At 33.0% G+C, this 68,159-nt stretch overlaps 5 protein-coding genes, 2 long non-coding RNA genes and 3 pseudogenes across 15 annotated transcripts; 7 read left to right on the top strand and 3 right to left on the bottom strand.

Annotated features, from left to right (window-relative positions):
* Positions 1 to 5,141: 5,141 nt before the first annotated feature.
* Positions 5,142 to 8,453, bottom strand: LOC111278686 (BTB/POZ domain-containing protein POB1-like). 2 transcript variants are annotated; one of them, XM_022865315.2, is made up of 7 exons: positions 8,396 to 8,453; positions 8,025 to 8,309; positions 7,791 to 7,952; positions 7,151 to 7,272; positions 7,005 to 7,068; positions 6,502 to 6,781; positions 5,142 to 6,113 (listed from the first exon to the last, which is right to left on the bottom strand). In XM_022865315.2, the coding sequence occupies exons 2-7, from the start codon at positions 8,284 to 8,286 to the stop codon at positions 5,285 to 5,287; spliced, it is 1,719 nt and encodes a 572-aa protein (XP_022721050.2). In that variant the 5' UTR covers positions 8,287 to 8,309; positions 8,396 to 8,453; the 3' UTR covers positions 5,142 to 5,284. The 2 variants fall into 2 exon arrangements, with proteins under 2 accessions (XP_022721050.2, XP_022721056.2); XM_022865321.2 differs by having other exon boundaries at positions 7,791 to 7,937.
* A 23,180-nt stretch (positions 8,454 to 31,633) lies between these two features.
* On the top strand, positions 31,634 to 34,551 carry LOC111287164 (uncharacterized). 2 transcript variants are annotated; one of them, XM_089746171.1, is made up of 7 exons: positions 31,634 to 32,424; positions 32,498 to 32,664; positions 32,766 to 32,868; positions 33,158 to 33,274; positions 33,357 to 33,527; positions 33,876 to 33,973; positions 34,053 to 34,551. In XM_089746171.1, the coding sequence occupies exons 1-7, from the start codon at positions 32,122 to 32,124 to the stop codon at positions 34,087 to 34,089; spliced, it is 996 nt and encodes a 331-aa protein (XP_089602297.1). In that variant the 5' UTR covers positions 31,634 to 32,121; the 3' UTR covers positions 34,090 to 34,551. The 2 variants fall into 2 exon arrangements, with proteins under 2 accessions (XP_089602297.1, XP_022733202.2); XM_022877467.2 differs by having other exon boundaries at positions 31,639 to 32,424; positions 33,850 to 33,973.
* Positions 34,226 to 35,136, bottom strand: LOC111287172 (uncharacterized; annotated as a pseudogene). The gene is made up of 3 exons (XR_016329085.1): positions 34,735 to 35,136; positions 34,383 to 34,514; positions 34,226 to 34,282 (listed from the first exon to the last, which is right to left on the bottom strand). The product of XR_016329085.1 is annotated as an uncharacterized LOC111287172 (transcript).
* Positions 35,137 to 35,261: 125 nt separating this feature from the next.
* Positions 35,262 to 39,385, bottom strand: LOC111278652 (uncharacterized protein At5g41620-like). The gene is made up of 3 exons (XM_022865281.2): positions 38,681 to 39,385; positions 37,627 to 37,752; positions 35,262 to 37,015 (listed from the first exon to the last, which is right to left on the bottom strand). Exons 1-3 carry the CDS (start codon positions 39,065 to 39,067, stop codon positions 35,492 to 35,494), a joined length of 2,037 nt encoding a protein of 678 aa, XP_022721016.1. The 5' UTR covers positions 39,068 to 39,385; the 3' UTR covers positions 35,262 to 35,491.
* A 1,074-nt stretch (positions 39,386 to 40,459) lies between these two features.
* On the top strand, positions 40,460 to 41,764 carry LOC149513968 (uncharacterized). Its single transcript, XR_016329086.1, has 2 exons — positions 40,460 to 41,113; positions 41,211 to 41,764. It is a non-coding gene; the product is annotated as an uncharacterized LOC149513968 (long non-coding RNA).
* A 1,981-nt stretch (positions 41,765 to 43,745) lies between these two features.
* LOC111318746 (dirigent protein 5-like) lies at positions 43,746 to 44,408 on the top strand (annotated as a pseudogene).
* Positions 44,409 to 47,399: 2,991 nt separating this feature from the next.
* Positions 47,400 to 49,156, top strand: LOC111287159 (disease resistance response protein 206-like). The gene has a single exon (XM_022877454.2). It carries the CDS (start codon positions 47,869 to 47,871, stop codon positions 48,421 to 48,423), a length of 555 nt encoding a protein of 184 aa, XP_022733189.2. The 5' UTR covers positions 47,400 to 47,868; the 3' UTR covers positions 48,424 to 49,156.
* Positions 49,157 to 50,381: 1,225 nt separating this feature from the next.
* On the top strand, positions 50,382 to 54,460 carry LOC111318735 (uncharacterized; annotated as a pseudogene). The gene is made up of 8 exons (XR_016329083.1): positions 50,382 to 50,699; positions 51,098 to 51,182; positions 51,566 to 51,856; positions 52,713 to 52,797; positions 53,373 to 53,424; positions 53,578 to 53,681; positions 53,809 to 53,917; positions 54,070 to 54,460. The product of XR_016329083.1 is annotated as an uncharacterized LOC111318735 (transcript).
* Positions 54,461 to 55,717: 1,257 nt separating this feature from the next.
* Positions 55,718 to 56,820, top strand: LOC149513967 (uncharacterized). The gene is made up of 2 exons (XR_016329084.1): positions 55,718 to 55,851; positions 56,651 to 56,820. It is a non-coding gene; the product is annotated as an uncharacterized LOC149513967 (long non-coding RNA).
* Positions 56,821 to 60,115: 3,295 nt separating this feature from the next.
* LOC111278581 (uncharacterized) lies at positions 60,116 to 64,091 on the top strand. 5 transcript variants are annotated; one of them, XM_089746170.1, is made up of 5 exons: positions 60,116 to 60,257; positions 60,981 to 61,032; positions 61,182 to 61,229; positions 61,448 to 61,661; positions 61,798 to 64,091. In XM_089746170.1, exon 5 carries the CDS (start codon positions 61,802 to 61,804, stop codon positions 63,767 to 63,769), a length of 1,968 nt encoding a protein of 655 aa, XP_089602296.1. In that variant the 5' UTR covers positions 60,116 to 60,257; positions 60,981 to 61,032; positions 61,182 to 61,229; positions 61,448 to 61,661; positions 61,798 to 61,801; the 3' UTR covers positions 63,770 to 64,091. The 5 variants fall into 5 exon arrangements, with proteins under 5 accessions (XP_089602296.1, XP_089602295.1, XP_022720982.2 ...); XM_089746169.1 differs by having other exon boundaries at positions 61,177 to 61,229; XM_022865247.2 differs by lacking the exon at positions 61,182 to 61,229.
* The last annotated feature ends 4,068 nt before the right edge of the window (positions 64,092 to 68,159 follow it).

Genomic DNA, 68,159 nt, shown 5'->3' with positions numbered 1-68,159 from the left:
CTCTTCAGGATATTCTCGTAAATGTTGGGGAAAGTGTTGACTCAGAATTTCACCCTCTAAGTATTGATATTGCGGAGCTCATTGCAATGGTATTTTCCCTTCTTAACCATTGACATATTGGAGAAGTATCTTATTTGAAATTAACATACAAAATTCGTATGCATGCTCGTATGGACTGTTGAGTGGATTTATCAGTTTTAAACCCTCATCCTAGCATTATTTTTTGTCAAGGAGAGCTCTTACAAAGGGGGATTGGTTAGGTTAGATAGAAATTGTTCAAACAATCTGTTGATGGTTTCTCTTCTTGACCTGGAATATATTTTACTTTTACGCGTTGTTCTTGCTGCAACATTTTCTGGTAATTAGAGATTTATGTTGAATAACGTATGATATAACATCGTTGTGGTATTTGCTTTTAGTTACTCTCTCTCTCTCTAATCCTTCCCATTTGCCTTGGGTTCATTATGATATGTCATGTTAAAGGCTGCTTTGGGACATCTTATGGATGTCTTAATGACTTTCCAGGAAGTTGGAGCCAGTGTCAAGAGGATGCATGCCAGCGAAGGTGCAGAAATTCTCCCGCGTCCACCTGTTGTGACAGTTATGGGCCATGTCGACCATGGTAAAACTTCTCTTTTAGATGCTCTACGTCAAACATCAATAGCAGCCAAAGAAGCTGGAGGCATAACTCAACATCTTGGTGCTTTTGTTGTTAGCATGCCATCAGGGGCATCAATTACATTCCTTGACACCCCTGGTCATGCCGCATTTAGTGCAATGCGAGCAAGAGGTGCTGCAGTCACAGATATAGTTGTGTTAGTTGTAGCTGCTGATGATGGGGTGATGCCCCAGACTCTTGAAGCCATTGCCCATGCAAAGGCAGCTAATGTACCAATTGTGGTTGCAGTTAATAAATGCGATAAACCAGCTGCTAACCCAGAGAGAGTAAAAATACAGCTTGCTTCAGAGGGTTTGCTGCTGGAGGATATGGGTGGAGATATTCAGGTGGTTGAAGTTTCAGCAATAAAGAAAACTGGATTGGATAACTTGGAGGAGGCTTTGCTATTGCAGGCTGATGTGATGAACCTAAAAACACGTGTGGATGGACCTGCTCAAGCTTATGTTGTGGAGGCCAGACTTGACAAAGGGCGTGGCCCATTAGCCACTGCAATAGTGAAAGCAGGGACTTTGGTTTGTGGGCAGCATGTGGTTGTGGGCTCCGAGTGGGGCAGAATAAGAGCTATTAGAGATATGGTTGGAAAATTGACAGAGCGGGCAACACCGGCAATGCCAGTTGAGATTGAGGGTTTGAAGGGGCTTCCAATGGCTGGTGATGATATTATTGTCGTGCAATCCGAGGAGCGAGCTAGAATGCTTAGTGAAGGGAGGAAAAAGAAATTTGAGAAAGACAGGCTATTGAAGATCAGCGATGTAAGAGCTGAAGCTTTGGAGCAATTAGAAGAGGTGCCTCTGAGGGCTGAAATGCCAATAATTGTAAAAGCAGATGTACAAGGCACTGTCCAAGCTGTCACAGATGCATTGAAAACTCTAAATAGTCCCCAGGTATGTGTGAAAGTCAAGCTATGTTATCCGACTGTTATGGTTTTTTTGGGGTTTTAACCCAATGGCCTTGGTTGCTGATATTTGTTCAGCATTACTCACAATTGGTAAGAGTAGTCTTTTTGATGATCAATTGTTACAAGTAGTCATCCATCCAGAATTATTAATTTGTTAAAGCATTGGCCTTCGGACCTCACCATGCTACACGTTTTTTCTATGTTTGAAAATGAGAAGGAAAAACAAAAAGGGAGTGATGCTGGTCATTGATATTAACTATTGAAACTAATCCTATTGGTTCTCTCATGTTGTCGTGCTTTCTTATTGATACATTTTCCAATTTCACATCCAGGTTTTCGTGAATGTAGTCCATGTTGGGGTAGGGCCTGTTTCTCAATCTGATGTAGACCTAGCACAGGCATGTGGTGCATGTATTGTTGGATTCAATATTAAAAGTCCACCAAGTTCTGTTAGCATGGCAGCCACTCAAGCCAGCATAAAGGTATTAACCTCACATTTCATCCAATCTCAATGTTGATCACTATTCTCTTGCAAGTTTAACCTTGTTGGAAAGTACTAGAAAATTCTCTTTTAGTATTTTTTTTTTTGGGGGGGACAAACAATTGATGCCAATCTATTGTACAAGCACCAGAATGAGAACTTTGTTGAACCGAATCATTTGTTTTACTTGTAGATACTGATACACCGTGTAATATATCACCTTTTGGAGGACATTGGCAATATGATAGTGGACAAGGCCCCTGGCACTTTTGAAACTCAGGTAGCTGGGGAAGCTGAGGTGCTGAATATCTTTGAGCTTAAAGGAAAGAGCAAGGCAAAGGGCGGGGATGTGAAGATTGCAGGTTGCAGGGTAATTGATGGTTGTTTCTACAAATCATCAACCATGAGGCTGTTGAGAAGTGGGGAAGTCGTGTTTGAAGGAACTTGCACGTCATTGAAGCAGGAGAAACATGATGTTGAGAAAGTAGGAAAAGGGAATGAATGTGGACTTGTGCTTTGTAATTGTGGTACTTTCCAGATTGGAGACATCATCCAATGCTTGGAGCAAGTGGTTAGGAAACCCAAGTTCGTTTCATCCGAGAGTGGGGCTGTTCGTATTGAGTGCTGAAACAGCTTTTGATAGCGAGATTTTCTTTCACATAGGATATGATACAGATACTCCACCATTGGAGACTACATTGAAATTCGTGCAACGCCTGTTCTGGTCTTACTGCGAGGTAAACGTTGCATTTAGAGTTGAACAACTTAAGAATAAAATCTTGCCAATCTAGGGCTCTGCCCCTTTGTAATAGCAGTTGGAATTTAATCTGGAATTTGTCAATTTTGGAAGGCGATAGCGATTGCTTGTATCCAAATTTTGTATGCATAACAAACTTACTGATAAATGTAAGGCAAAAGGAAGAGTATGTCATGTCATTCACCTCTTAGCTACCCTATACGTTAAATTGCAAATGGGAATTAAATTTATGGGCGTAGTGCGTGTATGATTCAATCAAATTGACCTTTCATCACTGTAACATTCATGCTGATGAGGGCCCGATCCATGCCTAAACACTCCATTTTTTTACATCCATTTTTTTACATCAATCATAGGATCCAAGCTTGCTTTACATGCTTTGACCAGGGAAAGGGCTTGTTTGCATCAGCACACCAGAAGCATCACGAGGGCATAGTTTCAACTTCTTGCTAACCTCGAATCTTTGACTTCAAGGTGGATATTAGACTTTTTCAAGTTAAATAAACTTTCTTTAATCAATTTTGTCTTGGTTGGTTTTAATCGACTTCAATTTGACTAATTTAAGACAAGTAGCTTGTGTGACTAAACGACGCCGTAAAAGGCAGCCACATTCAAAGATGAAGGCCAACTCCCACTTTTCGGCCACTACTCCCCTCGCGAATTCTTCCTCTCTATCCAACGGCCCAGATCTGTTTTCATATTTGTCAAAGCCGGCTCACCCGTCGATTAAACCATCGCGGCTTTATCCGACCACATGGAACCCGGGTACTGCATCATCGATGATGGTAACGAGTGGTACGAAAGTAATTTGAATTTTCAAATTTTGACATCTTTTTTCTAGGTTAAACGAATTGTCATTCTCATGAATAAGGTTGTAAGACAGGGAAAACAGGGTATTATAAGCGATAGAAACTGGTATGGTCCTGGATGGGATGTGAAAGCTGCTAAGGTTAGCCCCTTTTTTCCACAATTTCCGGCTTCGGATGCGTACGATAGAAACTTCCATGCCTGACAGATTAGCAGGAAGACTAATTTTGTATAGAGCTCCAGTGTGAGGCCTGTGTCGAACCAGTGCTCTTAAAGCAAAATCCTGAAGAAATGTTTCCAGGGAATCAATGGAAGAGTTGTCTATGCTGTGGACAGACGAAGAGAAATACAAGCTAAAAACCAACCAGGGAAGTGTCAAGTTCATGTTAGATTTTCTGGTAATAATGAACAATGTCTAAAGGCCTTCTTTAATCTTTTCAACATGAACAAATAGTAATTGGAATTTACAAGAAATGCAGGAAGATCATGAAGAAGGGTTTATGATAATACTGTTCAAGAATATAGTTTTAAAAAGCATTTTTTAATGGTGATGTTTTTACTACTACCATGATTTTTTTAATCCCTAACCATTTATCAGTCCAGAGCGTCGTGCACGTTTAATTTCGACGTTTTGAGACTTAATTCAGGTGGGCCTGGTAGCTACGGGCAATTCAAGTCCCCATTAATCATTAAAGTCAATTTGGTGTTGAATGAAGAGAGAGAGAGAGAGAGAGGCTTGGCCCGTCGATTGCGGCGAACAAAATTAGTAGTAGTGATAAAAGCATGCGCTGATAGCTCCTCTCTCTTCACTTGGATGCAATTTAATCTGAAATATCACATGAAAGATTGAGCACTTTGATAGATATATAAGAAACATGCTTTGAGTATCATTAATTAGTCATAACCATGCGAATGAAACCAATGCCAAATTAAAAAAGATTCCAACAAAAACAAAATTTGTCTGAAATTTTAGTCAGTTGTGGAGCCTAGTAACAACTTCGTTGTTGAGCAGGCTGAGTGGAACATTGACACGTTTGAAGTTGAATGGAAAACGATGTAGGAAATATTTTACCTCGTGATGATTGTTGGTACAATATTGTTATCGTGTTTCCCTGTCCCCTGGCATCTGCAAAATTTTCGATGAGAATTAACACCTTTATCTTAAAGACGTTTGCCCTTTCTCTAGAAATGATTGAGAGTTTGAACTATGCCTGACAGTGAAAAAGATGCATTACTCATCTGTATCTGTAAATAAAAACGGTTGGCAAAGCATTTTCTTCTGAGAATCTGAGGGATGTTCTAAGGCTTCCATGAAAGCTTTTGCTTCCAATTCAAAATACCATTTTTTTCTGAGGAACCTTGCAGATTGAGTTTAGCTCAAGGGCAGGATCATTATATGTTCTTTACTCCGTTAACCTTCCCGCACTTGAATCCAAGTGCCGAGTGAAATTGTGGAAGACCATTAATTAGTGAAAGCTTAACAGTAGGTGCAAATTGATTGCCAAACAGTTTATGCATATAAACACAATAATAATATGCATGACATAAAATTATTCAAAATTTTCCAATGATTCAAAAGGAATTTACACAGGATAAAAAGCAGAAGGATCGGAACCAGAAAACTGATCTAGTGATCTGGGACCATACAAATACTAGAAAAGCCTAGCTCTCACAAACTCGTTGTCTAATGGTGAGTTCAGCCCTGAGATGGAGGATGCCATTTATAAAGTAGATGCTATCATCGGCCATGAATGCTGTCCAGGGTGTACCAAACAGGTTACGATAACCAACAGCCTTTCCTCCTGTGAAAGTGTAATTTCCTTTATACTTACTCACATAATCCTCAGTTGGCTTTGACCTAGCTGCAAACTCATAGTCAACAGCAAAAGTAACAGATCCCTTCTCTTGCATTCCCAAAAATAGCCCAAAGCAGTGGAATGAGCTTTGCTGGTCCATGTTGCAATGAGCTGACAAGAAAAACCCTTGCCCACCAAGATGAAACGCCTGTGAATAAACCCTACCAGCTGGAAACAGTTGTGCACACTCCTCACGCTTCAGGTCCAGGTACACAAGACACTGCTGTCTTGGCAGTTCAAACTCTACAACCTTGACTGGACGATACTTGTAAGCCCGTTCCACAAAGCGACGATAAGTGACATTGGCCTCCTCTGATGCAAGAGCACGCTGTCGGTATGGTGTCTCAGCCTTGAAAAAGAGAGCTTCAAGCACAACCTTGGATGCAAGTTCTGGATCAAAGTCATTGCAGATTAAAACTTTTTTCAGCTTTCTGCAAGTCATATATGGAAAACGAACTAGGCGACCAAGGCGTGTAGCAAGAACTTCACGTCGTTCCTCCAGTTTTGGGTAATGAGTTCGAGCCCACTTCAGCACAAAGTCATAAACGGCATCTTCCGAAGCTACCTGGAGATCATCACTGGAAAATACTGCCTCTATACCAGCAAGAGGCAAGTTCAGTACCTCCACCTGGAACCTGTCAAGAAAACAGTGCGCTAGTTAATCCATTATCTAGAAATTAACTCAAAAATGGACCCTAAAAAAAAAGAGTTAACGAATGTTGACAGTAATTTCACAAAATTTGCCACTTCAGACAGCCAATATACATATCAAAGTTATTAAATTTTACTCAGCAAAATATATACATGCAATACATGCCTTGCATTTCTAGCCCGATTGTTTTTAAAGAAGAATGTCCACTATTTTGGAGGGAAAAACTTAAAAACAGAACCAAATAAATATCAACAAAAGGATGCCGCACATTCATATATAAATAACAAAAGAAAGCAACCTTGTTGTTACAGATAAGACATTACTCAAAATATTAATATGTATTTAATATTGTAGATAATAGCAGCACTCACTTGGTTACATCCTTGTATCTTGCAGCAAGAAACTGCTTTGCTGCATCCGTCAGTGGCTGAACAGCATCTGCCATTAAAACACTAGAAGGAAGGTCCAAATATAGTAAGGCAGATTCACAGGTCATAGGCAGGTTCCGTAACAATCGACTACAATATCTCATGCATGATGCAACCTCGAATTTGTCAGCAGCCATCAGCACATCTAGCAAGGCAGTAGGTGTGGTTGTTGATAGGGTGTTGGTATACATAAAATTAAGGAGGTCCAGGAGAGCTGTTTCTTCTGCCCGGGAAAAAAAAGAACAAACAGTATTAGGTCATATTTATCTAGTCAATAATGAAGTAATGACCTAATAAAGAATATAATGACCTTTAGATCACAACCAAATGCATAAATGAACCCACCAAATATTAGCAGTTCCCAAATGAAAACAGACGAAGGTCAGTGGAATTCATGGGTAAAAAGAAGACAAGAATAGTAATAGGAAAAATATTCCAGCATTTACCAGAGGCATGTATCCGAAGTGTTACACGTCGCTGCTCTGACTCCCTCATTCCATTTGAAAACAACTGCAAAAAGAGGCAAAAACTGGTATCATGAATATGACTAACAATGATAAAGACAGAAAACAACCAACCAGCATTCCCTTACCTTATAAAAAAAGGGACTTTTTGCTGCTAAAATTGGAGAACTAATATGTATGGTCTTGACTCTTAGAACAGTTGAACAATCCATATTCCAAGATGAATCATTGCTACGTGTGTTATCATTCCCTGCAAAAGATCAAATAGGTATCAAGGATCATTCCCTGCAATCAGACAGTGAGGATCATTCCTTGCAATCAGACAGACAGTAACTAATACTGCTAGTTATTACAATAAAGAAAAGCTGTAGGTAAGAGAGAGAGAAAGAGAGAGACAATTTGTTCAAACTTCTAGTCCTCGTTTGATTGCTACTTTTCCTACAAGCTTTCTGTTTTCAAATACAAAATCTTATAGAAAAATTACAAATTCAATTTCGTGAATAACAAAATCCATAATTTTACTTCTACCCATTTGCTCATTTCCAATCAAATACGCCTTTGTGCCTTAATCTTTTATTTTGTTTTTTCAGCAAATTATGAAGAAGCAAAACGAAGCAACAAAACGCAAGTACTAAAAGAAACAAAAAACGACAACATGAAGGAACCCAAGTGAAGATTAACTAAAAAGAATGCATCAATTAGTAGTATGAGTACATATAGAACATAAAAAAGAGGCAAGCATTTAATTTCATGAAATTTAGTAGTTACCAATTTGATTGGAGTTCAATCCAACATCATAAGGTGACTCTTCAATCATTGCCACGTCCTCCTCATCTTGATTTTCATACGTTACACCATCCACCGTGTCTGGCATGTTACAATTCAAGATTTGCTCCTCACGTTGCCCGACAACATCTGCATGCGTCAAAACTACAATATTAAATTGTTAAAACCTAAAACAAGTAAAATATACCAATAATTTTAATAGTAGAGAAAACGAACCAGCTTCTTTCTTGAAATCCTCCCTCCGTCTCTTTCTATTACGGGCCCAATCAGCGATCGTGGAGCACCCGTCACGGTCGGATTTAGTCTCGGGCAAATCAGGCATGATCTCGATCCTCAAGACCCGATCGGAGAAATTACTGTCGTTAAAAGCAAACCCGAAGTCCGAGTCAGCGCAACCAGATCCGAAAGCTTCGCCGGGTGAGAAGTCCGAGTCCATAGTCGTTCGCGGATCGAAAAGATCAGCGTTCAGCACTCTCATGCCCAAAACCTTCAAACCCTTAACTACAACATAAGACAAATATATATAAAAATAATTAGTTCGAAGAAATTGAGGCTTCGGAGGAAAAAGAAACCGAAGAGTTTGGAACCTGAAACTAGTCGCTGCTTTGATTTCCGAGTTTGGAGTTGTTTGTTAGGTGCGTTCTTGCTTTATGTTTTTTTTTTTTTTCTCCTTTTAATATCTTATATCATGCTACGTGGCAATAAAAAAGTTCAGCTGATTATTAATATATACGTAAAATATTAAAATTTAAGTATTAACATGATATAATTGATTATTTATATATTTATATTAAATAAAATATTAAAAAATATATTTATATTATATTTTATATAAAGTATATATGTTATAATTTATATATAAAATATATATTTTTAATTTTATTAAATTAATATATAATAATTATTAAAATTTTAAATTATTTTATATTTATTTTTTATATTATATTCATATCTTCCATGTTTTAAATTATTAAATTTACGTGTAGCAACTATTATTACTATTATGGTGAAATATTGGTCTGCACGGAATAAACTTGATATTATTAAAAATTATTTTTATTTTAATATTTTAAATATATATTTAAAATAAAATTATAAAAAATTAATTATTTAATAAAATATTATCATAAATTAAATCCAAACTTGAAAATTTATGTTCAAGATCTAACTCCGAAATGAGTTAAATCCAGAAGCTGCATAAGTAATCCAATTTGTGGACAAGTTTATTATGAAATATAACACAATTTATTTTTTGCTCCATTTCAATTTTTTAACTTTTTTATTTTTTGAAAAAAATAATTTGAATAAATAAATTATTTTATATTTAATTGAAATGATATAACAATAGGTAAAAGGATTAAAAATATTTTTGAATAAAATTTAATAACAATTTAAATTTTTTATATTTTATTACAATTAATTAAATCTTAAATATTTTATTTCGATTCAATTAAATTCTTAAATATTTATTTTTATCTAATTAAACTCTTAAATATTTAAATTCATTCAATTAAACTCTCAATTTGATAAAAAAAAATTAAATAATTTTTTTCTAGCAAAGATTCAATAGGTTAAAATAGATGTTTAAAAATTTAATTGGTTGTAAAAAAAAAAGAATTTAAATAATTATTAAATTTTAATTCAAAATTTTTTTTTTTACATTTTTATCAAAAATAAAATACAAAGAAAAGGGAACAGCCTTGTTCTTATCACCAATCAAATAATTCTATTAGTATAATACAATACACTATTATCTCCTAAAAAAGAGAAGGGTGGCAATGTATCAATTTCTATTGTATTATTTTCTCTCTCTTTACCTTTTAATCTTTTATTACTTATATTTTTGCATTTGCTAATTTATTGTAAAGAAAAATTAAAAAGCCCTAATTTTTCATTAATAATGTAATAGTAAAAAGAAGAAACAAAGGACAACAATAGCATCCAATTTGGACATGAAATTACCTTTTCTAGCACAGATCAGATCAGGCCTTCAAAAATGAGGTCATTTGTGGACTTAGATGGATAGGCTGGGTTTTAGCCCAGTCACTGCAAGGGACTAGTAACCAGTTATGAGTCGGTTGGCCCAATCACTACTAAGGCTGCTTTGAACCAGATGGTTAACTCTGTTTCCAGTCTCTAAGCCTAGTCTTAGACCCAAGTTCAGTGGGACAGAATGGCCCCAAGGCCCAAGCCTTCTTAATTTCCCGACGAGTAACTTTCTTTAGTACTCATGCAGTGATAGTTTAAGATTCCTTATGAAGTAAAAAAAAAAAAAATTTCAGAAGAATAAAATCGAAACAAACTGTACAATGGAACTACATAATTTTTACTGAAACTTTTAGCACTAATTGTACCTCAAAATAAAATCCAAAATTAATACGTTTAAAGTGAAAAGAATAAGCAAATTTCATAATACCTCAGATGGGTCAGTGAGATCTAGAGCCTAAATCAAAAGGACGATCGATTGTTGTATGACCAAAAATATCAGAACCACAAATATTTCTACAATTCTTTCTCGTTTCATGGAATTTTGTCTTAACTTTTTGAAGCATGAATGAATCATAACAAGAAATCTATGGTTTTGAGGCAGAACCCAAAAAGCAATGGTGTTGCTTCCCTGTCCCGTCAACTCAATCACATCTTTCTATTCCATCTGGTGGCAGGTAAGCAGTCACAAAAGAAAATCTTGCCATTTCATTTTTTTTTTTTTTTGTTGCTATCTTCCCATTTCATTGATCATCAATGAACTTCATTTAATGAGTGAATTTTGACTTTAACGATGAACTTGAGACAATGAAAATTGCCGGGGAAAATGATGTTACTTAACCCACCATCCCCACCGAAATAAAAAAATAAATATAGTCCAAAATCATGAAAACTTTGTCAAAAAATTAAAAAAAATCCTATTGTCACTTATAATTTATTTTTTGTTTGATCATAAAACTACTATTTATAAAGATATAATTTGATGTTGATTGATATTTAGATCAATTAATATAATTTTTATTAATGTTTGAAAATTGTAAGTTTAAATAAATTTATATACATAATATTTTTTTAATCAAATAACTATCAAAGGATAAAAGAATGATGATAGATTAACAAATTAAAAAAAAATACAATAATTTGGATGCTAAAATTTTAACTTATTATCCTCCTCCTTTGAAAGAAAACCCTCAAACATTTTTAAAAGGCACATAAGTAAAATATTATAAAATTACTAATCGATATGAGATTTTAAAAAAAAATTTTATGCAAGTAATAATTTCGAAATGAATTCTTTGACCAACGAGTTTAAAATATAAGCTAACTATTAATAAATTTAATAAATTTACACTAAAAATATGTCATTGTACCTTTTTTTTATAACTTTTTAAAAATTTAAATATTTTTCAATTTGCATATGTCATTCTTGCTTAAGGCCTATGTTAATCTTTTCCGTATCCTTTTTTATTTTTTCGAATAACTAGTTATACTATTATCTTATATGAAACGCATATTGTTTATGAAACAGAAAAATAGAATATTTTATAAAAATAAATAGTAGTATATGATTATCAAAGGTTACTTTTAATTGGAATAATTCACTCAATTATTAAATTTTGGATTCTGATTAATCTAATTAAGAGCAAAAGCCCAGAATTAAAAGTAGATTATGTTGTCGATATTCTTCCCCTATCATTCAAAGTACAGGCTAGTCTACATTAAACATTCTTAATTAATTGCTAAATGATGGTGATCATAAAGCCATAAAGCCATAAACCCTTTTTTTTAATTTGGGAATTTTTCCATTTTTTCCCTTAATAATTGTTTTTTTTTTATTAACTTTAATTGCTGATAGTTATTCAGTGGTTGAACAGTCAAAAAAGCTAAAATTCTGTCCCCTTTGCTTCCAATGCCAAGGCAATAAAAAAAATACCAACTGTATTGATGAATCATTTAACTTGTTCATGTTTGGAAAATCATTGCTTTTAATATTGCCAACTCCGGCATGAAGAATTTGTTGAGATGCCTGATAATATTAAAAATAAACCTTTTAATTATTCAAAAGCTTAAGGATCAGAAGAATAAATGCCCCCATCAATAATATAAGGCTACACGATGAGTCATATCAGATCATCAATCAAGGATTCTCTTGAGAAGAATCTACAAAAAAAAAAAAAAAAAAAAAAACAATATTCCAACATGTAAAGTTTTTATGTTTGGTGTTGGATCATGAATTAGCATTTTCAACAGGAAAAGAAAAGCAAAAGGGCTGAATTATCACTTCCCAATGAAGTAAATCATCCTTTTAACTATTCAAAGTAAATATCCCTCACTGCTTTTCTGACATCATGTTCACAGCTACTTTGAAATAGTAATACCAAAATCCAATATTTTTTTTCCTACTTTAAGTTATGCTTAACGCAAATGCAAATCCTATAGATACTGGTACATTTCTGGGTTCATGGTTTCACTATGCAAAAAGGTAAAGCAGTATTTCCCAAACCATATTGCTGCTTGATGGAAAGGGAAATTTATATATATATATAATGTTTATGAGGTCAAAAAATTTCTTCTTTTGATTTGTTTATGAGAAAGGGCTAATTCCAAATCATATGAATTATGAGCTGATTGTATTTTAATGCCAACATCCTATGTAGGGATCCCTTCATTAATTTGTTGTTGAGATCAAAATAAGCAAAAACTTCTGGCAATGGCCAATAAGTCAATTGGCTTGCAATCCAATTTCAGTCCATAAAAGACACGAATTGAGAACTTAAGATCAAATTGGCAAGTACACTTTTGTTATTAAACCAGAATTATATCATTATCAGTAACTTGTGGGTAGAAAAACTTATTATACATCGTCAATGGTATTTAACAAAAGTAAATTAGATTTAAAGTTTGAATCAATGACTGCAGCCATATAAAAGTAATATTCTAGCCAATAAATCATTTACTATCATAAGTAATCATAAAAAAAAAAAAATTGAACTTATCACATTGATGGATTATAAATATAATATTACTTATTTCTAGGCAATACCAATCAAATTAATCTAAAAGATATGATTATGATGTTAGATCATATAATATTCAATTTGATAGGAAATTACTTGAAAGTAATTTTTTTCTTTTATTTTCATTTATATAGGCGACAGGTGAAAATGTTTATAATATAAAAAAGATTGAATGAAATGAGAACACATGAAGAACTGAGCTATGTCTGTTTCAAACGACAGTAAAGATTATACAGAGAGTTGGAGCAAAGTCTTAGTTAATATTTTTATTTCATTACCCAAATTTCTTATAACATAAAGGATGAAAGTTAGAACCGTCACTGAAGAGAGACAAGTGATTGAAAAACCCAACCATAGACTTGAAACTCGAAACCATGTATCAAGCTAGTGCAGAAGAAAGAATAATGAACAGATATAAAGGATCATTGGGTGCAGGATGTTGGGCAGCTAAGCAATAATTCTGGCAAAGCCCACTATGACAAATATATATAATTTCTTTTCTTAAAAGAAAATTCCCTGATAAACGGTAAAAAAATGGCATTCTGTTGTAATTATTTAGAGATAAGAAGAGAAGCAGGTGTTTGGAACAGGAGAAAGTCACTTTCATGGGACAACCCCATTTGTCCAATAAAGCATGAAATTAATGCCTGTGCTCCTGTATGCATTGGGAATTGTCCCGCTTCTGCTCCTATTTGCTGACGTTAATCTGTTAACTCTCCGAGATTTCTTCTGTCTCTCGCCCGTGTATGAAGGGAGGTGTCTCTTCCCTTTCCTTCCATTTACATCAAATTAATTGTTTATATTTGTGTTCTAACTTCTTAAACCTAACCTTCGCTCTTCAGTCTTCCCCTACTGTTTCCTCTTCGCATTTCTTAATCTCATCTTTTTTGTTAACCTTTTTCAAACTCTTAATTTATGTACATTCTCTAATGCATCAGCATCAGCATTCAGCAATGAATCCGAATTTGTATACAAATAATTTTCCTTATTTGCAAAAATATACCAAAAATCTCAAATTTATTATGAGACGATAATCAAACAGGAAAAACTGATTAATTAATTACACAGTATAAAACTCTACTTCATGGATAAAAAAAAAAAGCGAAAACAGTAAAGGAAAGAGGAGATTAGATGAGATGGATGGACAGATGAATGAAAAAGAAGTGATTTGACAAATGAAAATGAAATGGTAAGAAGAAAATGTGGAAGTTAGGATTGAGCCTAGAGGGAAGGGGGATAGGGTTTAGGGAAGAGGGTACCATTGGTAGGCACCCCACAACAGTGATTTTCAGGAAGTGACTGAGAATCGGATGTGATCTGTCCTACCAAATTTACATATACTAAAATTTACTGTAACATATATATTAACTAATATCTTCGCTGCCATCACACTCCATTGGGCTTTTTCTGGTTTCCAAAATTCTACACCTCCCGCATCTCCAATTCTTCATAGATTAAGGTGGGATATATATATATATATATATGCACTTTCATTGCTAAAAGTAACATTAAATTCTCATCTCCTTTATCATATGATTCTTTGTGTATTAATTATATACTAGTATTTAGCCTGCGCTTCGCCGTAGGATAAATTTTTTTTGTCTAAAGACATCATTTAGTGCTCTTTTAAAATGGTTGAATTCAAATATGGATTTTTGGACTATAAAAATTGTAGATCTGTTTTTTTTTTAATTTTTTTTAAAAATTTAAGTTATTTTATTGAAAGGTAAAATGATTATTTTATAATATTAAAAAAAATAAAATGATTATTTTCTAATATTGGATATGTCTTAAAATATAACTTCTTTGTAAATTCTTTTAATATATCTTCATTTTTTATTATTTACATTTTATGTTATTGAATTTTGATTAAAAGATAAAATGATTATTTAATAATATTGAAAAAGATAAAATGTTCATTTTAATTATAATATTTGATAATGTTAAAATATAACCCATTTGAAAATTCTTTTAATATATTATTTTTTTTATTATTTATGTTTTAAATTATTTTATTTTAATTAAAAGATAAAATGATTATTTTATATTGTTAAAAATAATAAAATGATCAATTCACAATATTGTACGGGCGTCACAAATTAACTCTTTTGGAGAGTTATAGACTTTGAATAATTTTTTTTATTTTTATTTTTAATAATAAATAAAAATAAAAAATTATAAAACATCCAATTAAAGGATGACAAATGTCATCATATTAGATGGCTTGGTGAACCGTTGATGAATACTAAAAATTTTAAGGTTACATTCAATTATTATATAGATTTAAAATAATTTTTATAATTATATTAAAAATATAATTGTGTATTATAATTAAAAGTTTAAAATAATTTTTATACATTTATATTAAATTAAATTAAATATAAAAGTTATTAAATGTATTAAACGTGACAAACATATTGTATCTAACATGATACTTGAATAGCACAGTTAATTAAACATATTTTTTATATTTTATTATATCAAAATTTGTGTTGATAGGTATAAACACGAAACATATTTTTCTAAAATTCATACGATTTTTTTTTTGTGCATTATTTTGGTGTCATATTATTGTGTTGTGTTTAAATTTATCAAATCTAATAAAATCATATTTTTTTTCATTTATATAAAAATTAACTGTAATTCAAAGCATACAAATTATAATATTTACATTTATTTCAAAATATTATTTTTTATTTTTATTTTTTAATAAAATTATAATAAAATCTAACTTGATCTTAATCAAATAATCTATTTAAATTCAATATAATTTTATTTAAAAATTAATAAATTCAATTCAAAATGACGGGTGCTAATTTAATCTAAAAATTAATGAATTCAATTCGAAATGACCTAAACTCCAATAACTCGGGTGTTAAACCCGAAACACCCAAACTAAAATAACTTAAACCTAAATTGGGCAAACTAGAAATGGCTCGAACCCAAAATGATCCAAACTAAAAATAATCCAAAATCAAAATAATCCAATCCAAAATTGACTCAAAATTTTAATACTTAAAACAACTTGAACTAAATTGATTCAATCTAAATCCAACTCAATTCGTCCAATTGAGAGGTCTATAACTCTCTTTTTCTCTTTCTTTTACTCTTTCTAATACCCTAAGCATATAATCTTTAAAAATACAATATACTGACTTAATACATGGCAATTATTGATTTCAAGAGTAATTATGGAAGCAATATAATCTTTAAAGATTATATACAACACACATGGCAATTATTGAAAGTAATTGAATACATAAACCATAAATTATTGAAAGAAGAATGAGTCCAAATACATGGCAATAATTCTCAGGTTTTAAAATTTTAGATGTTTATAAAGAATCTAAAATATTTTTTTTATTAATATAATAATATTCCCTGTTGTTAGGAGTATTTGATGGTAAAAAAGGTATGGTGGTCTTTTCCCCTCTATGAAGCCTTTAATAGATAATCAGAGATATTTTTGTTATTTATGTCAACCTGACATGTTAGGTCAGTCTGATATGCTCAGTGCCACATCAGCTTAACACTGTCTTTATTATCCTCTGATAGTCCCTTATAGCTTACTTATAAATATAAAGGTCCGGGCATTATTAAGGAAAGTTCATTCAACTCTTTTTCTCTCATTACTAATTTCTTTCCTTTTTGACCTCACTTTTTCTAACTTGCCAATCAAAGTGCAAACATAGAGAACACACCTTGCTTTTGCCATTAATTGTACCTTTTTTTTTTTTGTTTTTCAAGAACAACCCCGAGGTCAGAGCTTGGTACGAACATTTGGCATGCCGAGTAAGTTTTTTCTATCATTAACCGAGCATAAAGCGATGTTGCTAAGGAAGAAAACTTTAGAGGAAAGAAAGACAACAGTCCTGCCTGAAACAAAAAACTATCATAGTCAGCATTTCGTCCAACTGGCCCAACCACAGGCAAAATCGACTATGAAACAATTCCAAGCCCTGATCAAATAGATATAAACTCTTAAGATTATGTTACAAACCATAACCCTACCTCAAGTTTTTAAAGTGCCTGACTTAATCACCCCAAGTCGATGAGTCGCTGTCAAACAATCAAGCTACGAAGATGTGGAAGCTTTCTCAACCTTCAGAGAAAAAGAACATACAACATCAGCCCATCATTACCCTAGCCACAATTCAAAATAGGCTATGACCCAAAAATCCAAACGAACAAATTCTGAACCCCAATTGAATAGAGATTTAGAAGCTTGGATGTAGGTTATGAAAAAAGAGTTAAAAATGAAAGTATTAGCCTTTGAGAAAGTTCTTGGAAACCTTGTCCTTCACAGAAAAAATTGATAGAGCCATGCCTTTCAAAGGGTTTAAAATACCAACTTTGAAAATCTATGATGATACTTCTAACCCCTTCAATCATTTAAAATTTTATAAAATTAATATGATCATGCAGGGGGTAGACGATGTTCTAATGTGCAAAGGTTTAGCTATTAAACTGAAGGGCATAACTCGATCTGAGTATAGCAGATTGAATCAAGTCAATCATAATGTTTAAGAAGCTCGATCACTCTTTTTTATCTAGGTTTATGAGTAATCGAAGAGCAAAAAATGACTCTAAGTTTGATGTCAATCTGCTAAGGACAGAATAAAGCTTTGAAGAGCTATGTCATGCATTTTAACGTGGAAGCTCTACACGTTAAAGACCTGAAATAGATAGCTACTGTAGCCACATTGACAAATGATCTTCATGATAAAGAGTATCACTTAAAGTTAATTTTATCACTTGAACCATCTAAAACTCTAGCTGACACTTTATTATAGTCGAAAAATATATATATACTGAAGCTACAATAAAAACTAACCGAGGTGAGAGAGGCTTGTCTCCTTTCTTCAAAGGTTAAGGCGAGAGAAGATCATTTTTTCATTAATAGTAAGAAATGCAAGGATTTCTATGATCTTCCCCTAAGAGAGAGAAGATATAAGGCTAGAAACTTAAGTGAAAAAAGAAGTTACACCATACTGAATACCTCTCTCGAGAGGATTTTGATGTAAATTGAAAGAAATCTTAATCTTAGATGGCCAAAGCTATTGAAAAAAAAACACAGAGAGGGATTCAACCAAAATATATGCTTTTCACAATGATATAGGTCATAACACTGAAGATTACATTGACCTAAAAAATGAGATTGAAGCTTTGATAAAAAAAAGATCAACTAAAGATATTCGTGAGACAAAGAAGACAAGATCAACCTAGAATGAACTATGGGCAAGATCGAAAAAGGCTTATCTGGGGTAAAAAAAGAAGAGCAGAACATAGAAGAAGAGAAGCCTAAAGAAACGAGCTGATTTAAGAAGAAATCTAAATTGATAATAATAGGTCAATTACTAGGGTAATTAATATGATCACTAGGGGCAGGGAGCCTTTGCCAAAAAAAAGTTTAACCTAGGCATGGTTATGATGATAAGCACCACGTTAAAAAAAAGATCGAAGAGATGAGTCGATCTCATTTAGCTTGAAAGATTTTGAAAGAATCCAACACCCATACGATGATGCTGTAGTAATCGTGATCTTAGTGTACAACTACATAATCAAAAGAATTCTATTTGATAATGGAAGTTCAACCGATATCATGTACTATGACTACATAAAAAAATAAGAATTATTAAAGATCAGTTAAAACTGATCACCATGATACTTGTGGGGTTTGAAAATGAGTAGGTACCAGTAAAAAAAACTATCAAGCTTTCGATATCTTTAGAGACTGAACCGAAGACTATCACTTTGTTTATAAAATTCATGGTTATAAATGTCTCATTAGTGTATAACGTGCTATTAGGCCGATCTAGCTAGTCTGTAATGTCGTTTATAGACTCAGCTTCTCATTTGAAAATGAAATTTTTAACACCCATTGAGGTTAGAAAAGTATGAAAAAATCAATCTATGGCACGATAATATTATGTCATGACAATAAAAGGCAAGATTGGGACACAGATGGGCAGGTCAACAGAAATTAAAGTCAAAAGTAAAAAGAGACAACCATAAAAAATAGACAAGAAATAAAAAGTCACTAATGAAAACATAAAACGTAAGACTGACCTGATAGAAATGCGCGTTTAAGAGTCTTCAAGCTATTAAATTCTAACAAAAAAAAACTTTTGTTCTATTTTTTAAATTTTTTGAGGTAACTTTAAAAATGACTGAGCTTTTAAATCGACGTGAACAACCACAAATCAATTAGGCCTAGCTAATACTAGACCAAAATACAATATGAAATGAAAAATACATACCAATTTCATTACATACATATTCAACAAGTTATCCATAATATACTGATCACTTATCAGGATCTGTTATTGCAAGAAATGATCCCGACTTAATTGAACAAAAAGAGATAATTGATCAAAAATCAAACTCAGATGAAAACCAACCTAAGCCAATTAAAGACCTCATAACAGTTTTATTTTGGGATAGCATCCCTTGAAAACATATGCAGATGAAAGCTAAACTCCAACACAAAGATCAGTTAATACAATTTTTGAAATATAATACTGACCTGTTCTTTTGGACACCATTTGATATGCCTAAGATTAATACTGAAGTGATCATTCATAGACTGCACACTAGCCTCGAAGTAAAACCAATTAGATAAAAGAAAAAAATCTTTGCCCTAAAAAAATAACAGGCTATCGAATAGGAGGTCAATAAATTATTGCAAGTAGACTTCATTAGAGAAGTCTACTATCCCTGAAAGACCTTAAGGAGTAAGAGCTCGACTGAGCACTTGAAAAACCCTAGAAAGACTTTTAACACTTTAAAAAAGTATAATATAAGGCTTAATGCAAACAAATATGTTTTTAAGGTCACATTGGATAAGTTTTTTGGTTATATGATCAACAAAAAAAAGATAAAGGCAAACCTAAAAAAAGTTTAGGTGATCTTGAACATGAAGGTATTGACCTCGATAAAAAAAGTACAGAGGTTAACTGGTAAAATAGTAGCACTGAGTAAATTCATATCCAAATTAACAGAAGCCATTTTTCTAAATCTTCAGGAATGTTTCTAACTCATATGGATTCTTCAGTGCCAAAATGCTTTTAAAAGACTTAAAGAGTTTTTATCATCTCCCTCTATTTTATCCAAGCCAAGATTGGATGAGATCTTGTACCTATACGTAGCTAGCACAGACCAGGTCATCAGCTTGATCCTGATCTGAGAGGAAAAAAAAAAATAAACATTGATCTATTTTATAAGTAAGGTACTGATAAGGCCAAAAACTAACTATAGTGGCATAGAAAAGCTAGCTTGTACCGTTGTCACCTTGGTTAAAAAAACTCAAGCCATATTTCCAAGCCCATGCAATTCACGTATTGATCGACTAACCACTAAAACAAGTCTTATAGAAGCTTAAAATATCAGGAAAGCTAATTCAATATATAATAGAGCTTAGTAGGTTTGACTTACGCATATTACCCAGGTTAGCCTTAAAATCACAAGTGTTGGCAGATTTTATCGTAGAACTTACCTTTGTATACCCTGAGAGATAATTTGAGAAAGAGGAGAGAACTCTAAATAAAGATGATTAAAAACTCTATATTGATGGATTGGCCACGAGCCATAGTGGGGGAGCTTGCCTTATTATGATAAACTCGAAAAGACTACAATACCCATGTGCCTTGAGATTCAAGTTTAAGGTATCAAACAATGAAAAAGATTATAAGGCATTGATAGCTAGTTTAAAGTTGACAATTGAGTTGAACTTTCAATGTATAACCGCGTATAATAATTGTCAACTGGTGGTCGATAAAATAAATAGAGAGTTCAAAGCTTGAAAAAATGATATTCGAAAGTATCTTGACAAAGCACGACCTTAGTGGTTGACTTTAAGAAAGTTAAGGTAAAGAAGATATCAAGGCCAGAGAATTCATTAGCAAACTCCTTATCTAAGTTGGCTTCAAGAATTATAATGAAAAGTTCAGACCAAGTTCTGATAGAAAAGCTAACATACAAAAACATCGAAGACAAACTTGTAAGACAGATCACAGAAAAAAAACTTGGATAGTGCTAATCAAGGCATCCATATCTATAAAAGCACTACCTGAAGAAAGAACCCGACTTGAAACATTGATGAAAAAGGCCTTTCGATACATAATATTTTAAAAAAATTATACAAAAGATCTTTTAACCTGCTCTACTTAATTTGTATTGATAAAGAAGAGGCATACTACGTCTTTTGAGAAATCCATGAAAAAATATGTGAAAGCTATCTTAGTCTCAATCATTAACCTATAAAATACTTAGGCAAGCTTACTATTGGCCCACCATCAGAAAGAATGCAACGGAACTAATAAAGATGTGTGATAAGTGTTAGAGTTTTGTTTACATACAACATCTTTCCTTGATTGAGCTTTCTCTTATCATCAGTCTGTGGCTCTTATACAGTGAAGAATGGTTGTCCTCAAACCATTCACTTCGATCACAAGTTAGAAGAGATTCATTTTAGTGGTAATAGATTACTTCAAAAAATAGCTTGAAGCTGAGGTTTTAGTTATTACTACAGAAGCTCAAGTTGAGAAATTTATGTGAAAAAATATAGTTTATAGATTCAATTTACCTCAGTCTATAATAACGGGTAATGACAAATAATTAAAAAATTTAAGATTCAAGAAATGGTGTTCAAACTTTTATATTAACCTCAGGTTCATGTCGATTGCCTACCCTCAGTCTAACAAAAAAGTTGAAGCTGTGAATAAGATAATATTAGAAGCTTTAAAAAAGAGACTCGATGCAGTAAATGAAAAGTGGGCTGACAACCTATTAGAAGTGCTATTGGCATTGAGGATAACCATAAAAGTACCCACTAGTGAAACCCTATTTTGTTTGACATTTGAAATAGAGATTGTGATACTTGTTAAGATCTATCTTCTGAGCTTAAGAGTTAAATTAGAGTAAGAAGAGATAAATAAAAAAACCCTTAGAGATCACTTCAACCTCATCAAAGACAGAAGGACATAGCCTTAACACGGATAATGGCTTATCAATAAAAAAATTACCAATTATTATAATAAAAATATTTGATGTATGTATATAAGGAAAGATTACTTGCTACTTAGAAAAGTAAAAGCTTTAAGAGTAGATGATCGAGGTAGTGAATTAACCCTAATATAGAAAGGCCCATATGTTGTTAAAGAGATTGTCCATGACACGACTTACAAATTGTAGGACCTGAACAAAGATGTAATCCTAAGTACGTAAAATGTAGATAATTTAAAGGTCTATTATCAATAGATTGAGCTCATACTTATTTGTTGTAATTGAATTAAAGGTCTATTATCATTAGACTGAGCTCATACTTACTTGTTGTAATTGAATATAGAAATCAAATTATGTTCAATAAATGTACACCTATCGATCTAATAAAATTTGATTTGAAACTTTGATGGATTCTCAAGTTAATTTAATTTAAGAGATCGCGTAAATCCTTAGTTTAGTTAACCAAGTTGAAATATTTTTGATTAATCGTGCTTAAACTTGTGTAAGTAAAGAAAAAATTACAATAATAAAGTTGAGCTGAGCTAAAGTTTAGATTGATCTAAATAAAAAGTTGTATTAATTAGTTGTTACAAAAATTGCCAATAAATGATGTCAGTAAATCATCCTTACTTGATATCATTACAAAAAATTAACCTCGTACATTAACAAAAATTTACAAAAAATCAAAAATAAAAAGTTAAAAGAATCATTCATTCAAAATGTTGGGAGCAGTAGTAGTGGGAGCAGCATCTTCATCAATAAGAATAGCTGCGACAACTTCACATTCCCTGATCTCTTTCACTTTACGCTTAGGTCTTAGAGCTGCCTTCAGCTCGACCTCTAAAGCTTCATTTTCATTCTCTTTGGGTTGATTTGGACGAGGCCTTGATATAATATTATTGATGTCAATATCAGATAAGTTAAAGTTGAGGGTGAAAAATTTAAATTGAACATCGTTTTTGACCAACTGAAAGATACCGAACATGTTCTTCTTGAAAAATTTTACCCTCTTTTGGAGGCACTCATTAGAGATCTTGAACTTCTCTATCGTCTTTTTCTTTAAGTCTTATTTCCTTTTCTCTCTTGCCTCAAGCTCAAACTTCACTTTGGTTATTTCAGCCTGAGCATCATTGAGCTTGAGCTTGGCTTACTCTCTCATTGAGTTAGCAAATGTTTTATCAATTAGGATGACCTCTAACTTCACAGTCAGCAGATCAATTTTTTTTTGGTCAGCTTTTTCTTTGTGGGATGCATTATGACTAGATTGGACATTGCCTAGCATGTTCGAGCTTTTATTGTGCTCCTCAACCAAGGTAGCCATGTCTTTTTTAACCCGTCTCAGGTAGGTCATCGCGAGGCAAGCATGGTGGAGGCTTCACTAGTATTATCTAGAGGTTAAGGGAGAAATTTTTGTTCGACTACATAAAATGACCTTAAACTCAACAAAATGAAAAATACTAATAAAATCGAGTTGAAATCAGTTAGTGTTTACCAAAATGAGGGACTATGACTTTGTTAAATCTTTTTCCCATGGCCAGATTGGTAATGGGGTCATCAGCAATAGTGTAATCAAAATTGGTGGAAATCCTTTTCGAGCTAGGCTTTAATACCCTAGCTTTAGGGTTCTCGAAGGTAGAAGAGGAGGCCTTCACTTGTGGCTTCTTAGTAGGATGATGGGGTGTTGGTGCTGATGTTAAAGACAAATCTCGACCACTCTTAGCTTTTATTTTTTGGGCTGTGAAAAAGTAGTGTAGTGAGCTATTGATGTTCTTATCTCCCTCACAAGATAGAGCCCTAAGCTAAAGTTTTTTTTGGCCCCTTTTGGGCTTGGGGGTTCTCTAATACAACTTGAAGTCAAAGTCATCGTCGTTAGCCATTTCTACAAAATCAAGCAAACAGTTAAATAAAAATCATGTTAAAATAAAATTCTACGAGGTTACCTTAAACATATCCCAATACTTTATTTTATTTATTACTTCTAAAGAGGTCAGCTCATGGGCATCAATAACGACCTCCCCCTATATATATATTCTAAAATTTTATCTTGATCTAATAGATCTAAGATGGAGAGAACCATCAGTATATCTATGAAAGTGTCGAGTGTTTTTCTTATTTCTCTTGCCTCATCCTTAGGAGGAGCCTCGACCCTAAGCTCATCATTTTTATTTAATTTTTGCTTCCTAAAGCAAAGGAAGAGTAGTTTTTAATTTTTTATTGAGCTCGAACAATCAACAAGTAATTTCTTATTAGGTTAAGCTGTTATGTAATATCACCTACTATCGTTAGGATGCTTTTTGAGAGAAAAAAACTCCTTAAATAGAGGAAGAAAAGGAAAAATGTTTAAATTTTGGTAAAAAAATGATAAAGGTAATGATGTAATATATAGAGTTATGAGTGAATTGAGTAATAACCAAATTGTAAAAATTAAAAATTAAAATAAATAAATGATGAAGTGAAAACTTTAGACCAGCCACGAAAGAATCCTAACACCATAGAGCCAATGTGATTTCAGTCTATCAGTGACCCAGTCTTAAGAGTTTGGTATTACTATACTATATGCCTCTCTGAGAAAAAGAAAGTTGTAGCCAAATCATAGACGTGATGAACTGAAAACCTGTTAGGATAGTTTCAAGATTTGTCATGCCCTTTAGTTCACTCATCACATCCTTGGGGATCATGCCAAGGTCATATAGAGTATATATAAGGATCTCAGCCAGTTACTCCTGCACTATAGGTTTTTCTTCCTCGTCATCACTTTTTTTGGTTGAGGTACTCATTTTCTTTTGTTCCTCCTCGAAACCCTATTTGTTAGAATTTTTACCATTTGAAGACTTTAACTCTTAAGTAAGAGTAGGATTCCGAAGTGGAACAGTGGTTGGAGGAAGAAAGACGAGGTTGATACCCTTTTAGAGGAAGAAAGAAGAGGTTGATACCCTCATAAAATTTTTTGGAGATTATTCAAGATGTTTTTTTACCAAAAAAAATCTGAATAACCCTATTTAATTTTTTGTAAGGGATTATTGAATGCATTTTTCATGCCAAACACCATTTATAAACCAAATTTTTTATCGGCATAAAACTTACAACTAACTTGTATTCATTTTCAAACATGATTTTTAAAATGGTAATAACTATTTTACAATTTTTAATCAAATCAAATTTGAAAATAATGTTACTTTCTCTTCTAAAATCTTAAAATATCACAGAAAGAGGTAAATTTTTTATTTTAAGACTTTGAGTATTGTTAATAATTTTTCAATTTTCTTCAGAATCATATTACCTTGAACCAAAACGTTTGAATCAAATATCTAAGAGTAAAATTTTAAAAAAATATATGTAAATTTTTTCGAACCAAACGTCTCCTTAATAAATTAAAACTTATAAATTCTTACTATAGATGATGAAATTATAAAATATATAAAGTTTAATAAACTAAAATTTAAATATCAAATAAGCATAAATTAATAATTAAATTTTAGACATAATATATAATATAAAATAAATATAAAAAATATTTAATAAATATCTCAAATCGATTAAATTTTATATAAAATTGACCCTGATCCAAATTGCCGTTAAAAAAATAAAATCAATTTGTACTGATCCAAAATTCATTTTTTTTAAAATTAATTTTAAATAATAAAATCATATTAAAATCTGATAATTTCGGATTGATTTACCGTCTCTAGACTGATAGACTTCTTTCGTAACTCAGTCGTAATGTAATGGAAGTTTAAAAAGGACACTGATCTCAGGGCCTTGTTGAAAATTGGTTTGTACGTTTGGTAGGACAATGTATTGCCCGGTACAACTGGAAAACCCAAGCTAGCTAGATCGTAGGTTTTCCAGGAATCTTTACTCGGGTCATTATAGCGGTTTACTGCCATCTTTTCAGGGTTTTTTTTTAATTTTATTTTTTCAATTTGAACAAACCCTAAACAGTACAGTCTCTCTTATCTACACCTCTTCTTTTCTGTCAAATTGAAACCGGCGAATCTTAACATTTGGATTTAAAGAAGTCGATTGATATTATATTATATTTTTAAAAAATATACATATTTAATACATAAAAAATTTATTACTAAAAAATAATCAAGTTATAAAATTATATCATAAAAATGTTAGTATAATAACATTAAACTTTTAAGAATAATAAAAGTTTTAAATTAATGATTAAATTACTAATTAATTATTAGATTTTTTATTTTTTTATAATTTAAAATTGAAATAAAAGAATTTAAATAAATAAATCAATAAATAATATATTTATTGAAATAAAATATAAATTTAAATTTAAAAAATAAAGTTAAAATTTTAAAATAAAAAATTATGATTTTTTTTAACGTTCTATAAAGGGATTCCAATCTCTCTTTTTTTTTTTTTTTGAAAAAAAATTTTAGGATAGTATAAAATAAAAATTTAGAGTAAAATTATACTAAATATTATATGTGAAGAGAAATTATAGCAAATTAGAAAAAAAAAACACATATTTAATATTTAGTCGCAGTTTTGAAATCTTACTAAAAAAGTTAGAAAGTTAATTTACTTTTTGTTTTTACATTATTGTAATTTATAATTTATTATAATCTTTCGCTTGAATTTAAGAATTTGTAAATAATAATTTATGAGTATAATAAATAGACATACAATAATATAATTTTAACTCTTTTTAAATTTTAATAATACATAAATTTAAAATTTAAAATCACAGAAGAAATTATCAGTTTTAATTTGGGGGTTGTCAACTTAAATTTGTTTAATATATATACTAAAGGTTTTTAAACACTTTGGGGGCCAAGACCCCCAGTGTTATTGAAGGAGCCGCCATTGACCGCATGTTATGGACCAATGGATACGAATATGCAACCCCCTTTCAGTTTCAATCTGAGAAGTAGAAAAATGAATCTTTGGCTTTGCTTACTGCTTACGTGAATTGGAAGCAAAAACAGTGGCCTCAACTTTCCTCGGCTGGCCGGCTTCTTAATTTACGCCACCCACAAATTAAACAGACCATTGTATAATAATGGTAGTTTACGCTAACAATCTAAAATAAAAAATTGTTCTCAACCCCATGCATAAATATGAATATGAATTTTTTTTTGATAAAAAATAAAAAATTTAAAGTAAGTAAATTATTCGGTTCTTTAAGTTAAGATAAAATATATTATATTTAATAATTTAAAATGGGTGATTGTAAATCATATATTTAAGATGATTTTAATTAATGATTATTGATAAAATTTGATTTCAAAATTTTTTTATCAAAAAAAATAAATTTAATTAATTGAATTAATTATTTGTTAATAATATGAATACGAAGTTAATTATATATTTACATGTGAAAATCTGTACGAAAATGAAAAAAAAAAAAAAAAGAGAATGTGTTTATGAACATTGGTTGTATACATACATCAAATTCTACATAAAATTTTGCACTAAAATATTAAACATTGAACTAATAAAATATGTACGGCATACAGCAAAGCAGGGAAGTGATGGGCCTTCGTACATCATAATAGATTGGTGGGAGCCTGTGAGAGGGTTCTGCAAAGAAAAAAAAAAACACAAAGAAAAGGAAAAAGAATATGAATAAGTCTTTCCTCCTCTTATTACTATTACATGATTATTTATTTAAATGAAGTTATACTTGTTGTTTGAGGAATGCACTTTCTTTTTTTGCTTATATAAGGTCATATCCTTCCACTTGCAGATCCTTAGGCTGCTTTGGGCTGAGTTTGCTTGTCGTAGTAGAAAACTAAGAACACAAAAATGTGAAGCTCTCTTCATCCTCTCTGTCTGACTCTCCATTGCGGAGAGCTTCCCTCTTGAGCAGTGGCTTTCTTCCTCCCCTTCCTCCCTCTCACTCCCTCTCTCTCTCTCAATCTTTCTTTGTTGGAGCAGTTTCTACTTCCTTTATTTTTACCCATGATCCATTTCGACCTGGTGGAGAAACTTCTCTTGCAAATTGCATCAGAAAATTTGAATTTCTAGCTAGTTGAATTATTCTTTTGATTTGGAGTTTTTAGGGTTACATGGGACATGGGCCATTTTTATTCATTATATACATTAATCTGAAAGTGGCACCATAGATCTCTGTACAACAAAATCTTGCAATTCAAGTGTTATTACTCCTTCATGTTTTCTTGTTTCTGCTTTTTTAAAGTAATTATTCTTTGATGATCAAATAGGTAGGAGAGAGCTTTCTTCAGTCCACTTATGGGTGGTGATGGGATTTAATTAGCTGCCGACTCATTCATCCAAATACTGTGTTAAAAAGGGTCGGTGAAAGATACCCAGTAAATGAGTGAATGATGCGGGAGACAAACTGAATCTTAAACTACCTGTGCTTGGACTGAAGGGAGCTCCCTCTGCTGTTACTTTATCCATTTATAACTTTTATTTCTTCGATCTTTTGTGTTCATATCAGTATAACAATTTCATGAACCAAAGTACTTTGCCTTAAAGTTTTTCATGAACTGTTTTCATAACAGCCAATGCTTTTATATATATATATATGTATATATCAATTCATTTTATTGCTGAGGTAATGTTGGAATAAAGATCATTATCTTTAACTTATTCGTTTGTTCTTCATGGACATTTATCTAGATTATCCCAACTTCTTAGTGGCGGTGGTTTGTCATTGTTTGGCTACTATGAAAGGAGAACTTTAATTTGCTGTAGAGAATTATGCAGCAGTTTCCTGCCTAAGGCTGAGGTTGGTTCTCTAAAATAAACTGTGTTTTCTTGACCTAAAATAAGTCCTTACGGGGGTAACTATAATTAGCCAACCGTATATTTCATTTGGTTCTTCGAATCGTGGAGGCTGGAACTAATGTTGGTTTTACATCTTGATTCAATCAAGCAGCTCTCGAAAACCTTGAGAGACCAGAAGTTTTAGGGTTTATTGTGAAGCTGCAGCTGCAATTTCTTGTTAAAAGCTACCCAATAAGGCAGCGCTTGGGAGGAGAAACCCGCAAAGCTCACGCTTTACGACAAAAACCTTCTTGGGTCTAGCATGCTTACTGCAACAAGTTCCTAGACATGTTCCTCTGTTCACGTGCAATCACCGAAATAGCCCTTCGGTAGTTTTAAAGTGTTGGACCAAAGGTTTGCAGAAATGTGGCTCACTTGTCCTTGTCCTGAGCTGTATTTGGTGGTTATAATTATTTTCCTTTATATGTGTATTCCATTCCATATATATGATGTACAACGAAGGATTTTGCTGCTTGATTTCTCGTCTAAAATATACGTATATATCAATATATGTGGTAGATAGGAGAGATTGGCTGATGGTTTGGCAGATACCAAGGGAAACCTCTCGACTTTCTCTTGATATCTTATTCTGGTGGAGCTGTGCACATTCGATTCCATTTTTTTGTTTACGGATTACGTATATCCACTTTCTAGTTTCTATAATTTACAAGCGAGAAGTTATAACGAATTGCAATTACAAACAGAACTTCGAGAATGTAAAATGAATATATAAGCATGCATCTGCCAGGAACATTTGCTGTATTTATGTAGTATGGGAAGTTGCGAATAGGCAGTTTCAATTGCTCTCGGACTATTGAGCATTTCTTTCATCAATTCTTACCATTCACGGTATAATATATTCATGCGCTGGAGCTGTTTAGCAAATGTAATGTGCACAGTAGAAGATAAGTTGTACAAGAGTATATAGTAAAGTAAAATATGTAAAGCAATTGAAAATAAACTAAGCTTCTATAAGAACTTCTGATGAGAAGCTAATTGGCTTTGATTAGCTTTTTATGTGGGATGATGCATGGATTAAAAGGATGGTAATGGCCTGCTCACATTCATCTGTGTGAAAGAAAATGGGAACTTTTGGAAAAGGAAAGAAATGGTAACCAGCTAAGGTCATACCCGAAGCTAACAGAATGAAGCGGATATCTCCTTTTGAGCTGACTTTACATGAAAGCCCTATTTTAACACGAAAAAGAGACATTGGCAAATATATAGGCAAATTTGTTCTTTTCATTGTTATTGGGTTCTTTCCTCTTAGTGCATCCCTCCCAAGGACCAGTGAATGCCAAATGCCGCAGTTCGTCCTTTATCTATGCCTCTTCCTTTCCCCAAACGAATCACTGAAGAGGAGAAAAAACAATTCCCCCACCAAAGATGCTTGATGCTTAGCTCAATCATTTTCATTTAATATTACTCTGCTCTCTTTCTTTTACCTCTCTAAGCCTACGAACACTATGCTAAATATGGATACGAGCTTTTTCTCTGTGTCTCTGTCAACTTTTGAAGAATCCAACGGCTGTTTCTCTTGCCATGACCATCTTTTAACAAACACAAGTGCCATGCATGTAGTTTTTTGTCATTGTTGTCTCATAATTATAATCTGATGGAATGAGAATTTTCCACGTGCTGGTCCCCTAGTGGTCCCCCAACGTTGATTCTAAAAAGAAATTGGATGCCCTAAGTTGGGATTTTGATGATATGGAGTTGTTTTGTATTTTAGTTAGTAAGATCTAAGCATTGTAAAGTTTGATCTTTCCTTTACTCTCTGGGGCCTGGATGTTCCAACCCATTTGGAAAAAGGTTCAGTGTGGATGAACTGGATTATTCTTAATCAAATTCCCCTGTCCAACTCCAACATCATCTTTTTTTAGGGATTCGTTCAAAATTTGTCCCTCTTTTCCATTAGACATGCATTAATGGGATTGATATGCAATATATTTGGGTAGCCTGATCAGAACTACTTAGAAAAGAAAACAAGAAAATGGAAGTGAATATATATGGTATCTTTCTGCTGGCATACAGGCATGATTTGACAATCACAAGATTTAGCTTTGGACCTTTAGGACTACTTAGGAGATGAAAACGATAAATTGTAAGATATCAACACCCTTTGTTAACTTGTCACGTATATGAAATTATAAAAATAATAAATTCAAAATTTAATTCAAATAATTTATACAATTATTTATAAAAGAGTGATATTTAATAAGTTTGAATTAAAATTTTAACACTTATAATCTATCTTTTTATCTTCAAATGTGATTTGAATAAATTTGTTTATACGCACATTGTATTAGCTAATTATATGGTAAATGGAGAAGGCTAATACATGTCTGCCACATTTCCACATTTTAATTTTTTGAATGGTCTTCCAAGAGATAAGTTCAATTATTAAAATTCAAAAGTTTTAGGTTCAAATTTTACTTGTAGGAATGATGTTTACAACATTACTCAAAGTCGAAAAATTGAAATAATCTTAGATAAAATGCTTTTTTTTTTTTTGTTTATTACGAAAATGATTAATTCTTGGGAGACTAATTATAAAGATGGACAGTCACATAAATCCAAATCATTCCATAGGTGTAAATATATAAACTTCTCTTTCTTCAATATTTTTAATAATTTAAAATTTAAAATTTAACATTCGTAATATTTTTTTATCTTAAATTACGAAATCTATGTATCAAACAAAATTTTGGCTTATATATTTTTAGCATGCAAAAGTTTGATTATATATATATAATTTCTTTTTAACTTTATGAAAATTAAGATTTGGAAAGGTATCTTCTTTCTCTAGCTAATCATGCAACTTCAACGCGAAACAATGATCAAACTCTCCAAAAGCAATGGAAAACCAAAAATATACCTCGGGTTTCTGAATATTTTCATTTACTTCTAAGATACTAGTATTATTGCCATTCGTTTTTTTTAAAAGGTAGCTTTTCTCGGTTTTTTATATATATATATATATATATATATAAAAGATATTGTAATAGGAAAATAAAAAAAATTATATCTATTAAAAGTTTAAAGTTATTAAATATTATTTTTTAAAAATAATTATATAAATTAATTAAATTAAATTAAGATATTTGATATTTACTTACACATTAAATATCTTTAAATATCTAAATGACTCATATTTTGAAACGGCAGTTTTTCCAATTCCGTTTTACTTAAAAAAAAAAAAAAAAGGAGTACGAATTCCCAATTGGACTGCTCCGTTCAGACCAGGCGCTCGATATTTGCAAATTACAACTTCCATGTAGAATAATATGCCTTGCCTGCACCCCACGGCCCACAACCACCTCATTTCTCATTTCACAGCACCAAGTACCAATTTATCGAAACCATACAATAGCCAGAAAAAATCCTGGATGTCAGTCAAATGCAACTAGCATCTGCCAACCTGTGAGGCCAGCCCAAAAAGAGATGTCCAATTATGTCATTTTAAAGGTTTAGTCCTGGTAAAAATAACTGGAACATTGGAGCATAACCACATTCTGCCAAGGAAAAAGGATAAGACACTTTTGTTGTACATGACTTCAACCACAGGGTTTGGGAGCTCAATCATGGAGGGGAAAATGCTGGAGATGTTTGAAGTTGGGCCCTGTGAAGATGACTACCAGCTGGGCTTTCTCATAGGTCAAAGGTTCTGTAATCAGATAAGAAGCAGGTTGGCTGGAGACCTCATTCTTCAAAACCAGCTCCTTCCTTTTGCTCGAACACCACAGGCACAACCACTGATCAAAGCACTCTCAGAAACCAACCAGAAGAAGTTCCCAAGATATTGGGCTGAACTTTTAGGGACTGCAGAAGGAAGCGGCGTGCCCGTTCTTGATGTAGTGCTCACAAACTGCTAATTTCATTGTATATCCCTATCGAATCGGTCACATTATATTCTTTCATGTGCAGATAATACTTATCAACTTCAGAAAGGAGATACTTCCATTCATTTCAAATACAAATATGAGTTCAAATGCTGATACCACAGATGACTGTTCTGATGTTCTCATTGTTAGTGATTTGATGGCCCTAGCAGCTCATAACGAGGATGCAAATGTCGCTCTAGTAGGCCACACGTATGCTTCATTTCCCTGCATCCAGTTCAGATTCTAGGACAGTGCAATATGTACGATAAATAATATTCATAATGTGTATCACATCCACTCTGGGTTTGCAGCTATTTGATCAAGGGAAAACTGTCAAATGGGTTATCCTTCATAGCTTACACGTATGCAGGAGAGCTTCCAAGCTGTGCTTTTGGATTTAACAATCATGGACTGGTAAAATTTCTTACATGCATCATAAATATGTAATAGGCCATCTTATACTAAAATGAGTTGGGCAAGGTTCACAATACGAACCTGACCAGCTGAAGTCTATGGCCACATTGAAAATGTAAGATGATTTAAGAAAGGAAATAAAATTGATTGTTTGTAACAAAACAATAGAAAAAAGATAAACATGATTTTCACTTCAATTTTTACTAGATAGATGTCTTCTAAAGGAGTATTATTTTAGAAGGACTATTATTTTAAATGAAATATAACATTTCCTTCATATGTACCTTAGGCATTCACACTGAATTCAGTGCCCCCAATTGAAGGTGAGATTGTACCTGCGGGCATTGGAAGGAACTTTGTCTCCAGAGACCTTCTTGAAGCAACTACCATTGCAGATGCATTAGCTGTAAGACCCTCTAATATTTGTTAAGTATCTAGTGAAAGATCAGCTTGATCATTTAAGGTACTGATAGCCAGATTAACCCCAGAGAATACACTCATCAGAAGTTTCTGTGGGACACAGTTACAATTTAATTGATACACGAACACGTATGATCTTGAATGTTGAAACTGCATCAAGATCCCGAGTTTCAGTTCATGAGGTTGGAGCAGCGCCATTTTTCCACGCAAACATGTATCTCCATCTTCAGGTTCAGCAGGTAAATAATAAATCACATAAGAAAAGGAATCTTCATCAGGGCAAAAGCACCACACCATCACCATAGTTGTAAGCCAAGTATAAGATTCAGCACAATGGAGCCTATTATACTCCTTTACTGCTAGATCTCTATGTGGCTGCTGAGCTGAATCTCAAAATGCATTTTTGGCCAATTTATTTACTAGGAATAGCAGTGCAAAAGCTTCTTCTATGCAACAAACGGAGATGCACTGTCACATATTCTTATTACTTAGCACAGACCTAATCAATTATATAACTTAATTCCATTACATTGAAACTAAAACCAATGTTTTGCAATAAAGGTATATGATGAAAACTCAATAAGCAGGCAAAGAAGAGCAGCTGTTCTACCACAAGGATCAAAAATGGATTTCCTGTCTCTTCTAGGAGATTCAGAAGACATAAAGTACCCGATCTACATGACAGGTATATATTGAAGTAAAGAAATGTAGAGCTGCTTCTCTTTAATGGCAACTAAGTTAACCCCTATTGGTATTATTTTCAGGTCCAACTCTTTACACGCTATGCACGGCTGTCATTGATTTGGATGAAAAAACACTTACAATAGTTGAAGGAAATCCAAAGAAAGAAAAAGTTTCTCATGTCTTCTCTATGTCTTCAAAAGACTTAAACTGTGATTTGGTCAACTGCACTGAAGGGACTCGTCTCTAGAGCATTTTATGATGGTTCATAGAAGCCAATCATGTGGCCATCAATGCTTCGCATGGCAGCAGCCTGATAATAGTGAACAAACATGGATTCCACCTTCAGTTCACTATAAAGCTAAGCATAAGAATAACTAAAGTGAGGGATAAATAAATAATGGAGACAATACCTTCCCATTAATTTCATATTTGATGGGACCATCTAGTTCAGCTCCTAATGCCATTAATTTTGTTACTGTTCTGTAATGTCATTCACTGTGAATGATAACAGTGAAGAGTATCCATTCTGCATCACATTATTGCTGTAAAAAAAAATGGGTCAGAATGATCTATTTTCAACTCCAAAATTTCCTTTTCTCTCTTTATTTTGCATGGAGAATTGTATATTCACAAAGCTAAGTAAATCCGGGACTACCCACAATCTTCTTTATTTTGGGTATTTCTCACTAGAGTACAAAAGCATTGAGAAATTTATCGAAACTTCCATGTCAAGCTATGGAAAAAGAAAGGTAAAAGTAGTACCAGGGGGATTGCATGAGGGCAAGCTTGAGAGCTCCAGACTGGAGCTCGGTCCACCGAAGCGTGCAGATGTTCACAGAGAAGTCGAGCCCTTTTGAGTACAACTTTGCTGCCATGGGAACGTCATGTGGAGTTGGACTAACCACCAAAACAACGCCGCCGCCATCTCCCTCCTACCTTTTACTTCCTCATTCTCCGTGCTTCTGCACGATTGCCATTTGCCAGCAACTTGGTTTGTCATTCCCTCTGGAATTTGTAAACGGCGTCGTTCTCAATATGCGGCTCAGCCCAAAATAGCAAATGCCACCTTGTCTATTTTATTTTGGGTTTCAAGACTCAAGCCCAGCCCAAACCCCAAAGGTAAAACAACACTTTCCCTAAGGCCCCTTTTGTCACTACGGAAATTAGCAGGGAAAGGAGAATCAAAAGAGCAAAAAAATTTTCCAATACCTCGCAAGCCTCAAGATTTTAAATTTTTAATGGGGGGATGGATGACATAGCTGAAATGATTGATTGGAACAAATGGTTACTGAAAATTGTAAATGGACCCAAAATTCATCTGATTAGTAACTATGTTGTGATATTACTCAAATATACAGACATAAAAAAAAAAATTCCAGAATTACAGAAGAAGATTATGACATAGCAACGTGCAGATTATTCTGCATGTTGGCCAGTATTCACATAGCATAATGCCGGACTGCAAGCAACGCAGAAGCAGCCAATCCTGTGAGTTTTTCAGCTGATTGTTCATGAAAGCCTATGACTTGCCCTTGAATATTTTTAATCGAGAACGTTGACCTTTCGACCTTGCTTCAAGAAGCTTCGCCTTCAAAGTGTTCTCCTTCGTTCCTGGAGGTAACTTGGTAGAAGACTCGGATACATCTAGGCCAGGGGATGTGAATTTCGTCATCCATCGTCGCACTGGACTTGGCTGGTTCCTCCGTGAAGGGAAACTACAAGAGGCCTCACCACGATCGTTTTCAGGATTTATATTCCCACCTTCTGACAACGCTATATGGTTTCTTATCAAGTTATCCAGTACATAATTTGAGCTCAGTCCATGTATCTCATCAAGCTTATTCTTTCTTCCCTCGCTGCCATATTGGGTAGCTTCATCATTTTCAAATTTTTGTGATACTGTTATTTCTGTGGTGTTCCCTACGCCAGTATTCTTCTGTTCTGTATCTGCCAATTCGGACTTCTTATTTTCGTTACACAAGGCTCTGGCCATCTTTTCTTCAAACTTAACTTGCAAGCTGGATGGATGCCGACTTTTACTCTTTTCATGAGATGAAGGTTTTTTCTCCTCATGATTTGATTTCATCATTTCCTCGATATTACCAGTTCGAGCTTCATCTTCATGTGGTTTCAAGTCAGCATTGCTTGGTTTATTCAGCTCAAAACAATTCGAATCACTGCCAGCAGAATCTTCCTCATCACAAACATCTTTAGCTGCAGTTACAGCTTCATTTAAAGGGATAGATTCAAGTGACTTCCTGCGATCACTTCGTGACAAATAATCAGTCCGCTTAGAAACAGAAGTACCAATCCGTTTAGCTTGAAGCAAGGTCTCTATTTCAAAGCTTAATTTGTCTACTATTGAATTCTGTTCAGCAAAACCAGACTGAGCTTCTTCCAGCTTCATCTGCATCCGCTCATCAAGCCATGATTCAGATATATGAAGAATCAAACGATCATGGTCAGCTGCTCCTGCCCAATCTTCATCAGATTTCTGTCTCAGAGTATGCACCTCCTGTTCATAGCTTTTTATTCCCCTTGCAAACTCATCACAAAGATCTTCCAAAAGCTTCCTTGATTTCCTTTCTCTTTCAAGGTCTTTCAAGGCATTAGAAAGAGAAGCTTTTGCCTCAGACACTTCCCGAGCTAACTTCCTGTGTAGACTCTCTGAACGTTTTCTTAACTTTCTCTCATCCTCTAGTTCATCCCTCACAGACTGTACAGCAGCATGAATCCGGTCTTGTTCCTTACTCTTCCTAACTAGTTTATCTTCAGCAATCTGCTTCATCAAATCATCAATTTCGTGTCGATCTGCTTGCTTATCTCGAAGTAGCTCCTTGATCCTAACACGGGCATGATCTAGTTCCATCTTCAATGCTTTGATCAATGAGATATTAGATGCATGTTGTTCTTCCAGGCTCCAAATATGATTTAGTACTTTTAGCAGTTCTGTAGATGTTTTGAGATTATAATGCGACTCACCAATCCTTCCCCTAAAATCTAAAGAACTACTAGGGGTGACTGCAGGATTGTAAGGTGCCACCTGAAAAAGGAGTAAGGACATGTAAAAACTCTAGAAGGATGGGATGTGAAAACTAAGTGGGAAAGACCTACTAAGCAAACCATACCATACACAGCAGAGATTTCTAAGGAGGAAGTCTCACAGAAAATTTATATTAACAGAAATTACACCAAAAACATCAGTGCAGAAGTTGACGATAGTCCAAATTTGTTCATGATGGTTGTCATCTTAAGTAACACCCTATTAAGTCACTTCCGAAAAGCTTTTCTAAGACAAGCATGCCATGCTATATATTTCTATGACTGGAATAAAACGTAAGATATATGTAACAAGCAATTAAAACACCATGAACTCCCAACCATGCTATCCAGTAACTTAGAACCTATCTGAATAAGATAAGAGTTAAATTTGAGGCAGAGACTAGAGAGACACTAGTCAGACTATAGTCAATGTGAACCAACTTTGGCCACACATCTGAAGTTTGTCTTCATATGCAGGACTCAGAACAATGATTCTTTAATTCAAGTTACTTTAGTTTAAGTATCAATTGCAGAAAGAAAGCAAATCACCTTTCCTATTCTCTATTTATTCTAAGATAGTACCTTTTTGAGTAGCAATAAAAGATAATTTACCTCCATTGAGCTGCCATAACTTGCAGGAGATACAGGCTGCAGCGCATGGTTATTTTTTTCAATAGATCGATGGTGTTTCATCAGTGTTTGACCAACATGCCTCCTCAAACTGCTTGTACTCTCTGGCTGATATAAGAAATAAAACAGATAAATAAGTAATAGAGTACTGCTTCCACCTCTGAGAACTCTATAGCTTGGTTATTACAGAAGTGGCTGAAGACATTATTTTGAAGCCACTAAAAAATGGATTAAATCAACTGATACTTTGTTGCATCTCTTTTAATAATAACTATCAATTAAATGACTCTCACTCATTGTAAGCCAACTTCTAACAAATCTACACTACACTTAACCATCACAGACAGAATATAAGTTGAGGGTCATGGAAAAATACTATTAAAAAGTTGGGATTCGAGAAATAATCAACAGCTTCAGAAAATTGAAAACTTAAGGCTAATTGCAATGAAATATTGACTGCTTAAAGCGGCCAGTGCCTCTGGTTCTCCATAACAGAGCTATGAAGAACCACCCAACTACCAAATAACTGCTTCACCAAACACCACCAGATTTAAAGGGTCAATCCTGAATTGAATGCTTTAGTTTTTTTATTTTGTTAAAATAATAATCAGTTAGCAAACAAAACAAACATTGTGTTGTTATACATCAAATAAAACTGATGGCATTGAATGATGATTCTAAGATACGACTAGGAACTAAATTAATTTGATCAATCAGAACCACAAATCCAACAATAGAGTATCAGAGAAACTCTCCATAAGGAAACAACAAACCCAAAAACCAGGAAATCCTTTCTTGTCTAGAAAAGCCCTTCACGTATTTCATGTTTGCTCATATGATTTTACAAATAGCAAAAAAATAAGAACAAAGCATATCATCATTTGCCACATCCCAGAATTCCAAATCAATCATCATCCATTCCACCAACTAATAGATCAAAATACCCTTTAAGAGAAAATTAACATATAAGTACAAAAAATACACATACACTACTTGTACATAAACAGAAGCAAAATATGGAACAAAAAGGAAATACCTGGTCAGGATCAGAGCTGGGGCAAGGATCAGCCAAGAAATGAGAAAAGTCAATGCCTTTGTCCTTGAAAAGATTGTTGTGGTGGCGTTGGTGGTACCGGCCATTAGTGTTGTTAACAGCTCTATGCATTTTAGGTTGACGATGAGGAAGGTATTGATGAAAATGCCAGAGGGAAGCAGCTAACTTTCTTGCAGAAACAGAAGCAGCAGGAGGAGGGATGTTATGATGAAGGCGAGCCTGAGGGTGGTAAAGTTTCCAAGTAGAGATTGGGGTACACGGCCCCCCTCCTTTCCTGTTCCCTACCAATAATACCCTCCTACTCAACTTTTCACACAAAATTTCCACCTTTTCTGCTACACCTTCTCCTCTTTTTACTTCCCTTTTCATTTCTCTCTCCCTCTTTCTTTCTCCCTAGCCATCAAAAGGGTTTTGTATAATACTACCGTTTTCTTTTCTTTTCTTTTCTTTTCTTTTCTTTTTTCATGTAATCTTTTTCACTTTTTTCCACTCTGGGGTCTTGGTTGCTAGAGTGAAATTTTGTGGTATATAGTGGGTATTTTCTTTTCTTATTTATTTGGGTTCTCCTTCCTAAAGAGAATATTACTGTGATTGATAGATCTGCCATGGACAAAATGGCTTACAGGAGGGAATTGATTGGATTAGTGCCTGTAAAGCATTTAGTTGGGTCACCCGCCAAATTGTGATTGCACGAAGCTGGGGGATCTATGAATAAAAGTAGTAAAAAACTTCGATTACTGTGCTCAATAAATTCCGTATCCCAATCCAACCATTAATCAAGGTTTTCTTTTTCATTTTCTGAAAATTATATTATAAAATCATAAATTAAATTATAATCATAATTAAATATTATGATTTATTTGATAGGTTTTTGCTTTTACATTTTTTAAAAATGAATTAATTAAAATATAATTAACTAAATTTAATCTAAAATTAAAACAAACCCACTAACAATACAATTTAAATCTGAAATATCAAGATTTTAGAATCTACCCTTTTATTGTTAAACCAAAATTTCATTAACATTTTCTTATTATTTTTGAATAGTTATACGTTGAAGGGGGCAGCACAGAAAATGCTATTGCCGAAAAATCAAAAGCTTCGTTGTGTCACGTCCTTTGGTGGGCACTCGGCAGTAAGAAGTCAAAGTAACAGTCTCAAATGAAATCAGCATCTAAATCAATTAACCAAATTAATTCATAATTATATTTTAAAAAATTTTAATAAATCTAAAATTTATATTTTAATATTTATAATTTTTTAAATTCTCATATTAGGGTTTTTTATTAAAAAAAAGTGTAACAGTGTCAAATGGCAATGGCTATTTGGACGGTAAGGTTTCCTTTCCGTGTCGTGTTGGATATCTTTCGTCTGTTCCTTCTGAAAAAACATATACTGTACTAACCATTGGAATTGGATCCTGTTTGGTTTTGTTTTGATTTACAATACAAATGGTTTAATAATTTGATTTGGTGTTTATTTTTAATTTAAAAAATAAATTTTGAATTATCATTTTTAAGTAAATTTTTAATTTTTAATTTTGCAAAAAAAAATTAGCGCACGGCCACATGTCTCATTAGAAATTAAAAAGAATTGCATAAAAAGTTTAAAAAGTATTAGCAAGAGCCGATGTGTCATTGTTTTATAGGGTAGCGTAAGTTAGAAAGCATAGCCCCGTCACACTGAATAACTCATACCGGATAACATCAGTTTTTGAGTGAAAGGATTGAAAGTCATTCCCGCTTGACAAGTGAGCTAAGTTTTCGTGATTATGGCTTCCCTCTGCTCCAATCTTCACACTCCAGGCCATCATCTTTATCTATGTTTTTCCAAAATTTTATTCTCTTTTTGTTTCATTTTTTTTTATTACTGTTAAAAACCGTTTTTTCTCTTTATTTTGTCTAAATTACTTTGGGTTCATCAGTATATGTGGGTTTGTTTAGTTTTGAATTTGGTTGGTGGTATTTGCGTCTTACTCTTCCAGTTTTGTTGTTAATTGGTAATTTAATCTAATAATTATGTGTTAATGAGGATCAAGATAGGATTTTTAATCCAAACCAGATGGAACCTCATGCTTTTGAAGCATTTATTGTCTGATAATTGATGAAACCGATACCTTAGATAACCTATTTGTCATCAAGGATGATGCAATTTCTAAAATTTGAATCTTGACATACTGTTTGTCAACAATGAAAAATTAACTCCATAAAGTTCATTCTTTGTTTTCAGTAGCAGGGTAAAATTCAATCCGAGAAAGGAGTCAACAATAAGAACAATAACTTGCGAGAAAGCAAGTTCAAGGGGCCCTGACAGTGAGAGGGTAGTCAAAAGTAATTGTTTGAGAAAACCGTCGCGAAGCAGAGAGACAAAAAAATTTTGTTCATAAAGGTTTAATTACCGAGTCACTTTCCAATGGTATGTTTCCAGTTCTTTTAGACAATGAAGATTTAATTCTAGGTTATCTTTCGGGAAAGATACGAAAGAAATTTGAAAGCGTATTGCCTGGTGACAGAGTTAGAGTGTCCTTCTGATTCAACCAAGGGCCGTATAGTTTATAGGCTTCGTAACAAGGATGCAAAGTGGATGGCAGGGTAGATTTCCATGAAATCTACTCTCTTTCAATTAGTTACTACGTATTGAGGTGAGGAACCTCCAATTATGAAAACAGGACTCTGTAGAATATAAGAGAAAAAGGTAATTTGATATCCTTTGAGAAGCACCTCAGGCGATTGATAAATTGGTTCTTCAGGCTAAACCTTAAAGCTGGTGATGATCAGAGGATCTATGGCAATTAGTTTAGCTGGTGAGTTTCTTGGTAACATGGCTTGGATTTGGACAAGTCTTGCCTTCTGTAGGAGCTTGGTTGATTTAGAGATTGGTGAGAGTTAATCTTGTTGTGTAGCCCGATTTTGAAAGAAGTTTTATGATCATTTTCAACCTCTCTTTGAATAGTTTCGATGAATGTATTTCTTTGCTTGAATTGAACGGTATGTTTTTTTTTAATTGTTCAATTTTCATGTACAGTTTACATCAATGAAATTTATTGCACTTGGAATTGCTTTTCAATGTTGATTCGAGCTTGTCTGAAATGTGAACTGCCTGAGGAATTTCTTGAATTCAAAGAAGCCTTAGTAGGACTATTAATATGCTAAAGAGATAGAATTAGAGGGAAATAACGTTATTAGTAAGCTTTCTCATAAACAGGATAAAATAAAAATGAAACCCTGTTTTCAGTAGCTGAAAGCTGATGGTACTTGCTAAGAATATTTTTGGTGTCCTATTACTGGCAGTGGGAATTTTTTAGAGATTCTAGTGGTATTTGGGGTATATAGCTGCAATCCAAGCATAGGATTGCTTCTGACTTTGCTGCAAATCTTTGGAGTAATAAGGGCAGACTTGTAATGGCTTGTGAAAGTCATGGTCGGTTAGCGGTGGAATCAGACTGATCCATTGGCAAAATAAAGATATTAACAAATGAAAATGGAATCTATAAGGACCAACTAAAGATTGCCAAACTCATTCAGGGAAACTGGGGTTGCATTATTCAACAAGTTTGATAGAGGAGTAGAGTGAAGGAGGAGAAAAGAAGTGGGATAATGCTGAGTTATACTCTCCACGAATGACCCAGCTACGTGAAGGTAGTGATTGGTATTTCTTTCTTTTCTTGTTTTGCGCATCAAATCCAGAAAAACTCAAGTTGGAAATTTCCTTGGAATTGATCGACTCAGCACGGCTGCATCCAGAAATTGCCCTGCTTTTTTTGGGGGGCGTAAATTACATAAAAGTATCTTGTGGTTTGAAGTGAATAAATTTGCCCTCTGATATTTAAAAACTTGCATATCAGATAGACTAATTTCTGTCATGTGGATTTGAGGATGAAATCTTGAAAACATTATTATTCTGGACAACAAACCTTAGTTCATGTCATTGTCCAAAGAGAAAGGAGATTAAGAAAAGACTAATTAAATGTTAATGGGAGTAGGAACAAGTAGTTTTCACAACCAAGTAGGATATTGAAATTTTGCTGATGCCGATCTCTGCTCAAAGGAGCAGGGAGATCATTGCTCCATGCCCAAGTTCTAGAATTGCTTATGCAATCACTTCTTCTTCTATTCAAATCTTTTCATAATTTTAATAAATTCTACAAGATGTACAACTTGAAGATCTTTGAACTTGACCTCAGTACTTATCCTTCAGTAAATCAAAGTAAAAGATTTGAATAACCTGAAGTTTAATTTAATTGGTTCGTGCAATTATTTTAAAAAAATGATATTCAATAAATTTAAGATTTAAATTTTAACACGTAATATATTCTCTTATCCCAATGATACGAACTCACTTTTACCCAAAAAAAAAAATGTAGAAGATTTGAAGAGATACTATGTCGCTATTCAACTTGCTTTATGCTCATTTAGCAACCAAAAAAATAGAGTTGGTGCATGTCTGAGCCTTCGGTCTTAAATCTAACAATCAAAACCTTAACAAATTAACAGGTACCAACCGGTTTAACCCTTTGTTTTGTTCCCCTAATTAGAGTCGAGTGGCAATAGTCCAAGAAGAACAAAGTCAGAATTATATCAGCATGTTGTTGCTTTCAAATAAGCAATTGGTCTATAGTCTATGGAAGTTGGTAATTAATTTAAAACTTTCTCTTCTTCTTTGTTTCAACTATGATCTATAATTAGCAAAGCCAAATCAAGCTATTAATTATTATGATAAATTCAGTCCTGCGGCTGTCTTTTCTGACATTAGTTTGTATGACCACCAGCTCCATATAAGCTTCATGCTTTGCTGACTTAATAGATTAAACTACTGCTGTCTTAAGCACTAATCACACACTGAAATGGCCACAAGGATTTGTTAGGAAAGTATATTCTCCAGAGTTCTTGATACTTAGCAGAATACGTCAGCTAGTTTCCTTTTTTTTTTTTGGGTGTGTCTGTGTAATAAAACAGTGTTTATCCTCTTCGACAACTGCTATATATATAAATCTGAAGAGAGTTAGTTTTATCAAACAGAAGCATCAATTAAAGTAGCTTGATTATCCATGAGATATCTTGTAGAGAAATCATGTTGCATTGTCTTCTTATTCCTAAGAGTATCTCAACTCTACCCAGTTTCGGCTTCCCAAAAAAATATTGAATCCGAAAAAACCGTGCAAACGATTCGCTCTCTACTACCATGACATCCTTTTCGGTGGCGATGACTTGGCTAATGCCACATCTGCTGCTGCTACCAATCAGACTAAGCTAGGACTTCGGGAAGCTTGTGGTATTCGATGATCCCATCACAAAAGACCAGCATCTCCTTTCTCATCCGGTTGCAAGAGCACAAGGTTTCTATTTCTATGATATGAAAACTACCTACAATGCTTGGTTTGCTTACACTTTGATCTTCAACTCAAGTGATCACAAGGGAACTATAAACATTATGGGTGCGGATATGATGATGGAGAAGACTAGAGATCTGTCCCTTGTTGGGGGAACGGGAGATTTTTTCATGGCTAGAGGCATTGCTAAATTTAAGGCTGATACTGTTCAGGGTGCCAAATATTTTCGCCTTAAGATGGATATTAAGTTGTATGAATGCTATTAAAGAATATATAGACTTGCTTTCCCATGTGCTAGGTTTGGTTGGATCAAATAAAAAGAGAATGCATTAAGTTTTGGAGTTTGAAACTTGGACGTGATTTTTGCATGCTGTATCTATGTGGTAGCAAATTTGCATGCACATGTCATTGGTTTGCTTCTATTTGGATACAAAGCTTTACTTCAATGCAGATCATGGTCAGTTTGAAATTGTTCTGAAATTAGCAAAATAATTTCCTTTCTGTTATATGATCTTGATGCGAAATACAATCATAGCTGACCATGGGGTTTTGGCCTAACTTGCCATGGTCGGAGCCGAAGGTTCATACACAATCTCCTCCATCCACTCCCACTATTGGCCCCACAGCAGTGTCAACTTTTTTTTGTCGGATCAACATAGAACACCTTGATTCTTGGTTCGACATTTCTGACAACAATTTTTTTCAACGGCCGGATGTGCTATATAAGAGGAGACATAGAGCCAGAGTGCTTCAGAATTAATTTAAGAGGTGAAGATATCCACATGTCCCACTTTCATTCAACATTTATAAACTAATTCTTTTGCCTATAATGATACGTACACAATTAATTATTTCAACTGTTCAAAAATTACTAAAATATTTGATGATGCCGATTAATTATTTCAATTGAGTTAAACTGACGTACGTAGATATGTTAATTCTAATTGATAAGATATAAAATTAATATGAATAAAAGATATGAAAATAACATAATTTAAAATTTTTTAAAAAATTATAATTAAGTTTATTAAAATAAAAAAATTATATATTATATTTTTATATCTATATTAATTATAATATATAATTTTTATGTAAAATATAATATAAATATAATATTTTATATAATACAATAATACAAATTATCAAATTTAACGCGCTGTTCACTTGTAAGTCAGGCCGGAATTTGAGCCGTGGTCAGTTTTATGGCAATATCTCTGGGTTCATGGGTCTAATCCAGTTTTATAATGGGCTAATTTTGCCAAACTTTATGGGCTATTTTTAGCTAAGGAACGATCTTCGGCCCGGCTCAAACTACGTTCTTCAATTTGGAGCCAGGATTAAATGTCTGTCCAGCTCATGCCTACTCTCGGTAACCACGAAATTAGCGCCGCTGAGATGACATAATTTATAATTACTCTTTTATTTCAAAAAAAAAAAATTATGATCTGTGCTTCATATACCGTTGTAATAAAATTATCCGATCACAAATGATCAAAAATATTACTAGAATTTTAATTTCTCAAGTTTTTTTTTTTTTCAACCACTAAAGTTTTATCAATTAGTAAAGTTAATTACTTTGGTTTAATCATCTAAATCTCCTTCTTGTGTAACGTAATTAGACAAAATTTTTTTAACAAACTTATTTTTCGAAATGTTTATATATATATATATATATATATATATAGTATGCATATTCCTAACCAATTAAAGTAACTAATTTTTTTAAGTGAGACTCAGCGATTTTAATTTTAAAGCATCACATTCAAAGTCATGCCTATCGCCTAAAGTTTTTAATTTCCTTTATACCGCTTATGATTAAATATTTATTTGATTACTATATTATATTATTTCTATCAATTTAACATTTAAAGAATTAAAATTCATAATTAAATATTTAAATTTGTATTTCATTGAACATTTTATTTCGAAAGCTAATTTCGCTATGACATGACATGTTTGACTAACAATAAAATGTTAGGAATCAAGCAGTGGCTTAATTATTGTCATGTCAGTGATGGATCCACTGCATATCAACATGAAAAGAAAAAAAAAAATCCAAAAAACAATTGAAAAAAACAAAAAAGTTTTAACTATCATATTTGTTGATCTGGTCAGTGACTCACTGATCACCTACGCCACCTTTTCCTGTTGTCCCTTCACTCTTTCCTCTTCTTTTATAGTTTTCCCCGTTGCCTCTCTTCTTATTTTTTTGCCTTTTTTATTTTTTAATCTCAAAAACAAAAAATGCATAAAATGATTTTTTCTTTTTTATTTTGTTAATTCAAAGATAAAAATAGGGTGACATTTTACCACCTCTCATAATTTTATTAGATATTTTTATCTCTTCAATAAATTAACTAACACTATTAATAATAAAAAAAAGACTAAATATGTATAGAAGTAAATTTTAAGTTTTCAATTATAAATTTTTATTTTTTAAATATTAATATGGCAAAATGATATATTTTAAAGACAAAATAAGTATTTAACCTACCGTTTAATTATTGTTTTAATCTAATTGATTAGCTAATTAATTACTTTTTAGTTTATCTGAATAAACAACTTATTTTAATTTATTCTTAATTTTTTTATCTTATTATATATTTGACCGAAAAACATATTATGTATTTAAATTTTTTGAAATCTATAATTTTTAAATATCAATTCTAATAATATGACAATTGATTCATGAAATAGTTAATTGTCCTATGCATTGGTTTTATGCATACTGAGTCATCTTAATTATTTCCAAAATTGAGTTGTAAGTCATTCGTTTCATCATATTATATATATAAAAAAAAAGAGTAACAAAAACGCTTTTTTATTCTTACGGGCAGCCTTAAGAAGAAATAATTGATTCACCTACCAAAAAACAACCAAGCCGATGGTCACTAAAAATCAAAATCCAACAAACCTACTCCACCAATCTTCTCCAAACTTCCATTGAAAAAAAATGTTAGTGGTAAGACTATATAAATCAAGGGACCACATTGCACGTTTTCATAGACAATCCCAAAGTTAATTTCCATTAAATTCGATTAATTATTATTTTTATTGCAAAGAAAAAAAATTTGGTACACGAAATGAAAAAGGATGCCATTGTTAATTTGGAGCTAATTTCTCAATTATACGTTTCATATACATCAATTCATGCATTCTGCTTGGTCTATTGGATACTAGTCCAACGACAAGGTGACAAGAGACTCGAAAAGGAATTCCATGTCCAATTTGCTCAAATATGCCTTTCATTTACATTCTGCTTGTTGCCTTTCTATTTGGATCACGTTCATTGTCGAAGATGACTGGCTCTAAATCTGTCGCCCTTTATATGTAAATTCCATCACCTGTTGATTTTGAGTTTTTGACGAAATCGGGATACATGTTGGAGTTTTTGTGGCAACACTTTGTTTTTTCTGCTTAACAAGAAAATAAATACAAGCGGAGCTGATGGTTCAGATGAAGTGAAGTTTAATATTGGTTCTCAATATTTGTTAGGTCTAAATTTAAATTTGAATGTATAATAAAGCTATCGTGACAGTAGTTGGCGGCAGAGACAAGCTTAAGCGGAAAAGTCTACAATGGATGATTGATGGCATCATTTTTGCCTAGCAGGTACAAGATCCTGTGCCACTTTGGACGTGAGATATTGAAATTATTGTTCCTTGACCTATCACTTCCACAGCCAAATCCATGTAGCTGGCTCTATTTAAGGGAACCCCAGAGGGAGAACAAACCACCTCATAATTGCTTGCATAACTAGAATTCATTCATTAAGATTTTGACACTCCTTCTTGCTCTTTAGTTTTTTTTGTTTTTTTTTTTTTTATCAGACATAGAAGTAATGGCATCAAAAAGTTACATTCCTCTTTTGTTTTTCATGCTTCTTGTTGCATCCTCAGCTTATCCATTCAAGAAACAGCAATATAAACCATGCAAACACTTAGTTCTCTACTTCCATGACATTATTTACAATGGCCAGAACAAGGAGAATGCCACATCCTCCATTGTTGCAGCACCACAAGGAGCTAACCTGACCATCCTGGCAGATGAGTTCCATTTCGGGAACATTGCCGTTTTTGATGATCCCATTACCCTGGATAACAAGCTTCATTCAAAGCCTGTTGGCAGGGCTCAAGGCATGTATCTTTATGATACCAAAAACACGTACACCGCCTGGCTAGGATTTTCATTTGTTCTCAACAGCACAGATTACCAGGGCACCATAAATTTCGTTGGAGCTGATCCCCTGATGCAGAAGACAAGAGACATTTCTGTGGTTGGTGGCACCGGAGACTTTTTCATGCACAGGGGAATTGCAACTTTGACGACTGATTCCTTTGAAGGTGCTGTATATTTCAGGCTCAAAGTTGATATCAAGTTCTATGAATGCTGGTGAAGAAGAAAACAAAAAAATGGGATAACAAGTGAGTGAGATGTATTGAAACAAATACAGCCCTCCATAATATTATTCTTGTTGAACCCTTTCAATTTCTAATTTCTTTGCCTTTCATTCTGTTGTATTGAATCCTATTGGATCTAGGATTAAACTACAAGAGATTTAAATATATCTCATCCAATAAATCACACTCCTCACTGATCTCAAGATTTGAACATGATATTTTCAAGATAAAATTCCGAGTGTAAACTGCCGAGCTGTCTTGTAGAGATCTAAGATAACTTTGCATGATGTATGAGATTAATGTTAGTAGGAATTATAACAAAGCATTTGGAGAATTACTCCAAAGCAAAAGAACCAATGTTAACCAATTTTCTAATTCTTCATCCAAAATTTAAGAGAAGGGACACCTTTTTGCAGCTAGTTTCTCATGTTTCTTATCATCAAGTCATTCTGCTTGGCCTATTGGACACATGTTCACCACAAGGGACAGGAGATGTCCCAAAATGGAATTCCATTAGTGCAAATGTGCGTTTCCTTTACTCTTCTGCTTGTTGCCTTGCTATATAGATCATGCATGTGCATATCATTATCGAAAGAGACTGTCTTTAAAATTCACACGTTATCCGTAAATTCCATCAGTCAGTTTCTATATTAGAAAAATGGAATTCGAACAGAAGTTCAGGCAACATTTTGCCTTTTTGCCTAAAAAAAAAGCAATGTAAGTGCAGATGGATCTAATTTCTGGTAAAAAGGTACATATAAAAATTCTCAATATATTTTGGATTTCATTGTCAATATGCATATATAAATTTTAAAGCTGCAACAACTATAGTCTAGTGAAAAAGTCAAAATACACCGACAGTGGTAGGTACCAATTAATCCTCAAAAAAGCATACAAGAAATGGCTGCTGCATGATTCATTGTAACCATTGGCTCTCTCTCTCTCTCTCTCTCTCTCTCTCTCTCTCTCTCTCTCTCCAATGCCAATCATATAAAGAAAATCAGAGCATGGTTTGTTAGTAATTTAAAATGTGATAGATCTTATATTAAATAAAAAGATTATTTATATATAGTTTTAAAAAATTATTTGTATGATTTGTTAATAGTTTAGAATGTAATATATATATCATATTAATCCAAATTCTAATTTTATTAATTATATCAACTTATATATGGTATTTGATAAATATTATTAAGTTATATATTTACCATATATACTCTTAATATTTTTTTTAATATAAATTAAAGATAGTTATTATTTTTTACTTGAACAGTAAAAATTATTTAGAATCAATAAGTTATTTTTTGTAAAGTTTTTACAAAATATTTAATATTTTTATTTAACAAATAATATGTATATAATAAAATTATACTAATTAAATACTATATGGACAAATTAAATTAATAATATTAGAATTTAGATTAAAATGATATATTATTTAAAAATTTAAGATGTAAATTGTATATTTTATTTTTTTAAATACCATATCTTTCAAAATTCAAATATAAAAAATATAATGAACTCATTGAAACGTAAACACATGCGGATAAATATTTTACTTAATTATAAATACATATTTTTTCATTTAAAAATAATTACATAAATTTAAAATTTTATTTAATTGATTGACATAATCACTCTAAAAAAATAACATCATATAAATCTAAATTTCAAATCTGATATTGAAATTCCTTATCCTCTTGTCGTTTTATGATCTCTTTTGTATTAAAAAAAAAAATAATTCAAATCCCTCTTTAAAAAAATAGATGCATGGGTGTAATTTTAGGCGCAATTAGGTTTCGGTTTCTTGTGAACCCATAAATCCTTTACAAAAGCCCATAGTTGTTGGTCCAATGATCTCAGAAAGCAACAAGAATTCTCTGACACAGACCTAGGATTAAGCCCAAGGAATGATTTCAAGACTACAGTTGAGAATACATGCAGTCAAGTAGATAACCACTGAATTTTGTGTTGGCGCTATTCTCCTGGTAACTTATCCATCCATTTATCCACGGACGCCATCATTTCAAAAGCCAAAACGAGAACCAGGAGTTAACAGAGACACAGAAACATAGAGCTGCTGCCTGAGAGTGTGAGAGAATGCGAGGCATAACGCTCACGGAGAGCGGATTGGTTGTTCATTCACTGTTGCCTCCATGACCTAAACCCCCAACTCTTTCACCTCTCATTTGCTTTCTTTCAATGTTAATTCTCTCTTCAAGAGGCACTCTTCCAAGCTATCTTATCGCCACCAAAGCCTTCTTTTCTCCAGGTATACTTTCATTTTCTTGTTAACCATTTAAGGGTCATTTCTTTAAAACTTTTTCTTTCTTCTTCTTTTGGACCCTGCTTGTCTACTTGTACTTAAAAAGCAAATTGTGAACCCATAAGCAACAGGGGTTGCTGGTGGAAAATGCTTCTGAATTGTGGGTGGTTAATCGGGGTAGTTTCAGCATCTGTCTAGTGGGGGGATGGTTGACAATGTCTACTTGAAATGACATAAGTGCCAGAACAAAAAAAAAAAAAGCACGTATACCAATCTATTTCTAACGAAGAATCTCGTATAATTTGAATTTGCTCTCTCAATATCAAGTGCCAAGATGCAATGCAAATGGTTGGGAGTGGAGAAAATGTTTCAGTTATAGAGTTATACGAATTTTTCTTATGTAGGTGTTATAGAAATTGGTGTGTAAGCACATGTGACGAGTGGTTTGTGGGTCTTCTGCAAAAGGTTGATGAACGTCAGCATAGCCTGGTAAGGTTTTTTAAATCAAGTTCCTTTTCTTCTTTGTTCTAATTAATTTTAACTACTGTTAAGACAAATTTCAAATACAGTACTTTTAGATATGATGTTCAGTTTGGTAGAGGATAAAATGCAAAGTTTAACAATATCATGCCTTTAATGAAAATATACGGAAGTTATAATCTGGAAAGAAATTGTTTTGGGTATTCTCTTAAATCTTAATTGTAGTAATTTTCTGCTTTTGTCAGTTATTGTTGTTGACTGACCCATCATATTAGCCTTTGATGTATATTACCTATCATTTATGTAGCTTTCTCTGTCTGCACTATAGGCGTTCTTCTCTTGGCTTAGAAGCTGTTTATATGAATTTCTCTGAGCACTTCATTTTCAACTAGGAATATAAGTATGTTGATTGCAAGAACTGGGAAGAGAGTATCGCATTGAGGCACAAATCAGAGGATTGTTGTGTTTTGGATCATGCACCTGTGAATAATAACTTGACAAGGGAAATTATATAGCTACATATTTGGCTGTCTCAAATACATTGTTTAACAATCTGCTAAAGTATATGGTTCTTTTTGGGTTGCTCACATTTCAAGGGTCACAACCAGCAGTTGCTCTCTCAGATATTGCTAGTGGGTAGCAGTCATTTCCTTACATAGGAGACCTTGGCGATGTTAGGACAGGTTTTGCTTCTGTGAGGAAAATCTCCCTGTAACTTTTATTTATGATACTTTTATTGTTTAAATTAAGGCCTATGCATAGTGATTCCGCTTCCTTATGGTGAAACTTAAAGCAACTCTTTTGTTTAACTGTTTAGAACTAAACAGACCCCTGTGTCCTTTAGAGTTTAATGTTTAGGCAACTGATCTTTATAATCTTTGTATTTGACTATTGTGAATGTTGTGATATTGCTACTGTTTTAGTTCTTGTTCCCCTTCTTAGCTTTAAACATCAACTACTTCCTAATTCAATATGCTTTCCAAAGTAAGTTCAGAAGGAAAATAGAGAAGAAAAACATTACTAATTGTTCTTTTGGTAGAATAAAGTTTTTGCGCATATGAGGACACATCTTGAACCACAGTAATTGAAGCATTTTCTTTTATTGCAGGCATTCTTGCTGATCTTTTTTTCAGACAAAACCTTTTTCATTGCAGTAACTCTAAATCGTTTTAGTAATATTTTATTAGTTTTAATAAAGAATCTGTCAATGATCTTTTCTTCAGACGCTATTCTATAAATGGGGGTCAAATTTACTTGTCTAGACAGATTAATATCTGTTTCCACAAGCATAAATTTTGTATCTTATTTCTTTTTGAAATAACATAAACTCTTTGTCATCCACCATTTTCATTTTGGCTGGGGTAGATATTGTGATCCGAAATCTTTTTCTTAGTGCTAACAGAAGAAACATTTTTTAACTCTTTTCTTTTTCCATCTTTAACCATTTTCTTTTCCATTAGCACATGTGTAAAGATTTCTTAGTTTTAAAACTGAAAATCAACTGTTGAATGCACCCTGATTTTGATGTTTTATATGCAGGCACTTTTAACTGTTGGAAATGCTGCTGCTGTAATCTTCATTGGGACTTTTGGTGCACTTGCGTACGTTGTTCTGCCCATGCATGGTGATTTAGAAGTCCCTTGCATTTTTTAATTTCATTAAGTAAGATTCCTTATAGGTGTGTGCTTCTCATGGAAAAGACATGGAAAAATCTTTTTAAATAGTTGAAGTGTTTATCTATTATGTTCACGGCAATGGCAATCATATCTGTTGTTCTCGGAAGAACTTTTCACTATGTTGATGAAATCCTTCCATTCAGGTTTTTCCCTTGAGTTTTTCAATATAATCCTGGGCCGATAAAATTCAATTATCCCAGGGCAGTTGTAGATACTGATTTAATGCATATTGTAATGCCACTAAATGCAACAAATGTGTTATCTTGAGACATTTCCTAATGAGCTTCAACTTGGATATTTGCAAAGTGAAGTTAAATTAATGAAAGAGTGAAAATTTTCTATTCTGCAGAAAGTTTTTGTATCATTAGACTTTTAAATAATTGTACAGTTCAAAAGCACTAAGATTATAATGCAAATTAGATTATTTTCAAAATATCTTTGGTAAAGCAATTGTCATGATGTGAACTTTAGTATGGTTGGTTTATAAGTTTTTTTTCTCTAACATTAGACTAGTAATGCCCAGGTTTGGTGAGGCTGATCTGCCTATTGATGATATTGCTGCAGTTTGCCTTCTGGTATATTATCTTCTAACTTTTAGGCTTTAACTGTGGGGTGAAGATGGGAAAGCACATTATATGCTGAGAAATATGCTATAGAGTAACCTGTAGTTTGGAATTTCGTTCCCAACTGACATAAGCCGAAAAGTAAGCTAGTTCAAAAAATTGCAGATATAATTTGGAGTTTCAACATTGCTTGATGCTGTGTCAAGTGAAAATCAAACGGCAGAAGATGAACAAAAGGAGGTCAAACTACCACTTCTTTATATGATTTCGTAAGTTATCTGACCTGCCTTGGATATTCAAGCTCCAATATGGGTCCTTTTTTCAAGTAAATTATTTTATTTTAGAGTTAAGTTAAATCAGTTTCACACTTTGTTGTATAATACAATACAGTTTCAGAATTTCTGGAAATCGAGCTGGGATCTTAGCTGCTGCTAACACTGTTATTAGCACTTTCCTCTTAGTTTTCGTTGCCGAGTGGGGTGATAAAACATTTCTTGCACAATCGGTCAGTGCCAGTGCTGCAATTTACATTTATCATACCTTCAATTAATGATAATTGCCACAAGTTTGTTACTATTAGAAATTTAGAATGGATCATTTATATTTATCTTATGATGGCTGAATTAATGATTTGCTAATTCCTTTCTTCTCATGCAGCACTAGCAGCAGCCTCTTCACCTCTTGGTGTCATTGCAGGCGCACTAGCTGTTCATGGTGTTACTACTCTGGTAACTTACACCTTTTTTATATCTCCTCTGGTACCATATACTTGAGCGCAAAAGAATAAATGCAAAAATAGTCTTTCTTTGCAGCCGCATTCTACAGGCTAGTATATTTGCAAAACTAGCAAGTTTACTGTGAAATCAGGAACAAAAGGATTGTTTTTTTCTTCTGAAAATTTTGTTTTAATATTAGAATGTGTACAGGCAGGATTTATTGAAATTTGATAGTGCTACTGTTACAAATCTTTTCTAATAAGGATAAGTTACAATTACCTTGAAATACAATGAAATGTTCAATATGATATTTAAACTTTAAAATTCTCTAACGTGGTATTTGAATGAATCTGTTAATTAATATTCCGTCATGTGTCATTATTTGGAGTTAATCACATTAAGGGTAAATACTACATTAGTTAACAAATTTATAATTTAGGTATCATATTAAAGATTTTTAAAATTCAAGTATTATATTTAACATTCACTATACTTGAGGAGCCATTCATAACATTAATCCAAAATGTAATTGCGGAATACAAATATATAAGTCAAAGTTGCTTAAATCAGTCAGCTGAACAAGAACAACTAATTGACTTCAGAAATCAGGGCCCTTATTAATCCAATTAAAATTTTCACTTTTCCCCTTGTGTTGCAATTTAGTACTAAGTGAGGCAAGGAGGATCAGAGGCCTCATTTTTACTGCATAGATGGGAATTTACAAAATCAGTAACTTGATCATATGACATATAAATAACTTTATTCTAATGCATAAAAACTGAATCTTCGTTGCAATCAACAATATAGTGGAAAGTTCAATGCTTCAAGATATTCCAGATGGACATAGAACAATCCTCGTCAGGGTTTAGCGTGATTTCGAACTTAATGTTATCAGCATCCCAACATTGTCTTATTCCTTTCCTCATCAAGCCTAATAATTGGCAAATTATTCCAAATTATTGTTTTGTTAGAAACACATTGTGGCCATACATGTCCATGCGGATCTAGTCAATGATGATCTTTTCATGGAATAAATTAGAGTATGCAATGAAAGTTTGGTTTGAGCAAGTTATACCATATGATATAGCCAGACAGATTTATTCTTTTGGTATAAATCGTCTAGTCCATTAACCTAGTCAGCGTCATCATGGTATTTGTACCTTTAAAAGGTGCATTGGTTGGACCAACATGTTCAGGCCATCAAATACTGTTATCCCATATGACTAAACCTCAGTTTGGAATATATCGACAGTGGGGCTGCGAGGATTGCGTGCCATTGGGACATCTTCTTCCTTGCCCTGTCATTGCAACTGTTAACTTTAATCAAATGAAGCATATTAAGCTTTCTTATATACATTTCATCCATCAAATATAAATGAAATCTTCTTTTGATTCTTCTGCAGGCCATTGCCTACATCAGCGGTACTCTCTTTCTCGTCTTCGCTGCTGTAACATTGATTGAGATTATGAATTAGAGGTTGGAGTGAGATATCAAAGTCACATTTTTGTGCACTTTATTCTTTGCTCCTGTTATTGATGATATCTACTTATATGATGGATTTATCGCGTGGATTTGTTACATATTGAATCAAATCATGAGCCGAGACAGGAGGGTATAATTGCATCCCATATGATTTTCTTGTTGCTGAATGTCTCTAATTGGTGGCTGATATAACACAGAGAACTTTAAAGGTCAAGCAGGCCAGGTTGGCTCAAAAATGAGGTTTGTATTGTGGGAATTCTTCTCTTTCTTTAACTCTTCAAGAGTGGGGTAACAATGTGTACACACATACGGAAGGTGCAGACGTGGCAGACCCATGCCCATCCATGAAAACTTTTAACAGAGAATAAAAAAATCAGCCTTAAAAAGATGATTGTGAAAGTGGAGAAACCCCACTTCTGGCCTCTTTCTTTGGCAACTTTCACCTTTAACCTATCTTTTTCCACCTCTGCTGCGTTCTTTGCCTATCTGTCCAATGCTCTACTCCACTTTCTTCCTTACTGTTCTTACCTTTGTAGCAATAATTAACTTCATTATTGCAAGAATTATTAGTTAAATTAAATACATCATTAGCATCCAAATATGTTTCAGAATTTGATGTTAAATTTCGTAAGCATCCCCCTATTATGTCCATTTGTAGTTTCGTATTATAGCAGCATATGAAAATGCTAGAATCCACCATTGTTGTCATATAAGATTACCAATTTTTTTGAGTATCTAACAAATTTATTTGAGTTTATATTTGAGATATTATCAATATATAAATTTTATATATTATCAATAAATTAAAAAATAATAATTTATCAATAAAATAAATTAAAAAATAACATCTTGTTAATTAATAAATTTTATTTTAAAAATTTATATTTATTTATCAATAAAATATCATCATTTGAATTATTAATAATATATAAAAATTATACATTAATAATATATCAAATATTAACTTATTTTATTTATCTCATAATTTAAGTATATTATAAAAAAAGGATTTCAGGATTTTTTTTTTTTTTTTGTGCAGAAAATAAAATGAGAGGGGGAAAAGCAGAGAATAAGTGAAGTTAGCGTGTAAAACGAAGATGGAAGGATTTAAAGGTGGGACCTTAGTGGCAGATGTTGTACAGACAATAAGCTTTTTTTTCATGTGACAAAAACTATGCAAAGGCAATAATGCTAATGACGATTCTAACAATGTACTTTTGGGCTGGGTTGGTAGTCACATGAATAACTCGTGCATCACCATAGCACTTGCACGCTAATAACAAGAAAAAAAAAAAATAATCCGAAAATTAATTAGCATATTCTTCATTGCAAATAAAGAAACCACGTTGGTGATTGGCTTTTGCCCCACCCCACTAAACTTCTAAACTTTAAGATTGACACAAACTAGTTAAGTTACAGTTTATTGATTAATTTATTTTATTTAATTATAATTATAATTTTTTTACTTATAATTTAAAAAAATCCATAAATAATAAATAATTAAAAAATACAATTTAAGAATAAAAAATTTATAAATATTTAAATTTAAATCTTAAATTGATATAATATATAATTATATAAATCATTTAAATTAAATTTCGATTCAAAAAGCATAATAAACTTAACATCTTTCTTTTCTTTCATACTAAATGAATTTAATATTTCAAAATCTATTAAAAAATAAGTTTGATATCTATTACATTAAAAAATATAAATAAATTATATATTATTCTTGTAAATCAGTACATGTTAAACTAAGAGTGAGATCAAGGCTTTGCTTCCATCTATATTTTATACACAACACAGTTACAAAGTCATTTGTGAAAAAGGTCAGCAATGTTTCAAAGTTCAAGCCAATTAAAACTTACTTTTAATTTTGTGTTTTGAATCACAAATACAATGCTGTCAATTTTAAAACAAAATGGAGTTTGAATTTCTTATATATTTAGTTTACATTTTAAAAATCTTTCAATTCTTAAAATTTATTATAAGTCTAAATAAAAGTCAAAATTGGTTTCACTCACTCAAATTACTTTCTTTAATATTATGATAAATATTAAAGAATTTGAAAAAGTATTTATTAAAATAATTTGAACATCATATATTGAATCTTTATTATTAAATTTTATGTATTTTTTTATTTGATAATCATTTTAAACTCTTATTAATTCGAAATTAAATCAATTGAATTTTATAAAGAGAATAAATTCTCTTAAATTTTTTTTATTCATAAAATTTGAAATTAAAATTTTACTTAAAAAAAATCGAAGTATTTACCACTTAAACTAATAAAAATTAGTATTAAAATTTATATTATTAATTTTATACACAATCATTAATTTTTTTTTTCACTTTTTACATTCAGATTATTTAACACATCCAACATCTATAATATTAATGTTTAATGTTTCGACATATAGATGAAGATCAGACGGCAAGTAGTGAGGATAAGTTTTTACGTGTCAAAAGTCTGATTGGTTGCGAGATTAAAAGATGAGGGAAATTGATTTTTGGTATTGAAAAATCTAAAATAGATAAATTATTCAAAATTTTAAATTAAAATAAAATATATTATATTTAATAATTTAAAATAAATTATCATAAATCGTGTATTTAAAATAATTTAAATAAATAATTATGGATAAAATTTAAATTTAGAATTTTTTTATAAAAAAAAAATTTAATCAATTAAATCAATCAAAAGAAATTGATTCTTTGACTGATTTGTGGTTCCTAAAAGTTTTGACCTTTCAATCGCTGATATCGTTGTATTGTATGAGCATAGCACCACATATTTTTTGTGAAAATTATGGGTCCAGATATCGAAGTTTGTGTTCGTAAGCACATGGGTCCCACGAGAAAGTGCAGGGACTTAGGGAGCACAAAACAAAGACGACTCGCTGCCGACGACCAATTATGAAAACAACGTGCCACGTTGATGTGTCAGAGGAAATGTATTTTTTTTATTTATGTTTGGTGAGGTGGACAGGGGTACAATCTAATTGTGACGAATTGACACAATAAAAAATTTCAATTCTGATTGTAAATTATTTTTTAAAATTTGGTTAAAGTTCGATTTTAAATAAAAAATTAGTTATTTAAAATTGTTAGATTAAATTAATTTATAAAAAATAAATTTATTTTTTATGCTCTATTTTAAATTAAAATTTAAGTGTGAATTAATATATAAATAAAACAATAAATTTTAATTTAAATAATAAAAATTTATATTATATAAAAATGTGATTAAATTAATAAATTATTTGAATCAAATATTAAATATATTTAATTTTAATTAGTTTGATAAATCAATTTATTTTAATTCAAATTTAATTTAATAATAATTTAATCAAACTTAAATTTTATATAAATTAAATCCATTAATCTATTATTTACGCATCTAAGGTTGGAGATAGTGGAGTGGACCAATGGGGTGTGCATTGGGGTGTTCGATATCGCGTCGCCACGCAAACCGAACCATGAGCTTGACTTTTGGAGTCCGGGTAAGGGCAGCAGCCTCCCTCCATCGGTTGCTTTCATCACCCATTACGCTATACTTCTAGATAAAGGACATGAGTTGTGTTCCCATGCACCCAATTAATATATACTTCTAGATTTTTTCTACTTAAAAAAAAAAAAAGTAAGATGTTATTCAAACATATAAACAATTATTACATTTATTAATAAACAAAATTTTAGATTTAACATGCAAAAATAATGAGGTAACGCATAATATTAAAGATATAATAAAAAATAAAAAATAATTAATAATATAAAATATATGAAATTTGTTTTTTTTTTTACAAAATTAAAAATTTTCACTATAAATATATTAAAAATGAACTTAATATATAATTATAGATGAAACAATTATAAATAATATTAATATGAGCGAAACCTTGCACTTACCTCTAGTTTGAAAAAAAATAAAAAATAAATTATTTATGGATGAAAATGAAATATAAACTTAAATAATAGCATATATTTCTCTCAAATTCCAAGTTCTTCCCCTCCCAACTTAACAAAAAAAAGTAAAAAAATGATGTTTTAAGTTTAAAATTAAACTTTAATTTTGATTAATATTAGGAATGATTGATAAAGTATTATAAAATTTTTTAATATAATATTTAAATTATAAATTTATTAATTAATATCATATTTAAAAAATTATTTATTTATTATTTATTATTATTTAAAATTAATTACATTAAAAAATATCATATTAATTAATAAATTTATAATTTAAATATTATATTAAAATTTTTTTAAATTTAAATTTTATATTAAATATTTTATTATAATTTAAAAATTATTCATGATATTAACTACTTTTATTTTTAATGGCAAAGGGCAAACCATTCTTTTTCACCATTAAAACAAAAAAGTGAGCGGTTGACATATAATCATGATTAATTATATCTTAAAATCTCTGAATGTAGCACGTGCAGCTATCATAGACACGTGCCAGAACCATCTAAATTTCCACCATTTCACTTCCTTGTTTGCCACACTCTCCCTCTTTCTCTCTCTAATCGCCTTACTTCTCTCTCTCTCTATCGCAGGCGCGACGCCTAAAGTCCAAAAATTCCCCTATCCTTCATTCGTACGCTCTCTTTTCTCCGATTGAATACAATTCGATTTCAAAGGTAATTTTTCAAATTTCGCTGTTCCTAGCACAATTCTCCTTTTTTTTTTTTTTTTGCGTTTCGAATGCTTAATCTTTTCTAAAATCCCGTCCAGTTTCACAGTAGCTGTTTTTTTATGAACTTTCTTATGAATCTGTTAATATCTAGACCGTTTGGCTGCCGTGAAATTCAAAACATTAGTGAAAATTTACTTTAAAAAGTTATTTTCCTTTGTTTTATGTTTTGAACGAAGAGGCGTGAATTTCTATAAAACCTTAATCGAGTTGAATCCAATACGTTTCTCTTTCTTGAGCTGAAAGTGAAAAGTTCAGTTTTTTCTTTTTTTGAATCATGAAGGAGGAAATCGGTATTATCTTTCATTTCCCTTAATTTTCTGCTATTTTCTCAGCAACCAAACAGGTTTTCTAGCCTGTATCTGTGTTTATCAGGATTTGTTGTTGATATTATTTTAGCAAATTCATTAACAATGCAAATCCTTTAAACTCTGAATTTATTTCGTAGAAAAGTCCGTTTAGTTTAAATTATTTGCTTAAAAATTGAGGTATTTTTTGAAAAGTTTCTTTTTAAGTTGAAACCTTATTTTTAGTAATTCATTTTACCATTAGGAATCCAGTGTCAATTGTTTCATAGATCTCGCCTCAGAATGTTCTTTTTTTTTTTTTTAATTTTGTTGATTGCTTCAATTATAATTTGTAACTGATATCTATTTTTTTTTTTTTTTAGGAATTGTGGATAAATATTGGAGCTCTCCAAGTTTTATCGTTTCATAATTTAAGTAAGTTTCTTGCTTCCATTTTTATTTTTTTTTTTCTGCGAAATTATATGTTTTTATGTTGAATTGGTATTGAAAAAATCACATCTTAGCTATGTTATGCCCAGCTGTATTTTTATAATGCTGTTTTTTTTTCCCTCATGATAGTTCAGATTGTTCCTTCCTCGGCATGGTGCTGTCTGCTTTGGCTGGCTGATGACGTTTGTTCTCACTTTGTGTCTTTTGTAATAGGGTTCTATTTCCATCCTGTCAGCATATATAAATTTGCATTACTAATATTATGTTCTAGAGCTGTAACCTTTTTAAAAATTCGGCAGATTTTAGCTTCTTAAGAATCTAATTTTGTTTTCCTTATGTTTTGGTCTTTGCTTATCTCAAATCTTTGAGCCTCAACTTTCTTATTTTTATTTTGGAACAGGATGGTGGATCACCATGATTTTGTTGTAAACTTGTCTGGTCTGCACTGATTTATCTTCTTTTGCTACAACTGATTGGCTAAATTTTGGGTTAAATCACTTTTTAAGTAAATGGATCGCTGTGACACTTCAGGGTTTGTTAGTGGGGGTGGCATTTACTCACTCAACGACATCTAACCCTAGTTTTGTGGCTAATTGTCTTCACCTGGAAGTCAGGTTGACTGCTTTATTGCAATTGAGATTTGGTCTGTATTTAATTATTTGGTTTCAGCTATTAGTAAATGGACAGCAGGTTCTCAAACTTGGGGTTTTCTGCTAATTATTCTTTGAATGCATTCAATATTTTGGGTAGTTCAATGCAAGTTGGGGGAACTGGGTTTCCACATAATGCGGATACTGTTCTACGTCTCGATTACCCTGGCTCTGCAATCCCTCACATGTCAATATCAAAAGGAGTAAAGCGGAAGTGGAATTTGATGGATGGATCCATCAGTGAGCTAGTTGGGTCGACATTGTGTCTTGGACTAGGCCGCTCCTCAAGTTCCTCAGACAGCAAGGGGAGTTTAACAACTGCTTGTACTACAACATCTTCATCCAAAGAAGCTGATGAAGAGTCCTCAATGGATATTGAATTGGACTTTACCCTCCAACTTGGAAATGAAAAGGCAATCAACCCCAAGAAATCTGCTAGTGCAAATTTTCTGAAGGGACTGGAATTGCAACCAGAAGTTGACCTGGAGTTGAGTCTCTCCACTGGGCCTTCTGAATCTGATATCACTAGTGACCATCTTAACTCTTCTCCTATTCAGTCAGGTACTGAGATGCCAATAGCAGTTGATGGGGCAGATGAAGGATCTACTTCCTGTCGCTGGAAACCTGGGATGGCTTTGCCACCATTGCAGAGTTTACCAGCTAAAGAGACTAGCATCTTCCTCAAGGGAGTTAGAAGAAGCATTGATCTTTCTCCCATTTTTCCAAACCTTTCTTCAAGCGTGATTACTACACCCAAAAGCTCAGTCACCTGCACGTCTGGGATAACACGGCAACAACAGCCACAACACCGCAGCTCTTGTTCAAAGATATGTCAGGTTGAAGGATGTGGAAAAGGGGCCAGAGGTGCTTCTGGCCATTGTATATCTCATGGTGGTGGCAGGAGGTGTCAAAAACCTGGCTGCCATAAGGGGGCAGAGGGCCGCACTGTGTATTGCAAGGCCCATGGTGGCGGTCGGCGATGTGAATTTCTTGGTTGCACAAAGAGTGCAGAAGGTCATACTGATTTCTGTATTGCCCACGGTGGTGGTCGTAGATGTGGTCATGATGGTTGCACTCGAGCTGCCAGAGGGAAATCTGGATTATGTATACGTCATGGTGGTGGGAAGAGATGTCAAAAAGAAAATTGCGCAAGGAGTGCTGAAGGCCTCTCAGGACTCTGCATCTCACATGGAGGTGGCCGTAGATGCCAATTTATAGGATGCACGAAAGGGGCACAAGGGAGCACAATGTTCTGCAAGGCACATGGTGGTGGAAAACGATGCACATATCCAGGGTGTACCAAGGGTGCTGAAGGTAGTACCCCTTTCTGTAAGGGTCATGGAGGGGGGAAAAGATGTGCATTCCAAGGTGGTGGCATTTGTACAAAGAGTGTTCATGGAGGAACCAACTTTTGCGTAGCACATGGTGGAGGTAAGAGGTGTGCTGTGCCTGCATGCACCAAGAGTGCAAGGGGCCGTACTGATTATTGTGTTCGTCATGGTGGGGGCAAGAGATGCAAGTTTGAAGGGTGTGGCAAAAGTGCACAAGGTAGCACTGATTTCTGCAAGGCACATGGTGGAGGGAAGAGATGCTCGTGGGGCCATCCTGGGTCAGAAGACGGCAGCCAGCCTTCTGGTTCTTGTAACTCTTTTGCAAGGGGCAAGACAGGTCTCTGTGCACTCCACAGCGGCCTTGTTCAGGATAAGAGGGTTCATGGGGGTGCAACACTTGGGCCTACTGTCCAAGACCCTAAACTTTGCAAGTCTGAGAAGATGAAAGAGATTGTTACTTCTGAGGACATGAATGTTGACATCATGAAATTGGGGAGTGGCATTGAAGCTTTGGCCGGCAGAACTTGTTCTGGTTTAAATCAATATGGAATTCCAAATGCTCGTAATTCTGTTGGGGAAGGAGGCTTCTCTGTTTTTGTTCCTGAAGGTAGGGTGCATGGTGGGAGTTTGATGGGAATGCTAGTAGGTGGTTCTGGTCTTGGCTCGGGCAATAGTGAGGGGTTGGCTGGTGATCCATCAGAGCCAAGTAAATATTTTATGGAGCCTCAGAGCTGGATGTAAGTTTATTTCACAGCTATTGGGAAGTTGGCCCAGTTTCCTTCTTGTTTGTGTCCTTTGGTTCTAGTTTGTTACTCCTCAAAGTGTTAGAAAGCTGTCGTCATTTATTCGTCTAGATGGTGAGAAAAAAAAAAAAAAAAAGAAGCTTTGTTACTCGTGTGGCAATTTAGGGGATCAGGTAGGATGTAGCTAGTAATGACTCAGGTCTTTGTTCTTTCTTGTAAATATTGACATATGTCCAGCAGGTTGTGAATACAGGGTAGTGCCTGTAAGGTCAGTCAGTTTGTCGAACATTATGGTTATAATAAAGCTTTCATTGGAACTATGCTTGGTTTAAAGGTAAATTATTCTTATCACATGTTTATGATATTATACAAATATAATATAAAAAAAAATGATAAAAAAAATATGAAGGTGATGTAATTTAAAATTTTAATAATAATCATATGAGTTTAATAAAATTAAAAAAATATATTTTATTTTATGTTAATATAAATTTTAAAATGTAATTTTTTTATAAAATATGATATAAATATATAAATTTTAATATTTTATTAGATTTGAATGCACAAATCGTCAGAAATTTTATCATGTTCTCTTAGTTCAGTATCTTGTTCTCTTAGTTCGATGTTTGTTTCTCTTTCAAACTAAGCAATGGATTGGTGATTGTCTTTTGAATTGGCATTTTTCAAATACCAAACGAAAAGCCGCCGCCATTTCTTAAACCCAACAGTCAGGCGATTGGCCCTCCCCTCCACTGGGAAAAACTTGTTGCACCTACGATTATTTTAGACCAGTCTTGAAAATTGCTTGTTACCTCCAATCTCTAAATCTTCGATGACTTTGCACAAAGCAACTCTACAGTTTCTTGAAAGTGAAAGCTAAGTGAAATTCCTTGTTGTGAACTCCATTTTCTTTTTTTAATATTTCAACCTAAACTAAAAAGTTCCGAGGAAAAGGAAGAAAAGGAAAAATTAACTTTATTTTTGGGGTATTACAACATCTTTTAGAATCCCTATTTGCTCTCGTCCTCTTGTCCCCATTTATTTTGTATGGTGGTATTACAACACCAAGTTCTGTATGCATGTGTAGATTCCCCCTTTATAGACCCTCATGCTTGAAATTTGCCGTCTTTGAAAGTTCATCAGCTGCTTCTAGCAAGGAAGTAAAGGTGGCAAGTGATAAAGCTGTGGAGCTCTCATGTGCTCTCATCCTGGGCAAAAAGTCCGTGCTAAAACCTCTTTCAAAAGCATCCACCTCTATAGATGGCCAAGAATGCAGCCTTCGTGATTGTTTCCTCATCATCTCATCGTAGGACTCTGTTTGTGCAGGTGGGAGAGTCCCTGACTGCATGTTTTGCGTTGGTTGATTTGAGCTCTTATCAAGGCTTGTATTGTCAAGATCATCCAACAGGTCCGGGAGGTCATACAGGGTTGATGAGCTTAATCAATTTGAATATTCTGACCGGAACATGATTAGGAGGTTGTACGGTGCCTGAAAACTGAGGAAGAGGAGCTTAATCAATTTATTGATGCCATCCAGAATTTGAAAATTCTTTCAATGTTAGTTGTTATGCTTGTGATATCCTTTCTATTGACTGATATATGGCGACGCTGCCTTGCAATTGATGATCTGTGTTCCCAACGTAGTATACTAACAATTTATATTATAAATTTGAAGCTTCATAGTTGAAAGGCAGTCCAAAGCTGCTCAAGCCTCGATGATGAAATATCATAATCGGCTTCTTTCATGTTCTCATTTTATCAGATTAGTCGAGGGAAGTTCTGGCAAGTTGTTAGGGGAGGCCAATTCACCCCGAGAAGGACTTTTTTAGGCTTCTGTTGGATAGAATTGGACAAACTACAGGTTGGATTTGATAAGAACCAGGTCATGGAAGTCTTTTTTATGCCTATAATTGTGGCAACATTGCCACGTATATGAGATAGAGAACAAAGAATAAACAAAAAGGATTGCCTTCAGCATTTCAGACTCAGTGAGCCAATATTGTGTGCGATTCACCTGAATACATGCCAAGTCCAGAACAAACGCTTATATAATTCCCAAACCATTTTGATTTGTGGACTTAACTACTCTCTTTTCATCTTTTTAGTATTCCTTCGTTACAATAAATCTAGACCATTGACGTAAGTTTCTGGTCGCACAATGTTAGTTATATTACAGGGCTGTTAGCATTCTTATGGAAATGGTTCTGATTATGCTAAAATGGAACGTGAATATCCTATCATCTGTATTAACTATGGAAAATTTGCAATAAACATGCAGGCTTTCAAAAGAGAAGGTGGGGAATACCTGAATCTCAGAGTGAAGAACTCCACGAAGTGCCATAACCTCATAACCACAGTATCGAGAACTGCTCCAACTTTAACATACTCTGACCATGGATGGAAGAAGTGTTGGAACCTGCCATGTGGGGGCTTCCATTTTGCGGCATTAGCATAATGATTGAAACTGGTCAGGATCAGAATTAGGATTATTTCAAGCACCCAAATGGTGATAAAAACAGAAAACGTGTCATGGAAAAAAATAATTTATGCAAGGAACACAAACTAATTACCAAGGACTCCAATTTGACTGAAGAGTTTAATGTGGTTCGGCATTTTCTGCAGGCTGGTTCGTCTGGGAACTCATACATGATGTCTTGGAGAATTCTGGATGATCTAACCCATCATCTTCTAAATATTTCTTCACACATTCTGAAATTTCCATTATGATCGTGTTCTTTGATAAAAGTTCCAAGCAATAGCATTTTTAACTTTCATTAAGCTATGACCGATTCAAGTCTTTTCATTTGTGAGCTTGAGTATGTTAATGAAAGTGATAAGAGAGACTTTTCAAATTTGCTAATTACCTTCAAAAGAGTCAGCCAGTGAGTTAAAGCTGTTGACTAGCTCTGTGTAATTGCTCCCCAGCCCATATAGGAAAAAAAAGCACGTTCACAAAGACTGCCACAAAACCTCCAATGGCAATAGAGTAAGGCCTATCCAAGGCAGTTCTAATTGGGTTCCCCACCTGGTATCCAGAGCTATTATCAGGTAATAGGTGAAGAGTATGACACGGAAACCAGATTCATAAGGAACAAATGATGGCCATAGTTTCATGAATGATGTAATAGCCCTTGTACATAATGTTCATCAAATATCCCTGTAATTAGTATACGGACTCCTACTTTTAGTTTTTTTTTTCCTTTTTTTTTTCTTCTTTTTAAGAGTATACGCATAGAAGATATACGGATATAGAAGATGCTAATTCCAATAATTATAGGCTCAGCAACCAAGCCAGTGCGTAGAGCTACTGAGCAACTGCAATAGCTAAAATTCCAGCAAGCACGCTTCCAAGTGCTCGGTTATCATCGATTAGAAGTTGGACCTTGAGAAAATTCACAACAGTTAGAAAATACATATCCTAACATTTTCATTTAACATATAAGCATGTTACGTATATTTCTGTGCTGAAATGTGTATGATAGTTGTGTTTGCTAGTGAAAAATGTAAGCATACATGTAGCTGATTAGGCTTTTCATAGTGTTGGTTTATGCAGAGTGCTATGGCCTATGAACATGAAATCATGAATGTGTTGCATGACGATTTGCACTCAGCACATGCATACCAACTGTGTATTCAAACATGATGGCGACAGTGAGGATGGACCAAATGATATTGGTGCCAAAAATTTCTTAAGGTCCTCGAAATAATATAAGCAAAGAAACTAATAGAACAGCCAATCCCACTTTGAATGAGAATGTTACTCTGTTACTATCTTCTCTGCAAAATTCCCAAACATTCCATATCCAAGCTTTGCACGAAAAGCCCTGGGAGCCAGATTTCTTGCAAACTTCGGGCTGTTTGTACTCAGTAGTCGGTGGAATGTTGATCTCAACACTACCCTTTTTGCCATTCATTCTCCAATGAAGTAATATAAGTTCTTCCAACCTTGTCAGCCCACTTTGCTTCAAGTTCTCCGTATTGTTGAGCTTGTTCAATTTGAATTTTCTGATTAGATTTTCCATGAAAATTAGGAATTACAGATAGATGATATTGGCCCAACAATTAATCTGGCCAGAGCGAGAGGAGGTGAGGAGTTGAGTATGCAGGTGGGATGTGGATTTGGATGGAAGGTTATAAAGGGACTGCAAGCTCAGCTATGGCAGCAACTGGGGAAAGGAAGCATGTCTAGTCACTATATGAAATGCAGAAAAAAGAATTATACGTCAATAATAGAAGAGTAGATAGAGCTAAAAACTCGGGATAAAGATTCATAACCTCAATAACGTTGCATGGATAGCGAATTAGAATCTAAAATTGCCTGGCAATGCATTTTTCAATAGCCATGTTTGCTCCTATATATCAGCCCATTTTTCTCTTGGAAATTGCAA

The sequence above is a fragment of the Durio zibethinus genome, chromosome 17, assembly GCF_047325235.1.
Source record: "Durio zibethinus cultivar Kanyao isolate XHJ-2024 chromosome 17, ASM4732523v1, whole genome shotgun sequence".
Lineage (NCBI taxonomy): Eukaryota > Viridiplantae > Streptophyta > Magnoliopsida > Malvales > Malvaceae > Durio > Durio zibethinus.
The sequence above is the reverse complement of the archived record's forward strand: the minus strand, read 5'-3'. Positions and strand labels throughout refer to the sequence as shown.

What these genes read in the sequence shown, in the direction of transcription:
- LOC111278686 (XM_022865315.2), bottom strand. Translation starts at nt 8,286, where the DNA reads ATGAGAGTGCTGAACGCTGATCTTTTCGATCCGCGAACGACTATGGAC. An exon ending in ATTGAACTCCAATCAAATTG is followed by an intron (nt 7,273 to 7,790) that starts GTAACTACTAAA and finishes GATCTTTTGCAG; the next exon opens with GGAATGATAACACACGTAGC. An exon ending in AGATACAAGGATGTAACCAA is followed by an intron (nt 6,114 to 6,501) that starts GTGAGTGCTGCT and finishes TTTTCTTGACAG; the next exon opens with GTTCCAGGTGGAGGTACTGA.
- LOC111278652 (XM_022865281.2), bottom strand. Translation starts at nt 39,067, where the DNA reads ATGAAAAGGGAAGTAAAAAGAGGAGAAGGTGTAGCAGAAAAGGTGGAA. An exon ending in CCAGCTCTGATCCTGACCAG is followed by an intron (nt 37,753 to 38,680) that starts GTATTTCCTTTT and finishes TTCTTATATCAG; the next exon opens with CCAGAGAGTACAAGCAGTTT. An exon ending in GTTATGGCAGCTCAATGGAG is followed by an intron (nt 37,016 to 37,626) that starts GTAAATTATCTT and finishes CTCCTTTTTCAG; the next exon opens with GTGGCACCTTACAATCCTGC.
- LOC111278581 (XM_089746168.1), top strand. Translation starts at nt 61,727, where the DNA reads ATGGACAGCAGGTTCTCAAACTTGGGGTTTTCTGCTAATTATTCTTTG.
- LOC111287164 (XM_022877467.2), top strand. Translation starts at nt 32,122, where the DNA reads ATGACTTCAACCACAGGGTTTGGGAGCTCAATCATGGAGGGGAAAATG. An exon ending in GATTTAACAATCATGGACTG is followed by an intron (nt 32,869 to 33,157) that starts GTAAAATTTCTT and finishes TATGTACCTTAG; the next exon opens with GCATTCACACTGAATTCAGT. An exon ending in CCATTGCAGATGCATTAGCT is followed by an intron (nt 33,275 to 33,356) that starts GTAAGACCCTCT and finishes GATTAACCCCAG; the next exon opens with AGAATACACTCATCAGAAGT.
- LOC111287159 (XM_022877454.2), top strand. Translation starts at nt 47,869, where the DNA reads ATGGCATCAAAAAGTTACATTCCTCTTTTGTTTTTCATGCTTCTTGTT.